General features: G+C 38.7%; 2 protein-coding genes and 1 long non-coding RNA gene across 8 annotated transcripts in view; 2 read left to right on the forward strand and 1 right to left on the reverse strand.

The window, feature by feature from the left end:
- The window catches only part of Dic1 (Dicarboxylate carrier 1), a 60368-nt gene extending 45180 nt beyond the window's left edge, over positions 1-15188 (forward strand). For all 5 annotated transcript variants that reach the window (XM_068365133.1, XM_068365131.1, XM_068365130.1 and 2 more), the window contains exons 4-8: positions 2625-2794; positions 3899-4106; positions 12367-12447; positions 12991-13047; positions 13248-15188. In XM_068365133.1, coding sequence (XP_068221234.1) covers positions 2625-2794; positions 3899-4106; positions 12367-12447; positions 12991-13047; positions 13248-13343 — 612 coding nt within the window. In that variant the 3' untranslated portion in view covers positions 13344-15188. The remainder of the gene's footprint in view (positions 1-2624; positions 2795-3898; positions 4107-12366; positions 12448-12990; positions 13048-13247) is intronic.
- Positions 15189-32977: 17789 nt separating this feature from the next.
- On the reverse strand, positions 32978-53667 carry LOC137633183 (rho guanine nucleotide exchange factor 4-like). Of its 2 annotated transcripts, XM_068365340.1 has the most exons (13): positions 53288-53667; positions 49028-49224; positions 47732-47981; positions 47134-47307; positions 46831-47007; positions 46523-46702; positions 46087-46308; positions 45828-45968; positions 45182-45395; positions 44890-45010; positions 44001-44119; positions 43661-43789; positions 32978-33924 (listed from the first exon to the last, which is right to left on the reverse strand). In XM_068365340.1, exons 1-13 carry the CDS (start codon positions 53321-53323, stop codon positions 33842-33844), a joined length of 2043 nt encoding a protein of 680 aa, XP_068221441.1. In that variant the 5' UTR covers positions 53324-53667; the 3' UTR covers positions 32978-33841. The 2 variants fall into 2 exon arrangements, with proteins under 2 accessions (XP_068221441.1, XP_068221442.1); XM_068365341.1 differs by lacking the exon at positions 43661-43789 and having other exon boundaries at positions 32981-33924; positions 53288-53664.
- On the forward strand, positions 33931-43816 carry LOC137633184 (uncharacterized). Its single transcript, XR_011042159.1, has 3 exons — positions 33931-34750; positions 35538-35609; positions 43679-43816. It is a non-coding gene; the product is annotated as an uncharacterized lncRNA (long non-coding RNA).
- Positions 53668-71424: the final 17757 nt, after the last annotated feature.

Consider the following 71424-nt stretch of genomic DNA (forward strand, 5'->3'; position numbering starts at 1 on the left):
TGTTATTTTTTTCCTTCGTTTCAGCTTTTTCCGTCATTTTTCCTTAACCGAATGTAGTTTTCTTCCAGTGGTGGTAATATTTAACTGTTGGAAGTCACTTTGCTTTAGCTTCACAAATTATATGGTATAAATCACATTACCTAATTAGGCTTTAGTGAATGACTTTGAATCTTGGTACATCAGTTAGGTAAGGACATTATTTTGAGCTAGATTTTGGTTGAAAAATCATCTATATTCATGCAAGTAAGTTTGTTTCCAAATCAAGATAGGAGAAATGATTGTCTTTCTATGAGTCGAGACCGAGATTGTTCTGTGTCTTGATGAAATCCCATTCCCTGCATACCTTATCCATGATTTTAAAACTAAAAACATGATAATTTGCCTTGGAAAAATTGCTAGTGCAATTTGTGTTTTAACAGATTTATCATTTTTACTGGTATTCCTCAGAATAACAATCCTTAATACTTTTTAGTAACATGAACACCAAAAATAACAGGTATTAATGCACAATAATACATTACAGTACATTATCTCATTTCAGCTATCGATGTTATAATGTTTTTAATTATTGTAGTTTGTGTGGTTTAAAGGTTAGTTTACATTTCTAGTTAATGCAATTGAGTGGTGGAACCGAAATCCATTAGTTCAAAGTGAGGGAATAAATTTTCATTCAAATAGAAAATACATTTATCAGAGAAAGAAATACATTACAGTATGTGGCAAAAGTTTATTATGATGCAGCAGATCTATCGTGGTAAACATAGCGATCAAGGTAGAGCTTATTGCCTTTGATGTTTTAGAAATAAATTAATGAAGGAAGCAAAGTTGGTAAATGGAAATGGTAGGAAAATTTTAAAATTATTTAGTATACTCAAAGAATTGGCTATTATTTATTAAACCTACAGTCATCCCCTGCTTTAGTGAGGGTTACGTTCCAGGACCCCTCGTGGAAAGCGAAATTTCACGAAAAGCTGGTGAAACCTATTTTTCACTATTTACAGTTATTTCAATCCATTATAAACCCTCCCCACAAAGCTACAAATTTTTCCCCCAATCCCATGTACACTTTTACTGTACAGTATTTACAAATGTTTTATGTTATACTTACAAGAGCACAGCTGAATGTTACGTGAGGTTACACTATCCCAGTCTAGCTCACTGGTATGGGACTGGAGTTCATTGTGCTATCCAATTTCCCTACCGTATACATACGACACAACGTAGAATTAAAATTTTTTAAGGCTACATGACATGGAAAATTTCCTTAAAACCTTAATATATGATTTTAATTATGTATGGAGTACTCCCATCATATTTTTATTTTTAATTTGAGGTGAAAAATTATTTTATTGTAGAAATAAAAAAAAAAATGAAATTTTAAAATTAGTTATTTTTGGTGAAATTCAACACATTTCGAGGATCGCCCTAAAAATTGGGACCATGGCTCGCCTGAAAACCTCGGTAAAAGGTGATTTTGCGAAAATGGAATTTGAGAAGGTGGGGTGTCTGTACAGTATTATTATTATTGTTATCGTTACTTGCTAAGCCATATACATTTTGTAGTTTGCTATAGAACTTAAATTAACTTTTTTTGCATGAAGTTTTAGCGCACATTACAAATAGTAAAAGTCTGTTAAAGACGACCACACATTTCATATTGATTAAGTACAGTATTCCGTTTTTAATTTTGATGGTGAAAAAAAGTTTTTTTGAACAATTTTCGTCTAATACAAATTTGATTTGAAAATGTTCGTTACAGTACCAGTGGACCTCATGATAGATGGTTACTGGTAACTTGTACAATGTTTTTTGCAGGTCTTGTAGTTTCTTCTTAAAGCACTCTTGCACGGAAGAATTGCGCACTATTAAATTTTTAAAGGAGTTAATAGGAGCTCATGAGAAAGCGCTTTACCTGTTAGATATAGTAACATATTCACAGCTGAAGAAATAAGCACCAAAAACCATTCAGTGGGACAAACACTGTATATCATAATGGTTTACTCAAAGCACATTTATTTATCGTCAGCAATTGTAATTTTTACAGATTAGTTCGTAGAATCCAATTCATCTATTCAGTGTCAGGATTTTAAATTGAACTTGCTTTGTTAATTCCACTTAGAAATAGTGCTGCATTTTGTAGTATGACGTTATGCCATTTAAGAACATTTAGGAAAGTTAGGAATTTTTTTTAGCTCTGCAAAATCTCATGCAAGGGATAAAATATTGGAATTCTTGAATCAGAAGTTAAAGAATTGCAGTTCATAGTGATATACTGATAAGCCCAATCCTCTTCGCATATTGTTTTAAATGTTTTGTCTACACGAAAGCCCTGCGTCAGAAGTATGTACACGATTATGATTCATCACTTATATTACCATCCCTTGTATCAGTGAATACTTCTAAGGACTAAAAATTGTATATATATGATGGATGAGTACATGCAGAAATTCTTTTATTTCTAGTTGATGTTAGTTATACTAGTGTTAAGTACAATAATCTTTTCAAGTACGTCCACAAAAAAAAAAAAAAATTAAAAGGTGATCTTAAAATATTTTTTAGAATGTTTTAGTATGCATCTTACTATTACTTTTCTCAGTATCTCATTGTCTTTTTATTCTTTATAGGTTGCAAAACAACAGCTTGGAGATACTTCAAGTGGACCTTTACCCTTCCACAAGAGAGTCTTACTTGCTGGATTTGCTGGGGCATGTGGTGGATTTGTTGGTACTCCTGGAGACATGGTCAATGTTAGAATGCAGAATGATATCAAGTTGCCTCCGAAGGAGAGAAGGAAGTAAGTCTCTCTCTCTCTCTCTCTCTCTCTCTCTCTCTCTCTCTCTCTCTCTCTCTCTCTCTCTCTCTAAATTTTCATGAAAATTGAATAGGTGGGAAAGTACAAAATCTTGAGTACTTCCATTCTGACACGAAAGCTGGGAGTGAATGATATTATCACACGGTATAAATAATTAAAAACACTGAAAGCCATCTTGATCAGTAAAACAAACACCTATTATATTAACGCTATCACTAAGAATAATGGATAACTACCGTAATTAAAAGCTTGATTAACTGTTACCTTCAAATTAGATGCACCCACTCGCAAATATTGGCACTTGTTGATGTTGAATGTTTTTGACGGAAACTAAAGATAGTGGCTGGGTGTAAACTAAGGTTCCAGGTATTATTGTCTCCTGAATTAGTATTGGTTACTGATGATGACATGTCAGACAAATTTAAGCATTGGAGATGCTGTGACTACAGTAGTCCAATGGGGCCTAAATCAGTTGGTGTCACTCATGCACACTGAGTCCATGTTTTGCAATTTGAAAAACTGACCCTGAGTGAAGAAAGACACTTTCTTTAGGTATTTCAAGTTTTATTTCATTAACTGTTCTAGTCTTTTAACAGGAAAGTCATAACCACAAAAATGCAAGGTACAAAAATTTATAGCTTTTTATCTTATTTTTTTGTATGGAGTCGGTAGTCACTAGATTATTAATGATGTAATATGTAGAGTGCATACCACTGTAATTTTTATCCCTTAAGCAACATGAGGCAACAACATTGGGTATGAATGTTGCTCTTGATTGCTAAATCTTAGTTAATACAGGTATGTTAATGCAGTTGTAGGGAAATGAACAAAATTAGTAAGGGTGTAGTGTAATATCTGTACTGTATCTGATAACTGTTAAGAGAGGATGTTTGTTAACATTCAACAGTAGTTGGTTTTATAAATTTATTCCTTAGGTATATAGATAACTAGTAATACCTTAATGTAGTATACATTCATCCTTACAGGATACCAAGGCATAAATTGCTATCCACAGAAATTCTTTTACATAATTAATTTTCATGATACCAGTTATATAAACAATTTTTCATTTGTTTTTTATTTCAGTTACAAACACGCTTTAGATGGACTCATACGTGTAACGAAAGAAGAGGGTGTTAGTAGGCTATTCCGAGGAGCTTCTACTGCAACCTTTAGGGCAGTTCTCATGACAATTGGTCAGCTTTCATTTTATGACCAGATCAAGTCTCTTCTCATAAGTACACCGTATTTCAATGATAATCTCACTTGCCATTTCACCAGTTCCTTAGCAGCGGTAAGTAATAACATTTAATTGTATGCACTATTAGTGTTACTTCATTATGCATAGATATTTACATTACTTACGGCTTTCATTTAAAACATCTATGATGTTTTTAATGTCGAGTGTAAGTCACTTATACAAACTTTATGGTGACCTGGTCAAGAGGCTGTATGATCGAGGTAGTGTTTGGTAGCAAGAATTAAACAGTTGTCCTCCGATTTTTCATCACTGTGTCTTGGTGATGTCTGGGAACAGACAGTGTCTACAATTAGCAATGCCTTGAACGGTAGCCTTTCCTTCTCAAGGTATGCTTTTACTTCATGAAGGAAGCATTTATTGAACCCTTGTTTGAAAAAAAATAGCTGCAACCTATTCCTTGACATTCTGTTGCCAGAAAAGGAGTGTATCATTCTTTTTGTTCTTTGAAATGTTTGGGTTCTAGAGTGATAGACAATGCCTGGCACCTTATGACCGGCCACATTATCACAAAGAGCCATGCCTTGAACTTGGGTGCTTGCTCTACTAAAGTTTTCAATATTAAACTTACCCGATAATCATGTAGCTGTCAACTCCGTTGCCCGACAGAATTCTACGGGAGGGATACGCCAGCTATCACTATACTAGAAGGGGGTGTACTCACAAGCGCCACCTGTGGCCAGGTACTACAGTACTTGTTGTTGACGCCACCTCACTTTTTCCTCTGTCGTGCTTCCGGCAAGACGTTCTTGGATACGCTTATGATTTTGGAGTATTGTTCACGGTTTGGTGAAGTATTTCTCTAAAATTTGCAGCTATTCGCTATACTGGAAACTTCTATATTAGCTTAGTTAGCTTTTGGAATTAATTTGATTAATTATGGTGACGAAGAGAGTATGAACTCTCTTTCACCTTTAAATGGCCGACCCTTCCCTTAGACGGAAGTGTTGGTGTCTAAGAGAGTAAAGACTCTCTTTCTTAAATTTGCTTAACAAAAGTTATAGATTTATTTTATATCTCTCCGCCTCTTATAGGCCTCTTCGATTAACTTCCTTTTATTATAAACTTATTAAAATTAATTTTTATATTTGTTTATATTCGACCTTCCTAATAGTAGGCGGTCTTTTCTTGGTACCGAAGTTAATTAACATTGAGCCCGTCATTTCGGTTTTACCTGTTAACATATTATGCTATTTTAATGTCTTTGAAAGAATTTCTTTGATAGTCTCGTACTGTTTTCAAAGTTGAACTAACGTTTTGTTTTGTCTCTGCAGTTGTTGACGTTCAGAACGTTCAACTTGCGCTCTATCGTTACGATAGAGAAAGAATTTTCACGGTTTCACGTTGCAGTAAGAGTAACCGTGTCTAGCGTTTTGTTCATTCTTTCTTAACTTAATGGTTTTAATCCTAATAAAGGAACTTTTCATTTTGGGAAATATTTCAGTTTTTTCCTTTAACAATAATATGTTTTAACGATATATATGATTGGGCTCTTCTCTCAGGTTCTAAGTCAAGAGAGAGAGAGAGAGAGAGAGATAGAGACGGAGGGAGAAAGAGGAGGATAAACGTTTCATTCAAGCGAGTAACGTTGTTATCGTTTTTGCTCTTCTCCCTAGTCTCTTTAGGGGAAGAAGGTAAACGTTTCTAGAGTGATCTAGTGTTTAGTCTCTTTCCAGCCACTGAATTATTTATCTTTCATTAGATTTTTCTGTTACATTGTAATTCTGTTTTTGCAATTACTAACTTTTAAGAAAGGATAGAATTGCGTGTTTCAGGTACAAACCACTTAAAGTTTCGAGTTCAGTGAAATAAGTGCAAACAGAAAATCAAAGTGATAAGTGATTAGCGCAAAGTGTGTCAGTGTGTGCGTGAGGGTACTTCTGTGCGCGCCAGTCGTCCTCCCAGTCCGGGACCTCTTGCAAGCTCCCAAGCCCAGGGGAGAAGCAATGTCGAAGGGCAAAAGGGTTCAGCAGGCCTTGATCGGCGCACAGAAGTATCCTCGGTGGTTGCGGGCGTGTCTTACCGAGACCGTCACTCCCACCCGCAGACGATTGAGCCCTTATTTTGCTCGTCTGCAGAAGAAATTTAGGGGAGAAAACGCTGGTCTCAGGTCTCAAGACCTCTTAAACGTAAAGTCCAGACCTATGCCAGACGTACGAAGTTAGAGTTCAACAACCCGGATGCAGTCATTGGGTTAGCTCTGACTCTCCTCAGTCATCAGTTGAATGTACTCCGCCTAAGAGGAGTAAGGTTCTGCCGCAACAGATCTCTGCTGTTAAGGCTTTACCTCAGCAGACCTTAGTGTCTGCCGACCCCAAGTTGACTCTACTGCAGTCCATGCAGTCACAACTTTCGGTCTTGATGCGTGAGTGTCGGGCTGAGAAGGTTGCGCCTCCGCCTGCGCTCGCTCCGCCTGCGCTCGCTCCGCCTGACCGCAGCTCCGCCTGCCAGGCGTACGATGTTGAGCCACGTTATGAGTTTACTGATCCCAGTGGTGTGCAGCTCCCTCCGCCTTCCTTAAGGCAACCTCAGCAATGGGAACAGGAGGCTTATACCTCTCTTCCTCCGCTTCCACTTGCTGTTCCACCAGTGAGGCAACACTCGCTTGAGGTACAACAACCTCTCCCATCCATGAGTCAGTCTCCTCAGCTCTCGCTGCAGCGAGCTCAACCCTCCTCAAGGCAAGCACCACAACACCTTAGCCTTGCGCCTCAGGAGCCTCAACTTGCGAGACTTTTACTGCGTTCTGCGCAGCCACTACCTTTTCGCTCTCAGCTCACACCGCAGGAACCTCAACTCGTTCCTCAGGAACTTGCTACTGCGCATCCGCCAACCACTCAGCAAGCGCAACCCTTGAGTTCAGCCACTCATGCCAGGAGTCAGCCTCCTCCACCCATGCGCCTACCTTCTGCTACTTCCTTTGATCAGCCTTTGCAGACTGAGCCTCAGGTGTTCCCTCAACAGAGTCTTGAAGAGGAAACCACAACTATTGTTGTTCCAGCTCGTTCTGACTCTGCTGTTCAGCATACCTTACCTCCATTTTCAAACATTATGATAATGGAGGTTATTTGTATTACTTATAAAAATATATTTGTATTCCTTGCAATATATTTTTAACAATATCGCAAAATATGGCAAAAATATGAATCATGAGTTATGAATGTAAGGTAAATATTATGTTGATATTAAAACCCCATGCAAGCATGCATAAAGCACTCTAGCACTGGTCATGGAATTTCTGAGAAATGTTAAACGCCATGCACACGCTCTGCTTACCTTACAGCATGCTCTACATACAGCATGCTCTGCTTACAGTATGCTCTGCATACAACATGCTCTGCATACAGCATGCTCTGCATTCAGCATGCTCTGCATACAACATGCTCTACATACAGCATGCTCTGCATACAACATGCTCTGCATACAGCATGCTCTGCATACAGCATGCTCTGCATACAACATGCTCTGCATACAGCATGCTCTGCATTCAGCATGCTCTGCATACAACATGCTCTGCATACAGCATGCTCTGCATTCAGCATGCTCTGCATACAACATGCTCTACATACAGCATGCTCTGCATACAGCATACTCTGCATACAACATGCTCTGCATACCTTACCGCATGCTTCTCAGTCACACATCTTTGGTTGTTGCCAACTCACTAGACTGTCAAGCAGTTTCATAACGTTGCCTTCTAGTCTGCTGCTTTTGCACCAGTGAAACCCTCACTGAGAGAACTTAGCTTTTCTAGGATATGGTCCCTGTAGATGAGAAAGTTCTTTTCTCCCTCCTTCTGATATTCCCTTGAGGACTCTGTCATTTGGAGGGAGCCTTTAGCTGCGTAGCCTCCTATGGACTTTTATTTAAGCATAACATGCTTCCAGGGAAGGTAATGGTTCCACTTCAGTCGCTAATCCCGTCTGTTACCAAACCTGCTCCCATAGACCTTGAGCTGTGTTGCAAGACATGCAGTCCAAGCTTAGTCCTTGTTAGAGGATTTTTTGTTTACGGAGTCAATGTGTCACGGGGAAGACGTTCAACAACCAGCAGAAGTGACTTGTTGTGACGCAGTGCGGCAACCTCAGCAACCCGATAAGGAGTTGTCTGTACGACCCAGACAGTCTAGACAGATTCGGGTTGTCACTGTACTTCCTCGCTTGCCCATGGTTGACAGTTCACAGACTGTGCAGCAGTACCATGATCTTGTGTCCGGCTCCGTCAGACGACTGGCTTTTAAGAGCTCCCACAAGTCGTCGCTGTCTGGAGATTTTCAAATGGACTATGGATCTGACCAAGCAACTGGGCCTCCTGGTCAATTTTGAGGAGTCTCAGCTCGTCCCATCCCAGACCATTGTCTCCTTGGGTATGGATCTTCAGAGTCGAGCTTTTCGGGCTTTTCCGTCGGCCCCAAGGATCTTCCAAGCCCTAGAATGCATCCAGAGCATGCTGAGAAGGAACCGATGCTCAGTCAGGTAGTGGATGAGTCTAACAGGGACACTTTCATCGCTGGCCCTGTTCATCGTGTTAGGGAGACTCCACCTCCCCCCCCTTCAGTATCATCTAGCTGCTCACTGGATAAAGGACATGACGCTAGAGACGGTCTCAGTTCCTGTTTCCGAAGAGAGGAGGTCTTCTCTCGCGTGGTGTAAGAACAGCTTTCTTCTCAAGGAAGTCTACCTTTGGCTGTTCAGAAACACGACCGCCGTCTCCTCTCGGACGCATCAGACACGGGCTGGGGTGCGACTTTGGACGGACAAGAATGCTCGGGAACATGGAATCAGGAGCAAAGGACACTTGACATCAATTGCAAGGAGTTGTTGGCGGTTATTCTGGCCTTGATAAACTTCAAGTCCCTCCAGCTTAACAAAGTGGTGGAGGTGGACTCTGACAACACCACAGCCCTGGCTTACATCTTCAAGCAGGGAGGGACTCTTTCGTGGAAGTTGTTCTAGATCGCAAGGGACCTACTCATCTGGTCTAAAGATCGAAAGCTAACTGGTAACAAGGTTCATTCAGGGCGGTATGAATGTCATGGCAGATCACCTCAGCCGGAAGGGTCAGGTCATCCCCACAGAGTGGACCCTTCTCAAGAATGTTTGCAGCAGACTTTGGGCCCTGTGGGGTCAGCCAACCATAGATCTGTTCGCTACCTCGATAACCTAGAGACTCCTGTTGTATTGTTCTCCGATTCCAGACCCAGCAGCAGTTCACGTGGATGCTTTTCTGCTGGATTGGTTCCATCTCGACCTGTATGCATTCCCGCCGTTCAAGATTGTCAACAGGGTACTTCAGAAGTTCTCCTCTCACAAAGGGACACGGCTGACGTTGGTTGGCTCCGCTCTGGCCCGCGAGAGAATGGTTCTTAGAGGTACTGCAATGGCTGGTCGACATTCCCAGGACTCTTCCTCTAGGAGTGAACCTTCTAAGTCTACCTCACGTAAAGAAGGTACACCCAATCCTCCACGCTCTTCGTCTGACTGCCTTCAGACTTTCGAAAGACTCTCAAGAGCTAGGGGCTTTTCGAAGGAGGCAGCCAGAGCGATTGCCAAAGCAAGGAGAACATCCACTCTCAGAATCTATCAGTCTCAAGGGGAAGTCTTCCGTAGCTGGTACAAGACCAATGCAGTTTCCTCAACCAGTACCACTGTAACCCAGATTGCTGACTTCCTGTTATATCTAAGGAAAGTAAGATCCCTTTCAGCTCCTACGATCAAGGGTTACAGAAGTATGTTGGCAGCGGTTTTCCGCCACAGAGGCTTGGATCTTTCCACCAACAAAGATCTACAGGACCTCCCTAGGTCTTTTGAGACCTCAAAGGAACGTCGGTTGTCCACTCCAGGCTGGAATCTAGACGTGGTCCTAAGGTTCCTTATGTCATCAAGATTTGAACCTCTCCAATCAGCCTCTTTTTAGGACCTCACATTAAAAACTCTTTTCCTCGTGTGCTTGACAACAGCTAAAAGAGTAAGTGAGATCCACGCCTTCAGCAGGATCATTGTTTTCACATCTGAAACGGCTACATGTTCCTTGCAGCTCGGTTTTTGCTAAACGAGCTTCCTTCACGTCCTTGGCCTAAGTCGTTCGAGATCCCAAGCCTGTCCAACTTGGTGGGGAATGAACGGAAGAGAGTACTTTGCCCAGTTAGAGCTCTTAGGTACTATCTAAAAAGGTCTTAACCTTTACAAGGACAATCAGAAGCCTTATAGTGTGCTATCAAGAAACCTTCTTTTCCAAGTTCTAAGAACTCAGTTTCTTACTATTCAGGCTTCTGATTAGAGAAACACATTCTCATCTGAAGGAAGAAGACCTTGCTTTGCTGAAGGTAAGGACACATGAAGTGGGAGCTGTGGCTACTTCAGTGGCCTTCAAACAGAGCCATTCTCTGCAGAGTGTTATGGATGCAACCTATTGGAGAAGCAAGTCAGTGTTCGCATCATTCTATCTCAAAGATGTCCAGTCTCTTTACGAGTACTGCTACACCCTGGGACCATTCGTAGCAACGAATGCAGAAGTAGGCGAGGGCTCAGCCACTACATTCCCATAATCCCATAACCTTTTAACCTTTCTCTTGAATACTTTTTATGGGTTGTACGGTCGGCTAAGAAGCCTTCCACATCCTTGTTGATTTGGCGGGTGGTCAATTCTTTCTTGAGAAGCGCCGAGGTTAAAGGTTGTGATGAGGTCCTTTAGTATGGGTTGCAGCCCTGTATACTTTAGCACCTTTGAGTTGATTCAGCCTTCCAAGAGGAACGCTGCGCTCAGTAAGGAAGACGATCTTATTAAAGGCAGAGTAACGGTTCAAGTCGACTTCCTTACCAGGTACTTATTATTTCATTGTTATTGTGGATAACTGATTATATGAAATACGGGATACTTAGCTATCCTTTAGTCTTGTACACTGGTTTTTCACCCACCCCCCTGGGTGTGAATCAGCTACATGATTATCGGGTAAGTTTAATATTGAAAAATGTTATTTTCATTAGTAAAATAAATTTTTGAATATACTTACCCGATAATCATGATTTAATTGACCCACCCTTCCTCCCCATAGAGAACCAGTGGACCGAGGAAAAAGTGAGGTGGCGTCAACAACAAGTACTGTAGTACCTGGCCACAGGTGGCGCTTGTGAGTACACCCCCTTCTAGTATAGTGATAGCTGGCGTATCCCTCCCGTAGAATTCTGTCGGGTAACGGAGTTGACAGCTACATGATTATCGGGTAAGTATATTCAAAAATTTATTTTACTAATGAAAATAACATATTTAACAAAAAAGTCGTCATAGTTGAAAACTCACCTAGGATGATATTCCCCTTTTCTAATTATTTTTGCATATTTTACTGGATATGTTAGCCCTACTACTTCAAATGCAGATGGAGATTCTCTGGTAATTTTAACTTTTTTCAAATTATTCTCTTCTTAAACTTCTCCATCCATCCCCCACTTTCTGAAAAGTGGGTTACAGTATTGCTTTGCCAGGCAGTAAATAAACTGTTCATATGAGTTCCTTATGTAAGCTCAAATTCTGCAACACAAGTGAATCTATCATTGTCCTTCATTTTGTCACCTCTATCCACCAGAACCTTATCACGTATCATCGAACTACTATAACTTTAGGGGTAGCAGTGGTGGTAGTAGATTATGGGTATTTCAACACCGGTCTTACACAAAACGCCCATGCGTCTAGCATCATACTGTACTTCACTGAGTGGTGAAAGGGTCTAGATGTTGGTTGTATTGGCATTTGGTTTTAAAATTTTGCCCAATGTTTCCAGTTAGCAGCCACAGTTAAGTGATTTTCGAATCATTGGTTAAGTAGATTTTACTGTAAATGATTTCAAATAGATAATTTTATCCGTTGTGTTGATTAGTAGACCTGTTTTTTGTATACTTGGTAAAAATTTAAGAATCAAGCACATTTTTCTCTGAAAGGGTTATTCTTTTACAAGTAAGCACTTACTGGCTCTGTAGAGTGGAAGATCATACGAAATAGAAACATGCAAGTATAAAGTATGACTGGGTTTGTTAAATTTATGAATTAACTCTAAGTGTTAGGCTTATTTAAATGATGCTGTGCCCTGGTAATCCTTGTAATATAATATAGGTAGGTCATTAATAGGCAAAGTTAGATTTCAAAACTGTTGGAAGATTGCCATAAAACTCGACAGTTTAGATTTGTGAGTGGTCTTGATTCAGAATTTTTTCCTTCATGAAACTTATTTCTCAGTAGAATGTGCATCTGAAGTATTATAGAAAAGGGGAGATTTTATTAAAGTTATTTACTTTCATTTCAGGGTGCTATTGCAACGACAATGACACAGCCTGTTGATGTAATTAAGACAAGAGCAATGAATGCTAGTCCTGGGGAGTTTAGGGTAAGTATTCCAGCTTGTTACAGCTGATTTTTATTTTTTTAAATCTTTGTACTGGCTGCTGTGTGTGGATATTTTTATGGAATTCTGACCATTGCACCCTTGCTAAGATGGACTAAAGAGGTCTCTAGCTAATGTGAATTTAAGCAAAATCTCTTTGAAATTCATTTACCAAAAAAAGATATGTTTATACACAGTATCCAGACATTAGTCTATGGTTCACACTTGATAAGCCTCAGTCCACACCTAACAATAGTCTAAAGGTTTACAAATCCAAATATTAATCAATTGTAAGCTTTTGAAGTATAAAGAAAATAGGGATGACACTCTGGTAAATATAATTCTACACTTAGTGTAAAAAATATAAATAAAACAAAAATTAAGATACACACTGAAGTGATAACATTTTATTACCCGTACTGTATATGAAGAGTAGCTATTCACAAGAATAGAAAAATCATGATTTAGTATTTTACTACCTGTACTGCATTCTTGATTTAGGAGTCTTGCTAGAAAAATATCTACAATATAGTTTTTTTCCCACAGAATTTATGGCATATCATCACTTACACAGCAAGATTAGGTCCACTTGGTTTCTTTAAGGTAAGTGACTGTATTCTTGATGATTATTAGCACCTTTGTATACTTGAGAATATTTTTAGATATGTCGATAATATTTGCACACTTTCGTTTTAGTAAGGTGTCAATGTCTTGTTGTGTTAGTAGAGCAAGTAGAAGTTATAGCAAGTTATTTTTACTAACATTCTGTAGCGAGACAGTAAAGTCATTTTTTTTTCTTGCAGGGTTATGTGCCGGCTTTTGTACGGTTGGGACCACACACAATCCTAACCTTTATTCTATTTGAACAACTCAGGAAAAACTTTGGGGTTTTGAAATAGTGTAGTTTATTAATCTGTAAGTAGTATAGGAAAAATTCTAGTAGACTTGTGTTTAGCTTTGATAAAAATAGATTAACAAAGAATTGTGGACTGATCTGCAAGTCCTACTGGGTGGACTTCATAGAATCGAATGAGGTATATTTTTGTAAGTCTTGCTTGAAGTTATACACAGCATTAAAGTATTCATATATTTGGAAATTATTAAACTACCTATTCTGTTCTCTTCTTGCAACCGAAGTAGCTTGCCATTATTTCTCTTGAGCATATCTACTAGAATAGAAGTTAGAGTAATTGATGCAAGCTAAATTTTATTATTAAGGTTACCATTCCAGTAAAATTGTGATTGACAGTGATTTCAAGGAGATCGAGAGACTTCCAGTATCTTTTTGTAACGTATGAGACCATTCCTAGCAAACATGTGCTGGCATTTAACAAACTTGAATTTTTATTGTTATGAAAGGGTTCTCCCCGTAACATTTGTGCTGTGCTTACATATCAAGTATGTTAATTGTTTTGGAATTTAAAATATTGCATATATTTTACAAAACTGAGAGGTCTGCCTCAAATGTGTAAAGAATTATAACTCATTGATCTAGTTAAAATAGATACAGTAATGCATACGTGTGGTGGGGGATCTGTTGTGTGAAATGGTTTTGAAGGTATTTAAAGAGATTTGGAAACTACTGAACTCAGATGTACTGTGTTAGTAGAAAATAGTGCTGTGGTTTCGTGCATGAAGTGTTGATTGTTGAAGTAGCAAATGTATTTGCATTAGCACGCATCATGTAATTCACAATAGTGGATAATATAATAGTAAATGTCTCTAGAAGTAGACATCGATAGGAAAAACACAACGGTTGTTATTTGGAAATTTACTGCTGCCATTAGTAGATCCAAGAATTATTTAATTTCAAGTCAAAAGACAGGATGCCAGAGAATGTCAAATCATTCATTCAAGTCAATAGAAGTTTTAAATTTATCAAAGAAAATAGGAACCCCCTGAGGAAGAAGTTCAATTGTTATTTTTCTGTAAACATTAGTGTTGAGGTGATGTAGGTATAATGGAATTAGAGAATGAGGAGTTCTTAGGAAACTGAATGCATATCAGTATTTAATAAGTTGTAATTATTGCTCACCAATTAATGCCCAATGGATTCCTTGAATTTTGCCCTATTATTTTAAATTATTAGCTTTGCTGTTACCACAGCGTTTAGTTGTGGAATGAATTTTTTTTTTTAGAAATTGAATGAAAATGGTGGTAGAGAACTTTTATTTGCATTTTTTTGTATATAGAAGAGTTCAATTTATGTAGGTTTACTGTGTGCACATAAACACGTAACCATACTGCTGCATATAGGTAACTTATGTCTGTATATGTGCACACATTTGTAGACGCATGAATGTGAAATATATTTTTGGGATTTTATTTTGTTAGTTTTTTATATTTTGATTTAAATCACACAGTCTTTGTAAAGTCAATAATAGATACCAAGCACACAAAGAGTATTATAGATGAGTGTCAAATAAGTGCAAAAGCGTCAACTCTGTGCCTGAGTGTCTTCCAGTGGAAAGTGGATTTAGAACGACATTGGTGTTCAAGACAGCTCTGCGTTATTAAGTTCCATGATAGTGCCAAACACAAGATCTGTATGTGTTCAATAAATAGTTTATATTGGATTATGGTTTAGAAAACGAGTACCCTAGTTGTTGTTAACTGTTGTTGAAAATAATCTGTTACCCGGCAAATGGTTTTAGTTGTTATAATGCAAAAGTAGATATGTTTTATCACAAAGTTTTGAAAAACTTGGTAGTACACTATAAAAAAATAATAAATGGTTCTATTATTATGTTCTTTTATTAACATATTATAGCTGTTGTTATTTTTAGTCTCTTTATTGGTGTTTAATATTTATATGTTGAATCCTGTAGATGTAGGTAGTATTAAGGTATTGCAGATTGCATGCTAGTTATGTCTGATATTTATCTGTAATTCATCGATTGTCTTTTTTATTTTTGCTTATTTTTTTTTGTTTTGTTTTTTATTTTACATAGGTTGTACTGTATTACCCAATCATTGCTTAAATCCTTTACACATCACTGTTGTCTTCATCTTGTTTATATAGTGATTGTCTACTTCAGTTGTAATTCACCTCTTGAATGTAGTTACTGACACGTTCTTCTTTTCTTTCGTTTACATATCAGACGGGGAATTATTATTGTTATTATTATTACTGGCCAAGCTACAACCCTAGTTGGAAAAACAAGATACTATAAGCCCAAGGGCTCCAATAGGGAAAAATAGCCCACTGAGGAAAGGAAATAAGGAAATAAATAAATGATGAGAATAAATTAACAATATATCATTCTAAAAACAGTAATAGCGTCAAAACATATATGTCCTATATAAACTATTAACAACGTCAAAACAGATATGTCCTATATAAACTATTAACAACGTCAAAAACTGATATGTCATATACAAACTCTAAAAAGACTCATGTCAGCCTGGTCAACATAAAACATTTGCTCCAACTTTGAACTTTTTAAGTTCTACTGATTCAACTACCCGATTAGGAAGATCATTCCACAACTTGGTAACAGCTGGAATAAAACTTCTAGAATACTGTGTAGTATTGAGCCTCATGATGTAGAAGGCCTGGCTATTAGAATTAACTGCCTGCCTAGTATTACGAACAGGATAGAATTGTCCAGGGAGATCTGAATGTAAAGGATGGTCAGAATTATGAAAAATCTTATGCAACATGCATAATGAACTAATTGAACGACGGTGCCAAAGATTAATATCTAGATCAGGAATAAGAAATTTAATAGACTGTAAGTTTCTATCCAACAAATTAAGATGAGAATCAGCAGCTGAACACCAGACAGGAGAACAATACTCAAAACAAGGTAGAATGAAAGAATTAAAACACTTCTTCAGAATAGATTGATCACCGGAAATCTTAAAAGACTTTCTCAATAAGCCAATTTTTTGTGCAATTGAAGAAGACATAGGTCCTGTTGGTTATTTTCCAAGTTTAGATAAGGATATATAGTTATGTACTCATCTCCTGCTTCTCTCACTATAGAAAATTAAGAGAATATGCAAACTGAAACTTGATCTTGGGTATCCACTAACTTTGTTTCGTTTAGCGAACCCCTATGGATAGCAGCTTACTTCCTTATCAAGTATAAAGTCTTCAGAACTTGCAGGTAACATTAGTTCATTCAGCTTATATTTAAGAAATGATATTATGGCAAAATTTTTCTCTCCTAAGGGTGCACTGTATGTATGTGTTCCTGAAAAGATACAAAATCTTGTTTGTTCCAACACGAATACTTACCTCGAACTACTTTCTTAGGAGTTACCTGTAATCTCCTCTCTACCGACCAGAGTTTTGTGTAGTGTACCCTAAAACCCGTTTTCTATGGAGGGCTATCTCGGGCGTAAGAGAATGTGCCCCGAGGGTAGCTTTTGCGCTAGGTCGAGGTCTGCCTGGGTCGTGAGCGTCAGTAAGTTCTCTGGTCGCGACGTGTGCTCTCGTTCTCTCTCGACCCTTTGTGTGCGCCGCGTGTGTCCCACGTGTTTACCGTGTGGTAACTTGTGCTTATCCCTTGTGTTCCTGTGTGTTCACTTCCCTTCCTTGTGCTTCCCCAGTGTATTCCTTTGATTCCCTGCGTTCCTGTGTCTTGTGTTTGTGCGTTATGGAGCAGATCCGCCGTTGTCCTGGGCCTAGAGCCGGAAAATCGTGTGGAGCGTTCCTCTCCAAACCTGAAGTGGACCCTCACTCCCTTTGCTCTTCCTGTAGGGGCAAAGTTTGTTCGTCTTCGGATACGTGCCTCGAGTGTGTTGGTTGGAGTGATATTCAGTGGGTGCGTTACGGCACGAAGAAGAAGAAATCGTCGAAGCGTTCACCCAGGAAAGCTAGTGTTTCTTCGCTGCTACCGTCGCCCAGTGAACGGTCCGACGGGGCTTCTGTCTCGCCTTCCCCTACCCAGAGTAGGGGACGAGGTAAGTCCATCGTGGGGAAAGAACCGAGCGTTCTTCCCCAGGAGTCTGGTGAATGTGAAGTGGGGGTTGCGGGGCCTTCTCGGGCTAGTGAGGAGCCCGGTAGTGCTGTGTCAGGGAGCTCTGGAGACTCGGCCCTTGTGCTTGGGGGGCACGTTTCCTCCGATGACCCCTTGTGGTGTAGCAACGTTGTTTCTGTGTCTTCACCCCCTTCGTGGGCCTGTGTTTCAGGTTCTTCGGCAGGCGGTGACAACCAGGGTAAGTTAGGTTCCGCAGGGAGTGATGCCTTCGGATGGAAGCTTCCTAAGACACCAGGTAGGTCCCCTATGCGGATGGAAGAGGGCCTGGATTCCTGGTTCCCTAGTGTTGGGCGCCAACCCTCGTTTCCAACCCCTCTCACGGAAGTTCCTGAAGCCTTCCTGCAACCCTCTACCTCGGGTACACAACGAGTCGCGAAGTCCCCCGAGGGCCCCGCTCCCGCCCGCCGTATGGTAGGTACAGTGACGTCGGGCTCTTCGGAGGAGTCTTTCTCGTCGGGAGAAGAAGCCAGGAGGAAACATCGGAGTCGGAGGGAGCGGTCCAGGAGCAGGCGTTCCCGCTCAAGATCACGTTCCAGGTACAGCAGGAGGCGCTCCCGTTCTCCACGAAGGAAACACAGGAGGAGTAGGTCACCCGATGGCGATTGGGTTTTCGTACCCCGTAAGTCGGAGATACAGTGTTCCCCGGACCGGTGGTCCAGGGATTTCTCGCCAAGAAGACCATCCTCCAAGCATGGTTATGACCCTCGCAGGGAGAAACGCATGACCCTCGCAGGGAGAAACGCGAGAAGGCCGCTGCAGGCAGGCGTAAGACCGCGAAGCCTCCGGTTCACCCCGCCCAGCGGGGGGAACCGCGCTTCCTTACGGGCAGCCTGGCCGAACCAGCCCAGCTGGTGCGGCCCTCGGACCTTAAGGAACGGTTCCCGCTGTCGGGTCAGCCCACGGGATCCACGTCCTCGTCCCCCAGGGAACGTGATCGGACACTAGTCCTCGCCGGTTCGGCGATGCCTGTCCTAACCCCCGCCCCTGGTGCGGAGACCTCCGCCGGGGAGGACCAGTACCTCTGCAGGGGAGTGCCTGTTGTGCCAGGACCAAGGCGCCCGGTGGGAGTGCCCGGTGACCCGGCTCCCCGGGCTCAAGCCGAGGCTTCGGCCGACGGTAGAGAGGGTTCCCCGACGGAGGACTCGGCCTATAGAAGAGTAATTGGCCTAATCAGGAGGCATCACAAGATCGAAGAACCGGCAGCTACCGACGAGGACTATTGGAGGTCCAGCCTTATCCGGTTGATGCAGGCTCCTGCTCAGCCAAAAACCTCCCTGGCTCTTCCTGTAGCCCGGGATCTCGTCCTGGGACAGGAGCACGTGGATAGAGTGGTGGCAGGTAATGCCGAAGCCCCCAAGACTCAGAGCTCTTCTAAGTTGCTCCAGGGGCTCAAAACGCAGAGCAAGGTCTATGTACCAGAAGGACGACGGCCGGGAGCCTGCAAAGTAGAACCTTCTCTCGACATTCTGGGGCAGGGCGCCTCGGAGGACAGAGCCTCTTCAGCCCCAGTCTGTTTTTCTCCATCGGAGGCTGCGATGATGGAGGAAATGTCTAGGGACCTGGTACACGTCTCCTCTTGGCTAGACTGGTGGGCTTCCACATTAGAAGGGGTGCAAGCTACTTTTGACCCTACAGACCCGGAACAGCAAAGCCTCCTGAGGGAACTTATCACCTCTGGGGGCAAGACTCTTAAGTTCCTGACTTACCAGTCCCTCGCCCTGACAGCGAATTGGGTGCTTCGCAAGAGAGACACCATCCTGGCGAAGGTGTCCCGGAAGGTCCCAGATAGAGAGGCGCGGGCCATGAGGAGCCTTCCTTTGTGGGGTGACTCCTTGTTCCCCTTAAAGGACTTGGAAGCGATCATGGAGAAAGTGTCTAAAAGGAAAGAATTAAACACCCCCAGGCCTACGCCGGTAAGGAGACCGCCCTACAAGAGGTCAGTCTCGGACCTCTCCTAGCATGACGAATCGAGAAGCTCCTTCCTCCTCCTGGGCCTCAGCGCCTCAGCCCCCCCGTAGAGGAGCCCCAGCAGCTTCAGCCTCCTTTAGGGCAGGTTATTCTGCCTCCAGGAGAGGCCGTTCAGGCCGCTCCTTCAGGAGGAGATAGAGTGGGAGGCCCCCTATCCCTGCCCAAGCCTCAGGTTGGGGGATGCCTCAGACTATATTGACAAGCACGGAAAGCTCACGGAGCAGAGCCCTGGACAGTGTCCGTACTGAAGGAGGGCTACAGGTTACCGTTCTTAGCAGAACCCCCCCTCTAATTCCGGCCATCCGGTCGGAGTGGCTGCTACCCAAGGATCCGTTGAAGAGGGCTGCCCTTCAAGAGGAGGTGTCCTCCATGTTAGAGAAGGGTGCCATGGAGGAGATCCTACACCCTGGTCCAGGTTTCTACAGTCGTCTGTTCCTGGTGGAAAAAGCGACAGGAGGGTGGAGGCCGGTTATAGATCTGTCGGCTCTCAACAAATTCATAAGGAAGACAGACTTCAAAATAGACACTCCGAAGTCAGTCCTGCTGTCCTTGAGGGAGAAAGATTACATGATGACCATAGACCTCAAGGACGCTTACTTCCAAATTCCGGTCCACCCCTCGAGTCGGAAGTTTCTCCGGGTGAAATGGGGTACCCAGATCCTGCAATTCAAGACCCTTTGCTTCGGATTGTCAACAGCGCCCCAGGTATTCACGAGAGTCTTCACTACAGTCTCAGTGTGGGCTCACAAACGAGGCATTCGCCTCATCCGGTACCTGGACGACTGGTTGCTTCTTTCCTCCTCGAAGGACCTCTTGAAGGAGCAAGGGATGAAACTTCTCCAGTTTTGCAAGGATCTGGGTATCGTGATCAACCCGGAAAAATTGAACCTATCCCCCTCCACCAGAATGACCTATTTGGGGATGACACTAGATACCCTTCTGGGAAAAGCGTTTCCTTCGGAAGACAGAATAAGCAATCTGATGGAGATCCTTCGTCCGTTCCTATCGGGGTAACCCAGGAGAGCGAAGGACTGGCAAAGACTAATAGGGCATCTGGTGTCGTTGGAAAAACTGGTTCCCCAGGGGAAAATCAGGCTCAGAGCCGTCCAATGGAACCTGAAGAACCTCTGGCGCCAACTGGACTCGCAACAAGAACTAATCCCAGTCCTACCAAACACAATGCCCTCCCTGGAATGGTGGCATTGCCGATCGAACTCGCTCAAGGGGATGCCCTTCGCGAACGACCCTCCCGAGTTACTTCTGTTCACAGACGCCTCCAACCAGGGATGGGGAGCCCATCTCCTCGACGAGACAGCGAGAGGAACCTGGATGAACGGGGAAAAGAACCTACACATCAATGTCCTAGAGTTGAAGGCAGTCCAGAAAGCTTGCCTACACTTCGTAGATCTACTAAGGGGAAACACTGTGGCGTTGATGTGCGACAACGCCATGGTGGTAGCGTACATAAAGAAACAAGGAGGTTTGAAATCAAGGGAATTGTGCGATCTCACCCTAGAGATTCTAGATTGGGCAGAAACAAACCAGGTTGTGTTATTAGCAAGGTTCATCCCCGGGAAAAAGAACGTGCTGGCCGACGGTCTCAGCAGGATGGGTCAAATAGTAGGGACAGAATGGTCCCTCCTTCCAGAAGTAGCCAAGCTCATCATCCAATGTTGGGGTTCCCCGGTGATGGACCTCTTTGCAACCAAACTGAACGCGCAACTTCCCGTGTATTGTTCTCCTGTCCCAGACCCGAAGGCAGCCTTGGAGGATGCCTTTCAGCACAGGTGGGACAACCTAGACGTGTACGCTTTTCCCCCCTTCACGTTGATAAGGCAAGTACTCAACAGAGTAAGGACTGCCCGGAACTTGAGGATGACTTTGGTAGCGCCCTGGTGGCCGGAGAGAGAGTGGTTCGCAGACCTAAAAGACCTGGCGAGTCAACCTCCGTGGCCACTCCCCGACAGGTCAGATCTTCTACAACAACCGCATTTTCTCAGATTTCACGACAACCCACAGTCTCTACGTCTTCATGCCTGGAGACTATCGAGCGACTCCTGAAGAAGGAGGGGTATTCATCAGCTACTGCTAAGAGGATGTCGCTATACCTGAGAAGGTCGTCGGCAGCGGTCTACCAAGCTAAGTGGGCCTCCTTCACGAAGTGGTGCGCTTCGAGGCACATTAAACCCCTCAAAGCCTCGGTCCCAGACATAGCGGATTTTCTGGTATATCTCAGGGACAAAATAGGAATGCCAATCCCAGCCATAAAAGGAGTGCGGGCCGCCTTGGGTCAAGTCTTCCTCCTGAAGGGCATCGACCTGGGTTCCTCTAGGCACTTCTCGATGCATGGCAGGAGCTTCGAGCAGTCCTACCCCTCACAAGCGGTTAGGGTGCCTCAGTGGGACTTAGCTAGGGTCCTGAAGATGTTAAGTGGCCCCCCTTCGAACCAATGAAAGATATCGTAGACAGGGATCTCACTCTCAAGACAGTCTTTTTGCTAGCCTTGGCTTCCACTAAAAGAGTAGGGGAGATCCATGGGCTGTCTTATGACGTCTCTCATTCGAGGGGGGGAAGGAAATATCTTTCAAGTTCGTTCCTTCTTTTGTGGCGAAGACCCAGAACCCAGCTGTCTGGGATCCAAAATTCGAAGGTTTCTCTGCCAGCCATCCTTAGGATGGGGAATGCTGAGGATTTGAAATTATGCCCGGTCCGTGCCATTAGAAAATACCTTGAAAAGACGGCTCATCTCCGGCCAGGCATCAAGAGCCTTTTCGTCTCCACGGGTGTTACTAAGAAACAGGTATCCAAGAATACCATTTCCTACAGGGAAGAAGCTCTGGCCTTACCAGGCGTCCCCAAACCCCATGACATCAGGGGTCTGAGTACGTCCTTAGCCTTTGAGAAAAACATGGCAGTGGGTCAGATCCTTCGGGCAGGTACCTGGTCTAACCAGTCAACCTTTACTGTCCATTACCTCAAGGACTACTCGAGGAAGTCCTTAGACGGGTTCTCCATTGGAACAGTCATCTCCGCGTTCCAAGTGATTTAACGGTAAAAGCCCTAGGCTCAATCGTGGATAGCAAACCGGGAGAGACAGGTTCGTTCCCTTTCACCCTATTCCCCGTTTTTCCCTATCCTTATCGGAGATAACCCTCTTGTAACCATTGGATAACACGTTCTCCGCAACTACGTTACTGGATTCAACATCAGAAGAAGTTTTTCAAAGGGTGAGTACTTAGACACTAACGTGAGCTCTTTGTGCAGTTACCCTATCGTCCGTTTTCCTAGTATGTTTTGTTTATACCTAGGCCTCTTGGCTTCCGCTTACTAGGTCTGAAGGTCAGAAAGGCACTCCCGCCTCCTAAAGTGTAAGTCTCCTAAGAAAGTAGTTCGAGGTAAGTATTCGTGTTGGAACAAATCAAAAATTTTAAGTAATTTTTATTTTTCCTAACATACTTACCAAGAACTACTTTCGGGTAATGGCCCTCCCTTCCCTCCCCGAGTGCCTCTCTGCCCTTGCGAGTATTGTGCAACATCCGAAGAACTTACTGACGCTCACGACCCAGGCGTACCTCGACCTAGCGCAAAAGCTACTCTCGGGGCACGTTCTCTTACGCCCGAGATAGCCCTCCATAGAAAACGGGTTTTAGGGTACACTACACAAAACTCTGGTCGGTAGAGAGGAGATTACAGGTAACTCCTAAGAAAGTAGTTCTCGGTAAGCATGTTAGGAAAAATAAAAATTACTTAAAATTTTTGATTTTGTAGAATTTCTCTTGGCTATATGCAGGATAAGCACATCATTACCTGTGTTTGATTTATATTACTTTTAATACCTGCATTGACCAGTGGTTGATTTAATGAGCATATCTGGATCATTCCATCAGCATTTCTCTTTATTTTAACCATAACCAATTTTTCTTTACCATTTTTCTTCAGTGTGCTTTAAAAAGAAATTTGTTCCTATTTAGATACAAACTTCCAAGTCATTTGTAAGTGGCTTTATTACGACCAAAAAAAAGAACAGATGCCTAACTGGTAACTAGATAATAGATTACTAGGCAACTCCGAGGCCGGACAGTGCTCGTGATCTACTGTGAGACTGACATACTCTGCTCTTGGTCGTTGTTAGAGACAGATCTCCTTCCTTCGCTACGATCATGACTCCACTCTGGATTACCTTCTCTGTGCTTTTACATTTTAGTGTTGCCCTTCAAGGACACCCATGTAGAACCTTCATGAGCAGAGTTGAGGTTGATCCGCAACCCCTTTGCCCAAACTGTCGTTCTTACGAATCTCCTTGTGAGAATCGCAAGGAGTAGCTGACCTCCCAGTGGGAGAAGTATCGTGAACGTCACAAGAAGCGGTCTAGGAGGGATAGATCTCGTATCTCTTCTTCCCTGAACAATAAGCATAAGCCCATAACTGTGACACATGATATCTCCCACTCTGATTCACATTCGCTGGAACCCTCTGTGACTCCGGAAACAGATTGATTGTCATGATTTTCATACATTTCAGATGAGTGATACTTCTGTTTATGTTTTCTTTCCCTTGGGACCTTAGTAAACATGAGTTACGAAGACTGATCCCTTTATTTCGGCCCCAGTACAACTTCCTTGGGATTCAATCCCCATATCTTTATTTCCTGATCACACATCTGAACAGATCTCCATCACAGGTGGGCTCAGTGATGAACAGTTTATTTCATATTTTCAACATCAAGGTGACTACTCACTTTTGGACGACTCTTGCTGAAAGTTTCACCACCACTCTCCTCCGAGAACTCGTCTGCGGAATTAGCCTGCCATTTCCCCACATACTGAAGCAGCCCTTTAGGAAGGTTCTTCCCTCTCCCAACTGGTATCTACGAGTCTGGCTTGCCTCGTATGCCTAGGGGTCCTTGGCGTTGCTCTTCTCCTCAGAAGAAATTCTCTGGGTTTGACCTAGAATTTACAGTTATCTTTTTCAGAGGTTGTTTTGACATCCTCAGTGGTGTCCACGACAGATACTTAGCAGGTATGGCCAATTCGTCTCAGAGCCAATGCGTCATCCACGTCCCAACAGCTGTTTTGTGAGGCCAAAGTTATTATCTACTAACATGTTAACTCGGTGTTTCGATCACTCTTGTCAATACTATACCTATTTGTATGCCCATAGATGTTCCAGAATGCCACGATCCCTGTGCGTGACTGCGCTAATACACATCCTGAATATGCCGCCCTTTTGTCTCATCCTCGGGACACCAGGCATGATCGTGCAGTAACCTAGGCATATGGACGTGCAGATGTCCCTTTTAACACATGTTTCATTCAACTAAGGTTAATCAGCAAATAGCCCCTAACTCACGAGCTCAGTCTAGTTTAGGGCCTAACCCATCTTTTAGATGAACTAATAATAAACCTAATATTTTATCTAGATCTGCACTGAATGATATTATTACCTTACCTAATAATCCTGAAAATACTGAGAAAGTAGCCAACATACCATGTGCTGCCGGGAGAGCAGCAGTTTGTTTTGGATATTAATTCTTTTGAGAGACAGTAGAGGAAAAGGGTGCCGGAACCTTTACCCAATTTTCCTTGGGTGTAACCATCCCCAGCGTGGAGTGCAACGTAGATACGCTTCACCGTATCAGTGTACTTCCCCAAATAGACAATTCCAGGTGGATCTCCTCTGAAAGATTGTTTTCCTCACAAAGGTCTAGCTCTGACAGGGAGTCCCCTGCTATCCCATCTCATTCTTACAAGGGTAGAGAAACTTATCACAGGAACGAACACGGCTCCTCTCGCTCTTTTTCAGTATCCTCGTCTCAGCTTTCACGATAGACGGGAACGCAAGGACGTGCATGGGAAGATTAAATCCTCTAATTTAGTTCCAAAATGGGAACCTCACTGTTTTTCCTAAACAGAAGGCTACACACGATGTTCCATCCCATATCGTTAATGACGCACTAGTTCAGCTGATGTAGTCCCCTCAAAGGTCTGACATCTGGATCAGAAACTTCTCACTTCAAAATAATGACACTTATCCGCCATTTAGACAGCCTGGGTGACCCTCCAAACGTCCAAGATACAAACAGACACTGCCATAGACACCATCTTTCCCCAGTCTCACAGCACTAAGCATCGGTTTGATGCATTCATGACTAATCAGACCCACAACACCCTGGATCTTTATAACAACCAAGTCTCAGTGGCTAAGAATTCACTTTGATCCAATAAGTTGTCGAAGTTTCCCCTTTAGCCATTTTTAGTCACAGAAAATTCTATATAGACTCCGAGGCATTTCCCAGCCCTCTCCTCATCGATTCTGATGTGGCTTCCCTTATTCTGGTTGTGCCTAGTGATAAGCTGAGAAACCTGCCACCTACCTTCTTGGCATCAGAGATGCAAGACATACGGGTTGCTGCCATGTCAACTGTCCAGGCTTGCTCCCGGCTAGATTGTTGGTTAAAGAAAGCGTCACGTTTTGCTGTAACAAAAAACGAAGAACTCCAATGTTGTCAAGCAGTTCGAGGAATAGCCAAGGGTTGGGACTACTGTAAATACTTGGAGTTTCTACTCCATCAGACAGTCTCCCGTTGGGGAAATTGTATTTTTAAATGCAGAGAAAGTTTTGGCCAAAAGTACCAAACAATTGTCTCGCAGAGATGCGTTTGTACTAACATAATTCAAATGTGGCTGACTTTCCTTCTCTTCCCGCCTACAGTGGTTGCTACTGTGATCAAGAAGGCACAAACAGTCAACCAGTCTTCATTCATGAGGAGAGCTACAGCTCCAAGGATACCCGCCCCTCAACAACCACCGAGATGTCCACTTTTAAGCAGAATCAGCAGCGTAGCCTCCTGCCACCTGTGGATAATCAACAGCCAAAGAAGCAGGATCATCAACCTACCTCTCGCGGGAGAAGCACTTCTGTGGACGAAGGAGTCGAGGTCATCGTGGATCCCTTCATGGAGGGCAAGTCCCTCGACCTACCACCAATATTTGGAGCCATTGGGACAGGTAGCAGTAAATTTGGGGTTGACCCCTGGATGGTAGAATTCTTTTGTCCCATTCATAGACTGTCTGCTTTTATTAGCTCTGACAGGATTTGGGAGGTCTTCTCCTGAAAGTGGAAGTGTCCAAAATGCTGGCCAAAAGGGATCTTAGTATAGTGGATGTTTCAGACAGATCCTAAAGTTTTTCAGCAACCTCTTCATGGTAGAGAAGCTGTCGGAAGGTTGAAGACCTGTTATAGACCTCTCCCACTTGAACCAGTTTTTGCTTCAAACGAGGTTCCAAATGGAGACCCCAGGGAGAACTTCTTGTTGACTGTAGACCTGAAAGATAGATACTTTCAGGTTCCTATCTATCCCAGATCCAGAAGGTATCTGAGATTTCCTTTCAGAGACAGGATCTACCATTTCAAGGTGCTATGCTTCATCCTGTCTACAGGATCTTTGCCCTGGTCTTAGCTTGGGCCCATGCCATGGCCATCAAACTTTTAAATTATCTGGACGACTGCCCCATCTTGGTGGAGTCGCAATCTCGTCTCCCACATCACAGAGGTCTACTTGATTTCTGCAGGGAATTTGGAATCCAACTGAACCTTGAGAAGTCTAGTCTTGTCCCCCAACAGAGCATCAAATACCTAGGCATGGTTGCCAGATGTGGCCTTTTTTAGCCAATATGGCTAATTTGAGGTCAATAAGGCTTAAAAAAATTCCAAAAAATTAGCCGCCTGTCTTTTGGCTGATTATGGCTAATTTACTGACCTGATGAATTTCACATTATTTTGCTGATTATTCATGATTTTGTGTTAGTGCTGGATTCCAAGTAACAGATGCTGATCCATATAAAGTCTTTTGAGACCTCAATGTGATGTTAAGTCGCTTTAACATAAAATAAAGAATAAATAGTTTGAAACAAAATGTGAAATGTCTAAAGGAACCAAAATTGCCTTCAGAAGATGAAAAAACAATATAAGTAAGATTTCTATAATTTTTAATTGAAGCAAATAGTCGGTTGGATAGACGGCAGTAATGCTAATTCTATTATAGTAACATTTCTCGTACTACTTAAAACAGCATACAAGGATCTTCCTAAATCATTCCCTGACTAAAAGATGAAGACACAGCAAAGTTGTGTTCTTAATATGAAAAGTTACTGTTTTTTCAACTGGGAGAAGGACTAAGGGTAAAATTGCCATCAAAACTGTTGAGGTTTGGGCAGCTGTAGTTGAACTTGCGAATACATGTACTTTGGGAGGACACTGCTTGAGAGATCTTACTCGAATTGTGTTAAATATTTTTTCAATTCCAATAAGCAATGCATTGATTGAATGATTATTTTCTTTCTTGACAAATCCCAAAAGAAATCAAAGAAATTAATTAAATGTTGGCACACTGAAATCTATTTTTCACGTGAAGTCTCGCTTAATGTTGACAAAGGTGCTGCAAAGATTCGCATTAACATCAGATAAACTTAAACCGTTTAACAGTAATATGTGCCAGTCTTCTTCACTGAGCCTTCCAACTCTTCATATGCTGAATCTCATCTAGATTTGTTGGAGAAAAACTTTGACTATTAAATTTCTTATTCCTGATGTAGATAATCTCGGTCAATGTCATGCTAATTTCTGGCACCATCATTGGGGTTAAGTAAGTGCAGTCTCTCTCTTTGCCTTCTTCATTCTCTGGAAGAGGAATGTCATAGCAGACCATTTGAGTCGACGGGGAAACGGCAGTAGGTTCAGTGTGGTCTTTGCTTCCTCAAGTGGCGACGAGTGTTACTCTCCAGTCCTGGACCCAGAGGCAGCAATGAATTTCATGATACGTCAGGTGTTGAACAAGCTGGTACCGTCTCGAGACGTCAGAGTAACACCAGTCGCTACAAAGTGGTCTCAAGCGAATTGGTATCCAGACCTTCTGGATCATCTCGTAGAAGTTCCAAAAGAATCTCCATCTTGGGCAAACCTACTTTGTCAGCCTCATGTGAGAAAGTACCATGACATATGACATAGTTCAATAGGCGTGTCTTCACGGTTGGAGGTTATTCAGCACCTCCTCCGAAAGAGATTTTCAAGACGACTCCGAAACAAATTTTCAGGATACCTCGAAATCTACCGCATGGGTCTATCAAGCCAAGTGGTCAGCTTTTTGTGATTGGCGTCTTAGGGGGAATATTACTGCTCTCAAGGCCACTATTCCTCTTATAGCAAGCTTTTGTTGTTCATACTTAAAGAGAATCTTCTCTGTCACAGTTGTTAAAGGCTATCTGTCGGCCTTGAGGCAGATCTTTGAATTGAAGCGAATCGATCTCTCTTCTCATGGGAACTGTCGGACTCTGATTAGGAGCTTTAAATAGACATGCCCTTCTGGGAAAGTTAAGCCCCCCCCCCCACTTTGGAATGTTCTACGGTCCCTCAAGATAGCACCCTATGAACCTTTACATAAGTTCTCCAATGGGGATCTGACCCTGAAGACTAGTTTTCCTGCTAGCTGCTAGTTTTTTTTTTCTACCCCTAGCATCTGCCAAGAGGGTGAGTGAATTGTACAGCCTGTCCTTTGTATCACATTCCAAGGGGTAGAAAAAAAAACTTATCTTTTTCCTTTGTTCTTGAGATTGTTAGGAAAACTCAGAATCCGGCAATTAATGGTTCCAAATTTGACTCCTTTACGATCATGGTCCGAATATTCTGTTAGTCTTGTCTTGTAAGAGTGGTCAGGAAATATCATGAATAAACAGCTCTTCATTGACCTAAAATGTTTTACCTCTTTGTGAGCATGGGACACATCAAGTAGATGACTTCCAAGAGCTCGATCTCTTTTTTTGGTTGCGAGAGGTTATCCTTTAAGCCTATTAAGGGAATAATTGCCGGTAGCCACCCCCCAGAGCTCATGACATTCGTTGTCTTACTGCAAACTTGGCTTTCAGCAAGAACCAATCTGTGGCTTAAGGCCTTAGTGCAGGGGTCTGGAAAAGACAGACTACTTTCACAGGCCATTACCTAATGGATTATACCCATAGATTCCTGGATATCTTCTCTTTAGGTCCTGTTGTTGCAGCACAACAACTGATCTAAACCACCTCTCACAGGACCATTAACCTTTTTTCAAGACATCAGTTATTCTCTGTATTGATGAGGTATGAAATGTTGCATGAAATGTGGATTGTGTTGCTCTTCACTTACTCCTTTAGCCAGTTGCACCTGGGAGTACAATCACCTAAGGACCCCTAATGCAGGTAAAAATAACATATCTTTTTCTATTGTTACATATCTGTATGGGATAAGTTTTGCATGATTACTATCTACACAGGTATTAACTTTTTAAGTCAATGATGTGGGTACTGAGAATGATATATCGACCCTGCCTCTTTACGAGCCAGTCTGTCAGGTTCATATACACATTTATATATATATTTTTTACAAGCACCCCTTTTGTTGTTACATATCAATGATCTAGAACTAGAGGGACCTGTTTTTGATGGAGACTTCTTCCCACCTAAGGAAGACCCTGTATAAGTGACTCGGAAGTTTTTATCTGTGTAGGAACAAACTACAGATTTTTTATACAATTTGTATTTTTCCTAGCTATTTAAACCCGAGTCATTGAACCTTTTCTTCTTTTCAGGTCATATTAAATCGACAAAGGCTAAAAGCCCATATAAATGACTGGTTTGTTTAGCTAGGAGCAATACAAATTGTATCAAAAATTTTTAGTTCCTGAAGATGTTCACTTTGTTAGACGTAGCTGTGGGGCAAGACTCAATTGACAATAGGGGAAGGAAACAGCGCAATCGCTTCTTCCTCGTTGGATGATGTTTCTTGCAAGTAAGAGTCAGGAGCCCTCTCACAGGAAGTCCCATGACTTCTAGCGAGTCTCCTCATGTGGAGAGATATCATTGCCTACCTGGTGACATCTTTTCATAAGAATGGCCCTTCAGAACCTGGTTCGTCGACTCCTGCTGAAGTTCGGTATTTGGAGATCATTATCATTCATATCTAATCTCGGATAGCCATAGTGCAACATGATTCAGATTAATCTTAATCAAGATCTCTATTGTTGCAATCCGCTTCCTGATATCCTTACAGTCTGGAAAGATTTCTCAGAGTACTGTTTCAGTACTTTAATGATTTTGTATTTCTAATTACAATACAGTACTATACAGTGTTGGTAATTATTATTTAGATTTTCAAACACTATTACCATCTTCACTATGCTATACAAAGTCAGGGAATTCCCATATGTTCTCATGTGGTCCTGATTAATGTATCAGCATCCACATTCAGTTGAGGCATTATGTACCAAAATTCTTATTTCGGTTACTTGAATATAATAATGATGATGATGTTCACAAGTGCAAGTGGTAGTAATTCTTTCTTAAATGGATGTACAGCACAGCAGTGCCTACTGTTACAGCTTCCATTCCCATTTTGGAATGTAGATATTCATTGCCTTTATTTGATGTTACCTCTCTTCTTTTCTTTTTTTTTTGTCTGCACATGATGGATTATTTATATTTTGGAAACTTGTACTGTATCTCAAGTTAATGGCTTTTTAGACTTGGTTAAATGAATGTAATTGCATTTTAAGTAAGAAACTGTCCCCACCAAGTTTTGAGACTCCTCATTTGTAGCATGCAAATAATTCTCTCCTTTCATCCCCCCCTCCCCCCTTCATTCTTTATTGATCTTATATCCATAAATTGGCAATTTGTTTTCGTTAATTATCCCAATCGTTAATGGAACGTGTTGTAGTGTGGTGGTTAACTATGGCTGTATGGTAATTGCAACACACTGCCATTTTCAGGGTAGTTTTAAAGTTTTATTACACTTCCTCCAGCCAAAGGATTGTGCTGTCATCTGTTGGGAGTTTTGAAATATAATATGCTACTACTATTAAAGTCAAAGGAGCTGACCTGTGTTTGGTAGTTTGGATATGCTCAGCCAACTACTTTCAGGTGAATAGTGTGAGCTACCACCTGTTGGGCAGTTCTAAAATTAGCACCACTTTTAAGCTGAAGGACTGCGTTATCATGAGTCTGGCAGTCCTGAAATGCCATACCTACACTTTAAAAGGTTGATCATGAGTGGCAGGGACAAGGGACAGAACAATGTCCTAGAAACTGCGCATATACTGTATAATGTACATATGATCAATGCCCAGGCCCTCTATCAACCCAAGCTCTAGGACAAGGGATAGGCAGGAAATGGCTGTTGATAAATGTATTTAGACCTATAGGCATCTCCCAAATCCCCCCCTAGCTCATAAGGACAGTTGAGTTTGGACATTACTGAAATCTATCAGGCTTCAGCGGGGCTCAAACTACCGACCCATGAAACACAAGTTGGAGACGTTTCTAATAGGGTACTCCTTTGACTTGAAGGAGTATTCTGCCAACTGTTTGGCAGTATGTATTGAAATAACATGCCTTTAATTTGAGCTTATGGAGTGTGTCCTACTACCAGTTGGGCAGTTCTGAATTACTCTCATAAATTTTTGCTTAAATGAATCTGTTACCTGTTTTGATTTATGAATTTGGGCACAGACGCTTGGAAGGTCATTCAGATATGTGCAATGGGGGGTAAAACCTCATAATTGCAGTATAAACGAACAATTAAGAGGCTGTTCAACAATATGGAAGAAAATGTATTGAGGTACAGTAAAAGCCTTAAAATTGAATGCAGTTATGGGCCAAAATGAAATTACAGACCAAGTAATGCCTCGGGGCATATCCTAGTTTGTAGACTGATGGCATGGCTCCCCTACAGTATGTAACCCACTGGGCAGTTCTGAAATACCATGTTATAACTTTTGGATAAAGGACTCCACTCAATAAAAAATGCCACAACTTTAAAGGTTTCAAGGCTGCTCATGAATGGCAGAGGCAAGTGACAGTGACATTGCCCTATCATGCAGGATAATGCCCTAGACTGACCATACATACATGTGATTAGCGGCCAAACCCCCTCTCCACCCAAGCTAGGACCAAGGAGGGCCAGGCAATGGCTGCTGATGACTCAGCAGGTAGACCAATAGGCTCCCCTCAAACCCCCCAACTTTAGTTCACTAGGATAGTGAGGTTACAGTGACCAAAGGAACTAACAGGTGTCAGCGAGACGAACCCGTCTGGTGATCACCAGGCAGGGACGTTACCGCATCAGCCACCACAACCCTAAAGCTTAAATGATTATGTGCTGCCACTTTTCTGTAGTAAAATTCCATAAGCCATTTTGGGTTACAGGAAAATGTGTTCTTACCTATCAAGTAGTTTTGAAAAGTGTCATTTTGAGCTAAATGAATGTGCTACCACCTATTGGCCAAAGTCTCCTGTATCAGGACCTCATCTTTTAGGTTAGTTCTGAAATATCTGTTGTCATCACTTCTTTAATATGAAATTTTTACATTATTTAATTGAAAGATATCAAATTTTTCAGTTAGCTTCTTGAAAGGCATTAATTTCTCTCGACTAGTAAACATAGTCATTAGGATCCAGGTAATCATAATATGATACTTTAGTTTAAAGTAGGTAAAATATATTAAGGTAAAATGAAAGAAATTAAGTAGGGAAACATTTTTCTTGTTTATATACAATTTATACAACAAATACATATATTCATATTACTGTACATAATAAACTATAATATATATTGTAAATGGAAAAAACATTCAACTTATATACAAGCATACAGTTGTCAAATATAAAGCAATTTTCTAGGTATATTTAAAAAAATTATTTCGAGCAATATGAAAATTATTACAAAACATTTGTTTTAAAACATCTAAAACAGAACGAGCATCACAGCTCTACAAATATTTGGAAATTTGTAACTTTTAAAAACTTGGGACCTGAGCATCAAGATACACCAAGACAAGACACAATTTGCTCTACCATATAACGGTTACCAATTGCCAAGTAAAGCTTATAAAGTGACATTATTACATAAACAAATATTGCCTATGTGAGGAAATAAAAAAAAAAAAAAAAAGATACTTACAAAATGGCACTTCAAAGGAAATGAAATCAGTGACGACATTCAGCCACATAACACCTAGAACACCTTTGGAAGAGACTGAAGGGACCACCCAAACCTGCAGGTGGGTACCGTTGCAGTCTTTCAATGTCAGTACAAATAAATAAATACAACTCCATGCACGTCTGCCTCAGTATCTTTGTTGCCCTTTGTGACTTTCAATATTCCAGTTAAATATTTCAATTAAATATATATAAGTTTGTGGCATGACTAGACTTATAATTTCATTCACATCCAATTCACAGTTAAGACTTTGTTTTTTAATATTCAACTAGACAGATAAGCACTGCTATTGACATGACAGTTGGCTAAGCCACTCATGTGACAGGAATATTAATGTAAATTATTCTTTAAAGCATCAATATCCATTAACTCATTTGACCAGACTTCACACTCCACTATCTTTGTAAAGTGACTTCTCAAACAGGATGGTGCTGTATCTGACTCTGTGTTCTGCCAGATCCTCTTCCTTTTTTGTGTCCCCCAAAACTAAACCATAAACCTGAAAAAGAGAGAAAAGGTTAGATAACTTATGAACAAACAACTTTGAATAAGTGATTTGAATTTTTTTTTTCATTTAATTTGTCAAACTTTGAACTGTGTAGTGTAAGTAATAACACTTCAACCTCTTGTTAGTCATGAACTTTTATATTCATTGGTATGTTTTTTTTTTTTTTTTTTTTTAATTAGTATCTTATTGGGCTACCTTTCTAAATGGAATATCCTTAGATACAATAAATAAGACCTTTTTTTCATTGAAGTTGATGTATATACTGTTAATTGTTATTTTTCACATCTTTAATTATATTTTTTACTTTAGCCAAAATAGTTAATTGTTAATTTTCAGCAGGGAAGTCTGTCTTTTGGGGTTGGCTATCTGACATTGTGACTATTAAAGATTTTCTTTAGCGTTCACTAGCCTGACATTGCAATGCCTTTTTATATAAATATCTAGAGCCTCTCAAGTGCTGATATACCCGATGTCACTTAGATTTACATGGTTTGGTATTTTATTTTTTAATATACTAAATTTGAAATAATGCACAGTAAGTATTTATGAAAAATAAAATTAAACCTACATTAATTTTCATTGTACATTATTGTTTCTTTAATTATACATTGTTACTTCTTTAATCGCTGACATTAATTTCATTGTACATTGATTTCTTTTTAATATTCCTTAGGTACAGTAATTCCTCATGAAATCTGAGAGCACCAGAAAAGAAGAGACTTGGCCTGAATGTGAATTTGTTTACTGAAGTCTGGGGCCACAGAAAAGCAGAAATGGCAAATGGATTGGACCGAGAAGTATCCATCTTCATATTCAGGTAGGAAACAAATATTCAAACATTGTATGGGATCCACAAACCAAAGAAAGACAACTACCACAGAAAGGATATTTCCTTGCAGTAGGCCTGGTTGTCAAATATCCAGCATTAGAGATATTAACTGTAAACAGTTCACCATGCCTGGTACCAATTTAGTGATGGCCAATGGGATGGAGCCTCCTCTCTACAATCATTCTATCCTACCTTTTCAAATTGACAACTTCAAGGTTTTAACAAAGTTCCACCTTGGCACTAATTGTTCTCTCCAATCACAGGGCTGTATGACATTTAGAGATGGTTCTTGTTGAGTCAATTGAGTCCAAGGATCTCCATCAGAAATAATAAATAATTTTGTAAAGGCAGTTGAAAACCCTAATGAAGGAAGAAATTTGATAAAAAAAAGATGGAGAAAATTTCATAAACTTTTATATGGCTAATATTCACCTTTGATGTGAAGTTTTCTTAATTAGTTTATGCAATTAAAATTTTTATTTTTGGGTTTTTCATAGCATATCCATTCAATATACTTAAGATTATGTACAAGTGCATTTGTGCGTAATCAGTTAGGTGATCCCCAAACATTATTTGGCATTTCTCTCAGCCACGTATTCACATTACATGTAGTCTATATTTATTTAGTGATAACTAAAACTGTATCTATATTACCAGGTCTCCGTTGTTACAGTACTGTATACTGTTTTTGATTGCTATTTATTGATGAATTTTGTATTTTTCTTGCTCTTGTAAAGAATTGAGTAGAGCTCATAATTCTGTTTATACTTTCTAGGCTTGAATACCACAGAAGTCTGTTGGTAGTTGACGGTAGAGTAACACTGTTGGTCACCTCGTTTAACAATAAGTAAGATAAGTATAATTTTTTTTCTTTGCTTTGTTTGCTATCTCAATTACTGAGAGATAAGCATAATTTTTTCTTTGCTTACCCTTAAAATTTAGAACATTAATTTTTAAATTTGTTGTAATTTTCTATAATTTCTTACATTGTGCCCTATATAAATTAATTTTGTTTTGTTGCCTGCCATTGGAACTGTCTCTCAGCAGAGTAAGTGGTAGGAGTAGTAGATCTTTATAGTTCTAATTACTGTACTATAAATATATCTTGGCAGTGTGCAAGGTAGGGTTTATACTTCTTGTAATGGAGCGTAAGACAAACAATATGCATTAGTGCACCAGATGCATATTAAAATACTGGCAAGGGGTTTTGGATAGTGATAAAAAACACCAGGAGTTATCTGTTTAGATGGGTGGTGATAAGGTCGATCACCAGTGAAAACTATCAATAAAAAGCCGTCCTGCCAAAATAGATTTGCTGATGTCCCTTTACCTTCCCTGGGCAATTAATCTTGTCTGATACAATGCTTCACCTCTGTCATTGTTGCATGTCTGCTGTCTAGACATGCATTTGCTTTGGCAACTTGCTGAGGAGCAGAGAGAACAGCTCTTATTCTTCAGGCTTGTTAACAATGGCCACTGCGGTAATATTGTCCCTCATCAGTATGATAGAATGACCCTTCACTCGTTGCTGGAATGCTTCCAGAGGCCAAAATGCTGCATGTATATGCAGAACAATTATGTACAATTGCTGCTCTTTTACAGCCCACAACCCTGAGGAGATTAGGTCCTCCAGGTGCACGTGTGTTCTACCTTCTTAAAATTAATTCAGGAAAAGCAATATTTCTCTGGTAGGCTTCCTATCGTGCAATCATTGGGCAGAATGTTCTTGTGCCATAGTTCTACTGGAACAGAGGAGGAGATATCTGGCTACTGAGCTGTACCACCAGATTCTCATGAAGCAGTCTCTGGTGGTATTACCTTGTGAGGCACAAGCTACTTTAACAATGAGAGATGGCTTGAGAAGATTTTACCACAAACGAGCAGGGAGTTTCTGTCTTGTCAAGTATGACTATCATTTACATGAGATTGCTGAGGAGAGTGTCTCTGGTGGAAAGCCACCCGCTACTACCTTGGCCAGGTACTTTATCCTCTGCTTGGGCCTGAGATGCATTTACCATCCCATTTTATCTTGATCCCTGATTGAGATAAAATTGAGGAAGTTGTCAGTCCTGAGGCAACAGGCTCTAAATAGTCCATGATTAGCCAATCGTTGATACCTCAATAGATCACTATGGTCCACTCATTTCTGTCAGCAGTACATTCTTCTTATTATTAGCAATCTGAAGAATAACTTGCTCTTCAATGGTAAAGACTATTGAATGTCTGCTTCGAGTAAGTGGCTTTCCTTACAGCAATTCACAGCTCTAAATAACTAAGACAGTCCTCTATACTTAGCTAACCAAAAAAGTGGCACCTCTTCTGACATTAGTGTACCAGTGTTGTAGAAGTCTCTTTACAGTCTGAGCAGTACTACTTCAGATGGTAGACTTCTTTAACTCTTCACTAAGAATAATTCCTCAGTCTCAGCTGTGAAAGGGTATCATTCAGATTTTGAGCTAGGTTGTAGAAATTGGCCATGCTCATTTAGAGCTTTGACCAGTCTGGAATAACTTAGACCAATGGAGCGAAACATAAGCTGCTCATGCTGCTCTTATTTCGGTATCGGCTGCCCCTTCACATTAGCCCCTTCTCCAGTGACTCGTTTGTGATTCTGCCCTTTATTAGTTTGCCAATAATCCTCTTTGTGATTTTTTTAATAGTCTTAGCTTGCCGTGACTTTAATTTCAATGATGAATACGTTCTTCATTATGCTGGCTCCTCCAGTATGATTTATATTTTTAAAGATTCCTTATTCCTCTTTGCAGACTTAAGACATCATGTTTCACAGCACCTACAGTCCTTGCTTTATGTTCTCCAAGAAGGTAATCCAAGCAACAGTGCATGCATTTCGGAAAAATCTGAAAGCATAAGGGAAACCTCTTCCAGATGTTTAAAACACGTTGTTAAGGAGAAACTATTATTCATACAGGTTAGTGTGGTTATTATTTTGACAAGGCAAATTATGACGCTGCCAATTCAGACTCTTGAATATCAGTTATCGTTTGGCACTGCCATTTCAGACTCTTGAATATAAGTTAATGTTCGGCACCTATTTTTCCAGCAAGGAATGGGTCTACTTACACCAGCAATGATTGTCCTATCGTAAGTCCACTAGCAGAGTGTGTTCAAGCAGGACAACTTTTTCTTAGGTGTCTGAATGGGTATGAAATGCATAAAACATACCAGGTCACATCAAGTTTAAAGCTTGCCTTCTGTATTGACTATTATCTATGAATATATTCAACATACTGTACTGAAACGTTTTCTCCTCTATATTTAACATGGTAAAGTACTCTGCGTTGGAAGGTTGCAGAACTACTAAATACTACTTCCCTGAAGCTCTCCTTTCCCCTTCCCTTCCAGCATATGTCGTGGTAGGGAAAGAGAAGTTCTCCTTAATTCTCCTTGGAATGCAAGCCTTCCTCACAAGGGATTTTTTCTTTTCAGTTTATCACTTCTTGTGGCAGATAAGATGTTGATCCCGAAGCACATACCGAACAACTTAAATCTCTTGGTTACTACTCTGCATGGTTTCGTGGAGGCGTAGCATCTACAGGGGCTGGCGGTCACTCCTGCCCAAGACATTCCCCAAAGGTTTTGGGATTACCTTAACGTTGTCTATCTTGAAGGACAAGGTTACAACAACTTCAAACACCAGATGTTGCCCTTCAGGAGGTTTTCCTCCAGAACACACTGGTCTTCTGAGTGTACTCACAAAGTTTCACATAAACCTAGACCTGGTCCTTCCTCTTCAAATGAAGATCTTTGATGCCTCTAGTGCCCTTCATCCTAGACCCTGCAAGTGACTTCAAGGACCTTTTCAGCTGCAGTTCCATGCTTCACTCTTCAGGAGGTTCTCTTCTAGAACACTCCTGCTCCTCAGAGAGTACTAGACCCCGCAAGTGACTACGAGGACTTTCTTAGCTGTACTAGGCTTCACTCTTCAGTTCCTCCTCCAGATCACTCCTATTCCTAGGAGCATGCTCACAAGGTTCCCTGATCTTTCCTCTTTGGGAGGAAGAATTTTGTCTGGCATCGTTCATCCTGTTCTTCATGGAGCTTCTAAATTCTGCAAGTGACTTTGAGGTCATTACGACTGTTCTCCTCCAGAATGCTCATTCTCCTGAGTGTGCTCACCAGGTTGCCCAGTCAAACTTACCTTTTCCATCATCTTCAGAGAAGGATCTCTAACAACTCTGGTGTTCATGGAACTCTAAAACCTTTGCCACCCCAGGAGTCTTCAGAACAGCCTGTATAGTCTCTTTTCACCTTCAGAGAGATTTTTACATCGTCGGAACTGTGTACCTCATGGCTGTACAGCTCCCAGTCCTGATCTTCAAGTTGCACTCCTTTACAAGAAATACCTTGCAGCAGTCATGTCTCGTTCCTCTAGACACCCTTGTACTAGGTAAAGTGTCTCAATGGGAGACCCTTGTTAGCCTTATGTCTCTCAGACACTCAAGGTGCCAGTCGCAATTCTGCCTACACACATCTCCCAATAATGTGTAGTTTTCTAGATTCACTCCAGACACATTACTTCTAGTGGAGTTTTCTGCTAGGTTTAAGATGAACTATAGAACAGCTGAATATCACTCTCAAGCAGTTAGTGCTAACTGATTCTCCTGATCCTAAACCATTGCTGATCTGCTTCATGAGCTTCCGCCAGCTGCTCTTTTCCGGCCTCTTCGACGGCACTTCACAGCTTTTTCTAGAGTGATGTCTACGCTCTAGCAAGTACTCTTTATCTGAAATGAGCCATATCTCTTCTTTGCGCTTTATGCACTCTTCTGAACTGCACTCCAGATAGATCCAGGCAATCTATCATTAAGTGCACCAGACGCTTTCCTCCGCTAGGCTCTTCGCCATCACTCTCCGGCTTACCGAAGCCTTTGTGCTCCAGCAGGGTTTCTCTTCACACTCCAGCTTCTTTCTGGCACTCCCCTTTTTAGGTTTTTCCTTCCAGACACCCCTTGTCCTAGGTACTCTTCTGTGGAGGATGTTGATTATACACCTTTATATCATCGTGAATGCTCTCTTAGCATTCGCGCTAAGCTGTCCATGCGCTCTTTGGTATTCAGGTGCGCAGCAAGCACCTACAAAATGTAGGGGTCTACCCCATCTGAATACCAAAAAGAGCACATGGACAGCTTAGCGCGAAAGCTAGGAGAACATTTATGATGATAAAAAGGCAAACAATCAACATCCTCCACAGAAGAGCACCTAGGAGAAGGGTGTCTTGAAGGAAGAACCTTCAAAGGGGAGTGCCAAGAAGAAGCTGGAGTGTGAATGGAAACCCTACTGGAGCATAAAGGAGAAGCACAAAGGCTTAGAGAAGACTGAGAGTGATGGCAAAGATATATTGGAGCCTAGCGGAGGAAAGCGCATGGAGCAATGGAGAAGAGTGCATAAAGCACAAAGAAGAGAGATGGCTCATCTCAGATAAAGAATACTTGCTAGAGCAGACATCACTCTACAAAAAGCTGTGAAGTGCTGTCAAAGAGACCGGAGTAGAGCGGCTGGCGGAAGCTCATAAAGCTGATCGGCAATGGTTAGGATCAGGAGAATTAGTTGGCGCTAAAGCTGGAGTAATATTCAGCTCTTCTATAGTTCACCTCAAGCAGAAAGGTCATCTGACAGTAATGTGTGTGGAGTAAATCTAGAAAACTACATATTTCTGCGAGATGTGTGTTGGCAGAATCGCCACTGGCACCTCGAGCGTCAGAGATGTTAGGTTGCTAACAAGGGTCTCCCATTGAGACACGATAGCGATATAGTACAAGAGCTTCTAGTAGGACAAGACAAGACTGCTGTAAGATGTACCTCTTAAAAAGGAGTAAGACTTTAAAAAGCAGGACTTAGCAGCATGCAACTGAATGAAAGAATCTGAAGGTGAAAGGAGCTTACGCAGGCTTTTCTGGAGACCCCCTAGGGTGGCGAACATCTAGAAGTATAAGAAACCAAGGTAGATGGAGGCCCCTGGTGCGGCAAAGGTCTAGAGGTCCAAGAACACCAGAATTGTTGAATTGTTAGAGATCCTCCTCTGAAGATGATGGATCAGGAGAGGTTAATCCCTCCTATCTCTGCATCTTCAGACAATGCTGTGACTATGACCTTGGCAAGGAACAATTTATCTCAGTTGTAGACAACTTTTCTCTGGTTAGTTCCCTGTTCATTCAGGATTTCGACTACAATGTTTTCTTTTCCTTCTAGACAGGGAATGCAAGCAGGATCAAACCTTGCTTTTCCCTTTTACTTTCTGCAGATGGTTAGAGCATGAGGGGCATAATAATGGCAATGCCACAATTGAAATACCACTTCTCACTCGTTAAATTAATTAACGAGGGGGTCTTATCAGCACTTGGAAGGAATTGGAAGGATGAGCTGGGGATGTTGTCGATATTGATCAGTCTATGGCTGGCTTAAAGTTAGATATCCATGCCTTTGTATCAGTGTTACAAATCCTTTGGACCCTGTCACACCCAGGAAACTGTCACCCGCTTCGTTCGGACAAAGTAGCTTCGGCTCTTGTAATTTTCAGCTTTCTAACTGAACTTTGGGGGTAGAGGCCCTGTAATACTGAAATAATGATCTGATCACACGCGCTTAGCACGTGCTGGGATTTGTATTCGATGAAAACCTCTGCAGCAGAATTCACATCGCACCTTTTTCCCCTGCCTATACAAAGGATGGGATGAAAAACTGGTTTAACACTCATTGGAAAATGTCAATCTTGGATCAAAGTAAACAGACATCCGATTGCAATAGCAACTAAAAGCTTGTCGTGATGCTAGCATAGCATTGAGTCAATGCTAAGCTGGATTGAAGCATTGTGCAACCATACAGTTATTCTTCTATACTAAAAGCTTGTCGTGATGCTAGCATAGCATTGAGTCAATGCTAAGCTGGATTGAAGCATTGTGCAACCATACAGTTATTCTTCTATATGGTCAGAACAAGTGCGCCAGAGTTTACCTGATTAAAATGACAAGGGTTTGTATTCACTTAGCAACAAACTGTAGATCTAAAGAATCACAGTAGCTGTTGCAAACTCAAATTCATTTAGTTTTATAATTATCCATAATGTTTAAAGAAAAATTAATGTATACATTGTAAGAACTTTCAAGGTCTAAATGGAAAATGCTGTACATAATTGAATTGATGCCCTGAGTTATGGGAGTAAGTAAAGAAAGAAATTAACTTTTTCAAATAAAGAAATTTTGATTCTCACCCTAGATAAGTGACATTTTTTACTCGTTAGAAATTTTTGCAATACAAACTGAATACTCTACCGTATATAAGAAATGCAAGTTATAAAATACTGCACTAGATTAATTAATATGCTTTATTAAGACAGGTCTAAGACCTTTAAAGACACTTTTTAAAGGTCTAGAATATCTAAAAGTATAAAACGGCAGATGCAAGATGCATGTACAATATAGTAATTCCCAAGTAGGGATTAACTGGGGTCAGTAGTCCACCGACTAATAAGTCAGCAGCATAAATTAAATGTTCAAAGACTACTGTACAATTTTCTTGCTAGTATGCAAATTCACACAACAAAAAACAGCACACTACTTTTCATTAATGTGGTTAGTCACAACTCAAAGAGATAGCAATGTACATTCTTAAATACAGAAGTGTTGCAAGGATTGCTTGTATTGTAGTCAGAGGTTGTTTAGGCAGAACGCAAGTATGAAACTAAAAATAGATAGCACAATACATGTACTGTATCTAAATACCAATAAGTATGCATATAGTACAGTATTTTCACCATAACAAAATACATTTAAGAGGGGTAAGGGTAAAATTTAAAAGAAAAATGCTGTTTCTATTACTGTAATTCTATGATTTTTAGCTCCGTAAACAGCAGTTGGTGGTAAATCATAACCATCGCTAGATTTTTAAGAATTTTTGTTTGATAGCCCCCTGACTATAAAAAATAGTATACATTATAACCAACTTATCGTTCAGTAATCTATATCTGAAATCTGCTCTAGAACAGTCCTATACAGTACTATATTTTGAAACATTTTAAAGGGCAAATATCTAAAAAGAAATATGATGTCTAGTATGAAATAATTTTTTGAACAAACCAAATCAACACTTTAGTAAAATCTGAGACGCTATTGTGTATGCTCTGAAAAAAACATCATATAAATTGACACATTTCCTTTGTTATGATATTGGGATTTATCTAGATAGAGTCAAATCCAAATGTACAAGTCTTCATTATTAATGTACAGTACTTTATAACCATTTATACACACAGACCATTAATTTATAGCGCTTGTAGAATATACTTTATAAGCATTATTATTTTGACATCAATAACTCGACTTGTAGTTTGCAATACCGTAATTATTAACTTGTAAAACGCCATACCAGACAGGGTCAGTGTTCCGACAAGAATTAAAAATATGTTCATATTAAGATAGTTATATGTTGCAACACGTCTGTATTATAATAATGTTTCACTACTAATGTATTGAATTTCAAATTCAACAACCAGCTAACAACTTGCTGTTTTTTTCTAAGGATAAGAATTCTCCACAAAACTACCAGGTTACTGGTATATCAAAGTATTGTAATTATTTATATTTCCAAAGCATTATCATCCCACCACCAACTCATCCCTTGTGATTATCAATATATCCCACCCTGGGAAGGAAATAGTACAAATCTAATTTAGTAAGTAAAAATTAATGTCTTCATGCTGGCTATACTTTACCCTTCTTCTACAGGAGTTAGGTCCTGCTACCCTTCAACACTTGAGAATTCAAAGCTTTATATATAGTGCCACCACCACCAATATCTATATACTTTATAACTGTACATTCTAGCATAGTTAGCTTGTCATCAGTACTACACTAGCTCTGGTGGCAAGACATCTACACTTGCCTTTCTTCTTCCCCTCAGGTGGCTGAACACCAGAGGGAAGACTATTGGAGCGCATTTCAGGATCAACATTGACTAGAAGTTCAGCCTGAGCGTAAGTCATGGCCTGTACACGCTTGTGCGATTTGGTGGCTGTGAGGAAACATACCATATACTATCAAGTGGTTTCAATGTGATTTCCTACTGTGCAAGTTTCCCTCTACAAACTAGAAAGGTGTATTAAACTCATAAATTATTATGAAATTTCATATATACTGTAGAAATATTTAAATATTTAGATAATAAAAAATACTAAAAATATGTCTATGATTTCCATAAATATAGAAAAGGGAAGGTTACTTACTTCTTGGTCTCTTTGGCCTATTCCTTTGGTTACGTGCCGCAACTTTGGCCAAGTGTTTTGCTTTCTCTGCTACAACAAAGCCAGCGCTTTCATCAGCAGCCACAAGTTCACGTTCCCTTCTGTAATACGTAAGATTGTGTTAGCTACAATAAAACTAAATTCCTCATAATTCTAACCCATTCTTTCATATTTCTATAAATATAAGTAAGGCTTATAAAGTACACTTTATAATATTCAAAGGACCATCAGCTTTAATAAAAGCTTAAGCTCTTGAAATTATATTATGCTATTAACAGTGATATATGCCATGTGTACCCACTCAATCTTCAATTAGGCCACTTTTAGGAAATACCAATAAAATCTAATTTAGTCATACCTCATGTCAAGTCTTTTCAAGTGAGTTTTCAACCTAGTCACTTTATATTGCAAAAGAAATAAGAAAAATTAATGCACTTTTGTTTCATATTCCTTTTGAAAATACCATAATTTTTTTAAAAGTAAAAAAGAACTGTTGAATGAATTAGTCATATTGTAATACAATATTTAAAGTTGTTTATACTATACGATATCAAGGTAGTTTTGAAGTTTTAATTAGCGTTATTTTTCTTGTAGGGAGTCTTGGAATTGATTGACAACTTAACACGAGGTATATACTGTACCTTGAATAATACTAAGTTTATATTCACGTAGGAACCAAATTCTTAGGTGCATTTTGTATTCTATATCTTACTGGGCTGGTGTTTTTTTTTATGAATATAATGAAATAATCTTGGTGACCCAAAGTAGCCTATGATAACATTGTTATTTTGAACTTTAAAGCTTAAAATGAATCTTATCAGTTAAAGTGTATTTAAAATACTTGAAAAATTCCACAAAAAAAGAAACTTACCTGAAAGCTTCCATCCACTTCAGTTTCTCTGATGCCATCTTACATGAGAAAACATACCACTTATTCTTTTCTAGGCTTCGGATCTTCCAAGTATTATGGGCATTTATATTAAGGCTGGAGTCTGGAGACAGAAAAACAAGCATATATATAGTAATGTTTGGACAGCTGAAAAAATACTCCTAATCTTTATTCAAAAGATGCTCAACTAATACTTTAGTGTCCAAATATTTTCTAACCCTTACTTAAGATAGTCAACAGATACTATTATGTTTACCAGACTAAAAGAAATTACCTTTCCCATCTGGGAGATCAACAATCTCACACATATCAAGATTGAGTCTCCCTCTGTAAACAAAAGTGTTTCTTTTGAGGAGGTCTCGCTTGCAGTAAACAAGCTGATGATCAAAGAGGAACAGCGACATTTCTTTGGTCCATGAACCGCCAACTCCTTTTGTCACATCTCCTTGGTGGATGAGCTGTGAACTATCCTCAAGGAGTTCAGGTCCCTAATGTGAAATAAAACTTAAATAATAGTCTTAGGATGCAGCTGAATTTATATTTAGTCTACCTAGTCTGCAAGACTTCTATGTACAAGAAACAGGTATATTTTGTCAATATTTTAGATCATAAATTTTTTTATATCTGAAGTACTAATTATTTTATCAATGTGTTAATAAATATGCTAGAACTCTTTAACTAGCTTGGACTGCATATATTGGATTTAAGTTCCATAGATCAGCACGGGGGGACCTGTGAGGCCACTCAGTGTCCCAGCGCATCTTGGTTACACTATGGTAAAAGTTAGAAAAGGTCGAATAGCTATATAGAATAAAGGGAGCAAGAACAAAGGTAAAGTAGTATTTAAATAGATGCAATTAGGGGGCAAAGGAATGGTGCAAGGGGTAATATCTAGCTTGTATATTATTGTACTTTCATACCTCCCAGCCTTCAACTGTAATCTGCCACGAAGCTATTTTCTCTAAGCATTCCATTCTTCTTTTTCGTTCATTAACAAGAAGTGCAACATCACGCATGGCTTCAAGTGCTCCTTGGACGCTGGCAAAATCAGGATGGTCCGCCTATGGATAATAAACAATATTTATAATAATTTGAAAATCTGGCATTTCATTCAGAAATATACAATTTTAATTATTGCTTCCACATTTGAATTGGCCGAATGACTAGAATTTTAAATACCTTTGTGTATTTCAGAAGTTCTTGAAGCTGAAGAGGATATTTGCAAATTTTCTGTACAGGGGTAAGAAGGAAGCCGTCCAAGGAAATATCAATCATTTCCTGTAGAAGTCTGCAGGCCTCAAAGAAGTGGATATATTTCTGATCCTGATAAAGTTCTTGTAAAGCTGACACTGCTGATGGGTGATTGTTACAATATTCGCTGTAAATTTCAAACCTTTCTCTCTGAAATAAAAAAATAACCACTTGAGTTATGTACCTTATGATGAAATATTCTTGAGTGATTCAGTACTGTAATTAACTTGCTCATGAAATATTAATGACAGTAACTAGTTTCTCATTTTGTGGGAATGCTTTGCTTTGTAATGTAAAGGACAATTTAAAATTGTTATGGTAGTCCTGACCTACATTATGAACAATATGTTAGAAAGTTACTTACATTGCGAATAAAAGCTGCACCTATACAAGATTTATGTGGATCCTTCCAGTCAATACACATCTCTAGTTCTTTAAGGAAATTACTCTGGAATTGGTAAAGGGCCTCCATATTGCCAAATATGCTGGAAATTTTCTCCTCGTTAAACATATCGGGCCTTTTCCGCACTTGCCTTAGGTATCCCTGTGGAAAAATATTTTATTTTTATTTTACGCTCTTGATGATATGATTGGCCGTAACTACATATACAGTATTGTATTGTGACAGCAACACACACAAAAAGGTAATTTAAACTTAAAATCAAACTTTACCTCAACTACATCTCGGAGATGTTTGACAAAATCCCTTTCTGTTGATATGATTTCATTAATAACATTGGTTCGAATCTGGTCGTTAGATAAACCAGAAATGCTTTGTTTCCTCGTTGGTCCTGAAGTTCTAGTATCATGACTACTAGTTTCCTGATGATCTTCTTGATTAACTAATAACTGTAAATAAAAAATTTATGTATTTATAATCATAATTACAGAATTCTTTCTAATCTGTACATTTATATCTGAATTTTCATTTTCAAACCCCATGAACCACAAAATAATCCATATCCAGTGACTTACCCTAACAAAGGCCGCGGGGAACCATCCAGCTCGGTGACAAATTCGACCCCACCACCAGTCCTTATCGCTGGAATCTATCACAGTTATCAAATCTCCAGCCTTAAACACTAGCTCCTCAGAGTCTAAGGTTACGTGGTCCCAGAGTGCCTCAGCATAAACAATCATGTCTTCATCCTAAGAAAAGATTTAAAGGACATTAGTTTTTGGTCTCTGTGTCAATGGCTGTATAGATAATACCATTTTGAAGTGAAATACTGTTTAGTTAAATCAATAGCCTTTAAGTCTGAATAAAAATAAAATAAAAGTTTACTGTATAGCAACTCAAATGCTTATCATTTTCATGGCACATCCGTGGAGATGGAAACCAGGGAATACATGTTCAAAAAGACCTCATACAAGTCCAGTCTAGTAATTCCTCAATAAACTGAGTCACTTTTTAATTGGTCATCTGTTGAACAAACTACTCTACTACAAATAAATAGTTTTTCTCTATAACGTACAGAAGTTTTGTATATGAGCAACAAATTAACTTTTAGAACTTCACTGATTACCAGTCCAAACAAGGCTATGTACTGTATTATAAAAAAACACCATTTACCTCTTCTAAACTTCTCTTCAGATCAGTTCTGAAGTCTTCAGAATCTGACATGCCAATCTCATCCTCAGAGGTTGTGTTGTCATCATTCAAGATATTACCCGCAGAAGGCCTTCGTTGTCGTCTGATTTGTGCGTTGGTTGGACTCCTGCACTTGCGCAAGGTCGAAATTGGAGTGTCATATGCTTTGTCTAAGTCTAAGGGCTGACTAATGGATCTTCTCAAGTGTGACGATGCTTTACTTCTCTTTAGACTGCAGGAGGAGGTAGAGACGTAACTTTTAGACTTTATTCTCGCAAAATACAATTTCTCACCTACAGCATCTTAGGAAATACTTAACCCACCTTTGATACAATATCAAATACCAATATGGTGGAACTAAATGAAATATAAAAGGTAAAAATTAGGGAAAAACAATAACAAACAATTGAATGAATGTGACATAGCACTTAAGTTAAAATATATATTTCTTACCATGTAAAGTAACTGCTTTGCCATACGGTAGTTAATTCTTATATACTGTAGCGAGCTTATTTCTAGGGAAATAGATTTTTAAAAAAAGAAAATGATAGACATCTAGAGAATAATGTCTTATTGTTGACCACCAAAAATATTACAGTAAGAAAATCATACAAATTTAAATATAAGACAGACTTGTCTTAATTTGGGGCTTCATTTTCATATTCTAAGATGTCTTACTAAGTACGGTATCTTCAACAAAGGAGATCTGTGTTTTAAAGGAAAGTATAGAATAGATTGAAGACTTCTAGAGATGATTCATAAGCGAACAAGAAGACTGTTTTAATGGAAATGACATATTGAGCAGAAAATAGTAGAATAAATGACTAAAATTATAAAAAAAAAATGCAAGCCGTAAATTTTAATGAAACTGAATCTGGATAACATGCAAAACTGAGGTGGTAAGGAATGAAATTATCATCATTATTACTTGCTAAGCTACAACCCTAGTTGGAAATGCAGGATGCTATAAGCCCAAGGGCTCCAACAGGGAAAATAGCCCAGTGAGGAAATTAAACAAGGAAAAATAAATCATCTTGAGAACAGTACAGTAACATTAAAATAAATATTTCCTAAATAAACTATATAAACTTCAACAAAACAAGAAGAGAATATGATAAAATAGTGTGCCCCAGTGTACCCTCAAGCAAGAGAACTCTAACCCAAGACAGTGGAAGACTGGTACAGAGGCTATGGCACTACCCAAGACTAGAGAACAACGGTTTGATTTTGGAGTGTCCTACTTTTGATATTATAAACAAGATTTTCCAAGATACCCACCTTTTAGATTTCCCCAGTGATCCCGTATGCTGCGGTAATCTATGAGCTGGTCTTAATTTAATAGGTTGAGGCGTTGAAAGCTGGCGTGAATAGTGTAGGGAGCCCCTTCCAGCCACTCCTCCTACGTCACTGTGCGTTCGACGCACGGCTCTTGGGTTTAGCTCACGTGGACCGCTGCCTTCATCCGCAAAACTTGCCTGAAACAGAAGAGGAAAATATTATTTATCTAAAAATTAAATAAAAATATTACTGTGCAGTAATAACATATTTACTCACAGTTCCATTGTCGTCACCCTGCGATTATTATTATTATTATTATTATTACTACAAGCTATATTATTATCATTATTATTATTATTATTATTATTATTATTATTATTATTATTATTACTACTACAAGCTAAGCTACAACCATAGTTGGAAAAGCAGGATGTTATGAACCCAGTGAGGAAAGAAAATATGGAAATAAATAAACTATAAGAGAAGTACTGAACAATTAAAATAAAAAGTTTGAAAAAATGACAATATCAAAATAAATTATTCATATATAAACTATAAATATCCTTGTGCCCAAAAACTGACGTCAACAGATAACGACTTAATTTCCAGTAACCAAACCTGGAGTCAAGGTTATCTTAAACCCTAACTAGAGGAGCATTCAATAGAGCGTAGACCTCCGCCGCTGCAGCTCAACCTTCCAAAATTTAATAATTTCCATCATTTGTACATAAGAGTTAATCCCTGCAAGTTTCTTTACTCTACGATTGAAATTGTGGCCAGGAAGATGCTCACAAACAAACACATACGAACATGGGGGTAAAACATAACCTCCTCCAAACTTCGTTGGCCTAGTAAACCTAGTTCAAAGTTGGAGCAAAATTTTTTTATGTTGACCCGGCTGACATGAGTCTTTTTATAGTTTATATATGACATATCTGTTTTTGACGTTGTTAATAGTTTATATATAACATCCGTTTTGACGTTGTTAATGTTTTTAGAATGATTTATTGTTAATTTGTTCTCATCATTTATTTATTTCCTCATTTCCTTTCCTCACTGGGCTATTTTTCCCTATTGGAGCCCTTGGGCTTATAGCATCTTGTTTTTCCAACTAGGGTTGTGGCTTGGCTAGTAGTAGTAGTAGTAGTAGTAGTAATAATAATAATAATAATAATAATAATAATAATAATGAGGTTAAAATAACCTGCAGGTATAAGCGTGCATCTGTATACCTGAAGAACACACAATCACAGCAGGAAAGTTTTATATGAAGCATTAATGAAATGATGAAATATGCGTAAACCAAAATTAGAGCGATGAAAGGTTTTTGAAACCCTGAATGGACGAATCATCAATCCTTGGAAAACAGAAAGCAAAACATTATAACAATACACGAGATAAAGTACTGCTGGCTGTATAATATTTTTATTACTCAATACTTTAATACTTTATCAGTGGACAGGATAATTATATTAGTAGTCAATTTGGATGATAAATGTCGAAACAATTATAAAGGGAATTTTAATATATATATATATATATATATATATATATATATATATATATATATATATATATATATATAGATATATATATATACACACTCACACATATAATATATATATATATATATATATATATATATATATATATATATATATATATATATATATAAAAATATATATATAGATATATACACACTCACACATATAATATATATATATATATATATATATATATATATATATATATATATATATATATATATATATATATATATATATATATATATATATATAATATTGTGTGTGTGTGTTTTGTCAGAACTGACAACCGTAAAATTTAACGATATCGATTGCAAGACTATACAATTGTATATTAAAAAATATATGAAGACCAACATACAATAATCAAGAGTATATTTACTTTAAAAAAAAAAACGAATCACAAATCTCCATAATTATTCGAGCACGTAAAAGACTAGCATATCTAATGGGATGAGCCAACACTTACGCAAGAGGAAAGAGATAAGAATTTTTGAATTTTTGAAACTCGAACTCTTTATACTGCGATGAATTATAACAAATCTCAATGCCAAGTAAACGGAATTGTAAATTTAACATTTGTACAGACAGTGAAATAGATAATGTGAATTGTATTAAATAAAGCTTTCCGAATAACATGACAATCCCAAATAACATCATCACAAATCGGAAATAGAAATTAAGAAACCTCAACCAGTGAATAGAAAGGGAGGAAACAAGTGTGATGGAAGGTTGTGGTGTGCCTTTCCTTATCCTAAAACTTCCATTCATTCTAATAAGGAGTGGAGGAGTCAGGAAGGAATTTGGCCCATTATTTCCTCACTAAAACACCTTAGATTCACTGAACAAAATAAATTCAGGAGTGGGGAAAGGAAATACGTGCGGCACCCATTTACTCGCTTGAAAAGCGTTGCACGCTACACAGCTGCAATAAATGGGGAGGAAATGATATAACCCAAATTTAATGGCGACAATTCGTCGGGAGTAACCCATTTCTCGCCCTCATAGTCTGAGGCTCTTTTAAATCTTTCAAAGATTTAAAAGAGACTCTTCAGCTATGGTAAGCAGCTCTTCTAGGAGAAGGACACTCCAAAATCAAACCAGTGTTCTCTAGTCTTGGGTAATGCCATAGCCTCTGTACCATGGTCTTCCACTGTCTTGTGTTAGAGTTCTCTTGCTTGAGGGTACACTCGGGCACGCTATTCTATCTAATTTCTCCCTTTCTTATTTTGTTAAATTTATTATAGTTTATATAGGAAATATTTATTTCAATGTTGCTATTCTTAAAATATTTTATTTTTCCTTTCCTCACTGAGCTATTTTCCCTGTTGGGGCCCCTGGGCTTATAGCATTCTGCTTTTCCAACTAGGGTTGTAGCTTAGCAAGTAATGATAATGATAATAAAACGACGATAACTTTAAATCAATTCACATTCTTAGAAAGGAAGTGTACTGGCTGTAAAACCCAATGAGAATGTGGCGATTTTGAGAGCGATTTTCAAACTGGAAATTCTGGAATTGAAGTTGGCAAAAAAGGGGGCGCCTGCACTCATATAAAAGATAAGGCTGATGAAAAATGACTGCAATTATTAAAGGTAAAGGTGTCTGGTTTCAGTTCGTTTCATCAGAGTAGATGCTCACCAGAACGTCAGCCAGGTAAGCTTAACTCTCCACTGGGGTGCCCAACCATAGCAGTGGCCTCCCCACTAAACAGCTTAACTCTCCACTGTGGTGCCTAACCACAGCAGTGGCTTAACTCTCCACTCTCTCACGGTCTCGGGATAGGATCGATCTGCTGTCATGCGAATGCTAGGCGAAAACGTTACAATTTTACTAGGCAGGATTATACAGTTTGCTTTTGTTTTCCTCTTAAACTAATTTTGAAAACTCTAGAGCAGAAAAAAGTCTGCTGTGAAAACCGTACCATTTCCTTAAAAACATTTTAACAGTTTTCAGTCTTCCTTTCACTATAAGAAATGCATTGATTCACTGTGCTATTATTTCCGATAGAAAAAATACAGTACTAACATATGATACACATCAATATTGTACACTAGAACATTAACTAAACGACATAGGTTGCAAAACAGCTGAAGGAGTTAATAAGGAAAAATCTCTCTCTCTTTCTGTGCAATGCATTTCTCAGAACATGCTGCTTGCGGCCGACGTCCTTCGTCAATCTTTAGGGAACAGAATGACGTCAGCTAGACTAAAACCAGTCTTCTTACACACGCTTCATCCTCCTGTCAGAATTTCTTTGACGTAAAAGAATATATATATATATATATATATATATATATATATATATATATATATATATATATATATATATATATATATATATATATATTATATATTATAAACATATATATAATATATATATATATATATATATATATATATCATATGTTATATTATATTATATATACATACATATATATATATATATATATATATATATATATAATATATATAACGACAATAATTAAACTTCCACATTAAAGAAAAAAAGCATTTAAAGGTGTTCACAAACGCCTAACCTACAGACGTTTGTATCTATGAGGAGGATTCGTAGTATCATTTAAGGTTAAGAGTAAATAGAGGAGACGCCCTGACAACAACTGCAAGAGCAAGAACACGCCCTCATTAAAATGGTTTGTACAAAAAACAAACTCAAACAGTAATGTTGAATATCGTGCTATAGCTTCGTAACCTACCTTGACTAACTGCTGGATTCTTTTGATGATAGCCATCTTATAAACATGCAATGTTGCAACTCGACACTCTTAGTAATTAGCAAGGAGTTGGGGCACACCTGGACATTATCACCTGCCTTTAGCCTGCTCTAAAGTAAACTGTTGATTGCCGAGCGCTGATTTTAACACAAGCTTAACCTTAAAAAGCGCGTCTTTATAGCACAAAATTATATTTAAGTAAATTAATTAATCTTTCAACAAAAGCTACGTATAACTTGGTTAAATATTTTCTTGATCTTGAAATTTCGCAAGATATATAAGATCCTTAGGCAATCAAGAGTCCTATGGAAACACCACCAGTATATAAAAAGATATCCTAAGCGAGGTTCAATCTAGGATGAGCGAACAACCACTACTACGCTGTCTCCGGTAGAACTAATCTTACTATAATACCCGGCCTTCCCAGTTCCCACCCGGCATCTGCGAAGTGCCCCGGGCACTATCTGCCCTCAGTTACCAACTGTTTTAAAATAACAATATTTCTATCTTCGTGTTAATATAAAACATGGAGTTATACAACATATTTAAGTATTCAATGTTAATTCCAATCAAGATATGTGTTTTTAATGATTTTATACCATTGTTTATGGCCACAAAATCAAATTAAAATCCCGAATAGGTAACTCTAAATAACCTGGAAAACGTCCTATTAAATAATTAACAAGTGAGAAGAATGGCTTAATGTCTTACTATAGGCAACCATAAGCAAATACATTACGCACAATATATACAAATACGTAAAATAAACCCATAGAAAGAGGAATTCCCTTGATCTATATATAGCAGGTAAATTAAGACGGTCAGTTTCGAATTACATCAACGTACACCGTCGGCAGAACAATTTCCATACCACTCCCAATAACCTCCCCATTCCCCGGGTCACGTGGCATTAATGCCATAACTTCGGATATTCCCAGAGCTCTGCATAATATCAGAAAAGGTGGCGGTTGAAAGACGTCAGTGGGAGAGGAGTGTAGCCTATTTTCCAAGCAGAAATTACAGAAAAAAAAGGGTTGGTGTCGAAGTACACGAGATCTAGTGCATGCGTCTCTTGCACGTAAGATTACTTGGAATGTATATAGTGCCCCGGGCCATCGTTGGGCAAGAGACACACGAAAGAAGATGACAAAGTATTTCTTAGCATGTCAGGTTATCACCAGTTTATTAAATGCACATCTGGAACAGAGAGAGAGAGAGAGAGAGAGAGAGAGAGAGAGAGAGAGAGAGAGAGAGAGAGAGAGAGAGAGAGAGAGACGAATGTTTGGCTTATATACATAAAGATAGTATTCTAAAGCTATTACGTTATACATTATTATAATTACTAGCAAAGCTACAACCCTAGTTGGAAAAGCAGGATGCTATAAGCCCAAGGGCTCCACAGGAGAAAATAGACCAGGGAGGAAAAGAAATAAGGAGGCAATTAGAATAAATTGCCCGAGTATACCCTCAAACAAGAGAACTCTAACCCACGACAGCGCAAAATCACGGTACAGAGACTATGGCACTACCCAAGATTTGCGAAAAATTGTTTGAATTTGGAGTGTCCTAGAATTCCGAGATGCTTATCATTGCAAGATCTCTCTTCTCACCTTACTTAACAAGTGAACAGTTACAGTGCAGTAGTTAAGCCCTTTAGTGAAAACGAATGTTTCGCTTATCTTAGTTGTCAGGTGTACGAAGAAAGAAGAGAACGTGTAAAGAATATGCCAAGATATCCGGGGTGTGTAAGCAAATGAAAAATGAGCCGTAACTAGAGAAAGAGTCAATGTAGTATTATCTGACCAGCCAAAGAGAGATTATAGTGTAAATATACATTGAAAAAAGACACGTCATCTTTAAATGTTTCCGATAATCATTCACAATATCTCAAAATGACAAGTCTTTGTAAAGACAGAATGTGAACTGGCTCTAGAAATGGCTGACAAGAGATCTTTTTTCTAGAAACAACTTCTCTCGATACCGAGGTAATTCTATATGATTCTGATTGCAGATAAGATAAGAGCATTGGCATTTGAGTTATCATTTTTCTCCCCAGTACTTTAATCCGGCCCACTTCTTTTGTTTTATCGCGGAAAGTTGAATCATCAGAGATAACTGGAGAAAATGAGATTTCATCTCCTATTTACATTGAGGAAAATGAGATTCTATCTTCTACTTATTTTGAAGAATATGAGATTCTATCTCCTATTTACATTTGGGAAAATGAGATTCTTCTGTTTGGATTAAAGAAAATGAGATTCTTCTGTTTGGATTAAAGAAAATGAGATTCTTCTGTTTGGATTAAAGAAAATGAGATTCTATCTTCTACTTAAATTGAAGAAAATGAGATTCTATCTTCTATTTGCATTGAAGATGAGATTCTTCCTTCTATTTACATTGAAAAAAAAATGAGATTCTTCCTTCTATTTATATTGGAGAAAATGAGATTCTATCTCCAATTTACAATGAAAAAAATTAGATTCTATCTTCTACTTATATTGAAGAAAATTAGATTCCATCTATTTACATTGAAGAAAATGAGATGCTATCTTCTATTTACATCGATCCATAATTATAAGTACGCCATATTCATGCTTTTTGGAAAAATAAAATGAAATTCTTTAATATGAAAATATCACCAAGACCAATATTCACCTTCACACTACTTACAATATTATCATTTTATCACTTACCCAACAAAACATCGACCTTTTAGTTCATATCGCAATAAATGTCGGAGTGTTTTATGTGACTCACGCCATCAAGTTTTTCTAGATCCAAGGATGTTGAATTTCACACAAGTTCCAAATTTCCGTAGATATTGCCACAATTCTTCTCATTTCTACATGATAGTCAAGTTAAGTTTAATTTTCAGTGACAAAAGATATCCACACAAAACTTTTCATTTCTACATAAAAGCCTAAAGTTAAACTTTATAAGAAATCCTTTTACGCTGTAGGAAAAGTCCTGGACAGAAAATGTGTAACTGATTCTAACTTATTAGTAACTAGTAACTATCAAGAAATTGCATCAAGCCCATAAACTACTTGGTATATAATTAGCGCAAAAATCAACAGGAAATAATGACCTCACAAAGGCAAAATACTTATACAATGTTATAGCGACACCTCCAAATCGTCTCTGGACTAACCTGTCTCAATGAACGGAAATTCATTCCTGTGTGTGTGTGTGTGTGTGTGTGTGTGTGTGTGTGTGTGTGTGTGTGTGTGTGTGTGTGTATGACTTGCAAGTATGCGATAACAACAACAATGTATGTGGAATATCATATTTCTATAGTAAGGAGTATCTTCCAGGTTTAAAGGTTTAAAGCCCGCTAATGAATGGCAGAGGCAAGGGACAGTGACATTGCAATATCGAGCAGGACAATGCCCTAGAGACTAACCATATATACATATGATCAGCGCCCAAGCCCCATTTCCACCCAAGCTAGGACCAAGGAGGGCCAGACCATGGCTGTTGATGACTCAGCAGATAGACCTATAGACTCCCCCAAAACCCCCATCCTTAGCTCACAATGATGGTGAGGTTGCAGTGACCAAAGAAACTAAGGAGTTTGAAGAAAAAAATCGAAATCTTGTCTCGACTACCTATTATATCATACGGTCTTCAGATGCTGTATAGTGGTAACGACATATTATTATTATCATTATTATTGCTTGCTAAGCTACAACCCTAGGAAAAACCCAGGATGCTATAAACCCTAGTGCTCCGACAGGAAAAAATAGCCCAGTGAGGAAAGAAAATAAAGAAATGAATAAACTACAAGTTATGAACAATATAAAATGTTTTAAGAACAGTAATAACACCAAAATAGATCTTTCATATATAAACTAAAAAAAATTAACAAGAGGAAGAGGAACAAGACAGAATAGTGTACCCTCAAGCAAGATTTACTATAAGGGTCGTTTAGAGTAGATTTATCTATACCTGTTAAAATGGTCATTATTCTTTTATGAAATTAAAGCAGGGAATACTTGGTTCATCTCGTCGACTGCAAAACGTTAATTACAGCCAAGCAGCATCGCATGCACGAAAGCATATGGCTGGGAATCGAGGAACTAAAGTAAATCAGGAATATGATAAAGACCAAACTCTCTGCACCATGGTCTTCCACTGTCTTGGGTTAGAGCTCTCTTGCCTGAGGGTACACTCAGGCACACTATTTTATCTAATTTCTCTTCCTCTTGTTTTGTTAAAAGTTTTTATAGTTTATATAGGAAATATTTACTTTAATGTTGTTACTCTTCTTAAAATGTTTGATCTTTCCTTGTTTCCTTTCCTCACTGGGCTATTTTCCTTGTTGGGGCCCCTGGGCTTATAGCATCCTGCTTTTCCAACTAGGGTTGTAGCTTAGCAAATAATGATAATAATAATAAGTTTTCAGGTCTATATCTTGCAAAGGAATACTTAAAAATCTGTAATGAAAAACGGTGAAAATTCTGGAATAAACGTTGCCAAGCATTTATCGTTTTCAAAACGGATATATTGACGCAAAGGGGTGATATTACGGTCACCAACCCATAAAAGATGATAATGAAGTATGGTACAAATTATGGTCGCCTGAATTTCACTGAAATACGGCTGAAAATAGTATATTTTTACGGAGAATTTGCTATTAAAATTACGGTTCTTCAAGTGAAGGGAATTCAAGGAAATCATATAAAGCAAAACAATTGCCGTACAGGACCAGAAAGGAAGCCATTCACATAAAAAAAAATAAAAACAGCGAGAAACTAACACACGAAAATCCACGAGAGATCCAATCCTATGGCTTGAAATGAAACAGGCCAAACCATCTCCTACCGGTAATCACATTACTGGCGTCTCCTCGTTTCTATCATTGCAACTTTCCCCTCAGAGAAAGCTCTCAATTTCCTACAAGCAGCAAAAGACGCATCGCAAAAAAAAAAAAAAAAAAAAAAAAAAATCCGCGTTATGAACCTTCATAACCACGAACAAGGTTTTCTGACCAGAAAATAGCGGTCAAGAGAAGACGTTGTGTCTCTCTACCTACGCACACAGGTATTTCATTTTCTCAACGGCGGTCAATACCTTTTAAAGGAAGAAGAGGACTGTTATGACAAACTCCTTTAAGTGGAACAGACAATGGCTATTCTCTTTCGTTGCAATTTACCTTTTTTTTTTTTACAGATGTGGCTTTATCATTCCGGTTTGCTATGGTTACTAGTTTGTGGTAAATTGTATATATATATATATATATATATATACACACATACATATATATATATATATATATATATATATATATATATATATATATATATATATATATATATATATATATATATATATATACTGGTTTGAGAGAGAGAGAGAGAGAGAGAGAGAGAGAGAGAGAGAGAGAGAGAGAGAGAGAGAGAGAGAGAGAGAGTGAGTTAACTATTCGCTCGCGAGTGAATATATACACTTAACTTCAGTAATTTCCATCTCAAGTCTATGATTTGCGTCTCTTACAAGCTTGCCCAAAATTCTGAAGCAAGTGGTTGGTTATCCTTAAAAGTATAATGGTTTACCTGGTGTCCTATATATATCAACCATTCTCACGGGTATTGAGTGCATCCTTCAGGTGAGAAAATGAGTAAAGAATAAATTTACATATGTAGAGAAGATGAACTTACTTACAGTTGCCTTAATATATAAGAATTCATAGTATAAACGAGTACAAATTTAATTTGTATACACTGCAAATGAGCGAGTATGGCATAATGTTGTAGCTAGGGTTGTGGTGGCCGATGTGGTAACGTCCCTGGCTGGTGAATGCCAGACTGGGGTTCGAGTCCGGCTCAAACTCGTTAATTTCTTAGGTCGCTGCAACCTCACTATCCTAGTGAGCTACGGATGGGGGGTTTGGGGGAGCCTATAGGTCTACCTGCCGAGTCATCAGCAGCCATTGCCTGGCCCTCATTGGTCCTAGCTTGGGTGGAGAGGGGGCACTGTCCTGCTTGATAGGGCAATGTCACTGTCCCTTGCCTCTGCCATTCATGAGTGGCATTTAAAGCTTTAAACAGGAAATTGAACGTTCATTTATATTCTTAAAATACAAGAATTATCTTAGAACATGCCATTATCATAATTATCATTATTACGAGCCAAGCTACAACCCTAGTTGGAAAAGCAAGATGCTATAAGCCCAATGGCTCTAATAGGGAAAAATAGCCCAGTGAGGAAAGGAAATAAATAAATGATGAGAACATATCAACAATAAATCATTATAAAAACAGTAACAACGTCAAAACAGATATATTATTATTACTAGCTGCCGACCCACAACCTCAGTTGGAAAAGTAGGACGCTACAAGCCCCCAACAGGGAAAACAGCCCAGTGAGCAAAAGAAACAAGGAAAAATAAAACATTTTAAGAAGAGTAACAACAACGAAACAAATATTTCCTATATAAACTATAAAACTTTAACAAAACAAGAAGAAAAGAAACTAGATAGAATAGTGTGCCCGAATGCACCCTCAAGCAAGAGAACTCTAACCCAAGAGGTAAATATGACGAGCGTAATCACATAAACACATTTATGAAACAAGAAGCAAGTAATAATATTAATAATAATAATAATAATAAATAATAATAATAAAAATATCATTATTATTATTACTAAGCTACAACCCTAGTTGGATAAGCAAGATGCTATAAGCCCAAGGGCTCCCACAGGAAAAAATAGCCGAGTGAGGAAAGCAAATAAGGAAATGAATAAACGATATCAGAAGTAACGAACAATTAAAATAAAATAACTAAAAAAACACCAACACCATTGAAACAGATATTCCATATAAAAACTATAAAAAGACTTATGTCAGCCTGTTCAAGAAAACAATACCCTCGGACAAAAGCTGCATCTGTTGCTCCCCAAAAATGAAAATACGTGTTCTACATTTTGGGCGAATGCAACTCGTCTTTGTGAACAATGGAGTGCTTTTTAAAGTTGAGAATATGCGGAAGAAGACTTGATAACCCAACTCTTACTATAAAATAGAATAAAGAAAAAATGCAGTCCTTAAATCTTTGGGTGAATGATACAGTAATACCTCACTTCATTTCAATGATTTCTTTTAAGCAGAAAAACTTCGAGATTGAAAATGGGAATAAAGAAGATTCCTAAAACGCTTGCGTTTAATAAAAACTAATATTTTTTTTCAAGCAGGAAAACTTAAGATTGTAAAAAGGGAATAAAGAATATTCCTAAAATGCTTGCGTTTAATAAAAACTAAAAAAAATTTTCTAAGCAGAAAAAACTAAGATTGAAACCGGAATTAAAGAATATTCCCAAAACACTTGCGTTTAATAATAATAATAATTTTCTTTAAGAAGAAAAAACTTAAGATTGAAAATGGGAATAAAGAAGATTCCTAAAACGCTTGCGTTCAATAACAACTAATAATATGCAGTATTACAATATAAATATACATTGTAGACTTACAGCCATTTAAACTGTTTGCGTTGAATAAAAAGTAAAGTCTGATAGTACATGAGATCGCAAATAAATATACATTATAGACTTACAGCCATTTAATCTGTTTGCGTTTAATAAAAAGTAAAGTCTAATAATACATGGTATCGCAAATAAATATACACTGTAGACTTACAGCCATTTAATCTGTTTGCGTTTAATAAAAAGTAAGGTCTAATAATATACGATATTGCACTAAAATATAAATTGTAAACTTACAGTCATCTAAACTGGTTTTAATAAAAAGTAAAGTATAGTAATATACGGTATCACAAAAAATATACATCGTATATTTAGTCATTTAAACTGTTTGAATTTAATAAAAACTAAGGTCTATTAATAAATATAAGGTATTGAAAAAAATATATATAGTAGACTTGTAGTCATTTAAACTGTTTACGTTTGATAAAAACTAATCTCTAATATTATACGGTATCGCAAAAAAAATACATTACAGACTTACATTCATTTGAACTGTTTGAGTTTAATAAAAACTAATGTCTAATAATACACGATATTTTACTAAAAATATATATTGTACACTTACAGTCATTTAAACTGTTTGCGTTTAATAAAACGTAAAGTCTAATAATATACGGTACCGCAAAAAAATACGTTGTAGACTTACAGTCATTTAAACTGTTTGCGTTTAATAAAACGTAAAGTCTAATAATATACGGTACCGCAAAACATATATATTTATGGTCATTTGAACTGTTTGCGTTTAATAAAAAGTAGTCTAATGGTATCGCAAAAAATATACATCATAAACTTAACAGTCACTTGAACTTTACCATTCTAACACAAATAATAACAATGATAATAAAAACATAATAAATATAAATAATAACAAGCCCAAGGAAGTAAAACTATATATATCAGAGCGGATAAGGCGTCCCTTAGCGAACAGGCAGGTCACGTGATCCGCAAGTCGCTCAAGTATGCAGTGTGTGTGTGTCTCGACATGACCTTAGGTTCAACTAAGTCCACCTTACATTCTGCATGACCTTAACATGTCGCCAGCCCGGGAGCTAAAATCGCCATGGTACACACACCAGGGCAATGTATATATACTGTACATATACATAATTCATTATGTGATCATGAATCTAAGGGAATATTATTTACAATCAAATAAGCAGGATTGCAACTCTAATACTTCGTTTTAAGGGTTTAATGTAATCATGGCGTTATTTCCAAATTGTATATATATATATATATATATATATATATTAATAGAGAGAGAGAGAGAGAGAGAGAGAGAGAGAGAGAGAGAGAGAGAGAGAGATTGCAAACGAAGCAGAGGAAGGAAGAGACGACAATGGATTGACGAGCTAAGAAAATTTACGGGTATAGACTGGCATAGAAAATCTATAAACGCACGGGAGTGGAAGAACATGCCTGAGGCCTGTGTTCTGCAGTAGACCAGCAATTTAAACACGCATATAAACATATATTTTCGATGGCCTATGAATGATTCACTGAATAATATTGTGCTCCAAATTTGCCCGTAATTAAGAGCACGGACAAAATCTAAGAGCACGGACAAAATCTAACAGCCCAATTTCAAATGAAAGTGGATATATACACACTAAGTTACTTTAATAGTTTTCCATATCGTGATAATTCGAATAGCAAATTTTTCAACAAACATTTTTTCTTCACTTTCTCCTATTAAACTTACTTACCTTTCCGCTAACATTCACCAATATAGAAAAAATACTAACTTCAACACGACACCTTATTTATCTAGAAACGGAATGCAAAAGGATTATTAGCACAATAAAGGATTATTAAAGTGCCAATGAAATTATGCGAAAGACCACACACTGACCTTAAACTATACCGAACAGTTAAGATGAATCTATAGGTACACAGACAATCAGACTACCGAGAGATTACTATTAAGAAGACCTTTATATCTATCTAATCTTAAACTGCTATGTCTCTTCTCAAGTATGATTATGATAAAAACAGAAGGTGAAATGGCTCGAGATAAGTTCTTTTTAGAAAAGGACACATCAGAGAGAGAGAGAGAGAGAGAGAGAGAGAGAGAGAGAGAGAGAATATTGATTATTTTTTATGTATTTGATCAAAAAGAGAAGAGAGAACGAATACTAACTTGATTAATTTACGTATTTAAGCAAAAGGAAGGAGAGAGAGAGAGAGAGAGAGAGAGAGAGAGAGAGAGAGAGAGAATAAAAATAAACTATAAGCAGTAAGAATGTCAAATACATATTCATCCTTGTCGAAGATGGTAATACAAATATATAATAACTTTTAAGTACTGAATTAATTCCACAAATCTTCGAAATCAATTCTGGATCTTTTTAAAACAATTGTAATAAATATAGTAAGTAGCAGAAGAATGTAAACATTACAACCATATATATATATATATATATATATGTATGCATTTATGTATGTGCGTGTATGTGTGCGTGTGTGTACACGCGCAAAATGGAACTCTTTCCAAAAAAGATAATATGAACCAGAATACGACAATTTGTTGGTGATTTCTTTTAAATAAAAACACCAATGCTTAGAAATTTTTATTATAAATCTCATCCTTTCTCTGCAAAGAGGGCGATTTTATAATTATATCTCACTACCAAAAAAATAATTAGTCGCAAACTAACAAATAGGGCACAATTTCCTTCAAGGTTTGCAACAATGCAACCGCATTGCAAATTGATCTTTACATTATGCATGCTGCAGTATACTTTAAGCTATGAAGAAATTTACAGTCCAATTCTAGATGACACCAAAACAAAAAAGAGTTTGTGGACTTGAATTTCTCTGTCTGTCTCTCTCTCTCTCTCTCTCTCTCTCTCTCTCTTGCTTAAATACTTAAATTAATCAAGTTAGTATTCTCTCTCTCTCTCTCTCTCCTTAAATAAAAGAAACCGCACTGCAATAGAATTCGCAGTCAAGAGACTAAGTCATATAACAGAGTGAACTTTGGGGCTCTCTCTCTCTCTCTCTCTCTCTCTCTCTCTCTCTGTGACAAACTCCCACACAGCATCATAAGTCAAAAGACGAACGTTTGAAGTAATCGCGTGGGAGAGGGAAGGATCGGGCTTCAAATAACACGATCCTGGGGGAAATAAATTGATACATTTGGACATTCTGGCCCGGTCATATAGATCCGTTTGGGGGTAAAAATATCCTAAAGCAAAATAGAACATAGTAATCAACGGGCTATTATTGCAAAACATTTTAAAGAAGACTTAAATATGTGGTAATGAGTAAACACAAATCAGAATATCCATGAAAAGATTGTGTCAATAACTGATATCTCAGGAAGCCATTAAACTCAAAGTCAACCAATTAATTAATCAATCCACGAGGAGAAATGGAGAAATCATTGAAAAAATCTCAAACAATTTAAATAACAATCTTTTCGTTACAAAATCAACGCGATCCACTCTATAATCCACTCTATGAGGTCCTTTGTTTGACAATTCAAATAACACTCTGACTTCAAATAACCTATTTATTATAAAATCAACTTGTAGAATCTAATAAGTAAGTTCTAAAGGCGGATGTACACGGTCAAACGGTTCGTCGAACAGACAAGCGTTTGAAATGATGTTCGAAACGCTCGTCGAACGGTTCGAAGAAAGTCTGATTTCCGCCTGACTTTTGTGGGGCGTGACTTCATTGTCCACAAACCTTATACGCATTTGAGAATGACTCCAACTCTTCGAAACGTTTGACAACCGGGTTCGACGAACCGTTCGATCGTGTAAAACCCCCGCTTAATGGGGACAAAAATACTAAAACAAACGCTTTAGAAAAATAAAAAGTATCTGCGTCATACCCTCCTATTTCGGAGGATTCATGAATGGACGGGAATATAATCCTTTTCTGTTTATGGACTCATCATTCATTATTTCCCCCATTCCCCTCAGTCGCATCTGCCCACTTCAGTCTCTTGGCTCTTCCTTTTGTCTTCCCCCTTGTCTTCCTTTTAGGATCCTCCTCGCGTCCTGAAACCCCTGTCTCGAATTCTCTACTACCCTTTTCAAGGGATCATTTGGAGGACAAATGCTGCATAATCCAAGCAATCTCTTTCTCTCTCTCTCTCTCTCTCTCATGACCCCCCTTTCAAATGCTGTATTTTCCAAGCAATTTCTCTCTCTCTCTCTCTCTCTCTCTCTCTCTCTCTCTTCATGCCTCACATTCAAATGCTGCATTTTCCAAGCAATTCTGTCCCCCCGCCCCCCCTTCTTCTTCTTCTTCTTCCTCTTCATGACCTCATTCAAATCTCTCTCTCTCTCTCTCTCTCTCTCTCTCTCTATGTTCCCTTTCAAATGCTGTAGTCTCCCATTCAAATGCTGAATTTTCCAAACAAGCACTTTCTCTCTCTCTCTCTCTCTCTCTCTCTCTCATACCCCTTTATCATTCCTCTACAACGATTGGGAGATTGGTTTAACAAGGGCCTCTTTTAATCAACCCTTTGTTTCCCTGCCTTGCAACGAATTAATTAGAGATTTTGATTGACACGCAAAATATTCAGGGAAACATGGCTCAATGCGCAAAGCATATAAGGCTTCTGTTTTTAGATTCACTGGGGGCCACGCTTCCAAATTAAAGGGAAATACAGTGTGTGGCTTAAAAGGATTTTCAGAAAAGGAGAAATGATAAAATTAGTAAGAGAAGCATAATTAAGAGAAAGGAGGAGCGAAAATGAGAGAGAATAGAAGGAATTCTTAAATTATTATCATCATCATTATTATTATTATCATTATTATTATTATTAATTATTATTATTATTATTATTATTATTAACTAAGCTACAACCCTAGCTGGAAAGCAGGAAACTATAAGCCCAAGGATTCCAACAGGGAAACCTAGCCTAGTGAGGAAAGGAATAATGGAAATAAATAAACTATGAAAAGTGATAGAAAATAAAATGAAATATTTTAAGAACAGTAACAACATCGAAACATCTTCCATGTATAAACATCTTCAACATAAAAAACATTTGCTGCAAGTATGAACTTTCGAAGTTCATCTTTAAGAGGATTTTAATAATTGTTTTCGGTTGTGTTTTAAAACCCAGGATAGTAAAAAGACCCTTCTAACGTCTGAAACAGGCGTTTTATAATACAGTGGTTGGCCTTTTTTCAGGTCAAAAACCTCAAATTTGGCCTTTTTGAAAAAATTGGTTGGTCTTCAGGAATATCATGACAAAAGGTTGAGCTTAAATGCTATATTCTTAGCCTTTTTCTACTAATGGTTTAAAGGTTTAAAGGTCGCTCATGAATGGCAGAGGCAAGGGACAGTGACAGTGCCCTAGCAAGCAAGACAATGTCCAAGAGACTGACCATCTATTATATGATCAGCGCCCAAGCCTCCTCTCCCACCCAAGCTAGGACCCAGGGAGGGCCAGGCAATGGCTGCTGATGATTCAACAGGTAGACCTATAGGGTCCCCCCAAACCCCCCCAACCTTAGCTCACAAGGATGTTAAGGTTGCAGACACTAAAGGTACTACCGATTCTAAGCGGGACTCGAACCCCCGTCTGGAAAACGCCAAGCATAGACGTTACCAATCAGGCCACAGCAACCCTAAAAGATTGGCATTTTTAAAGCTGCAGTTGATTGGTAATGTTGCAAACACATAAGGCACTAACGAGTCTGAGCGGGACTCGAACCCCCGTCTGGAAAAAGCCAAGCAGAGACGTAACCAATCAGGCCCACAGCAACCTTAAAAGGTTGGTCTTTTAAAGCTTGAGTTGATTAGAAGTTGGCATTTTCTCATTCAGAAAACTTGGCAACCCTAAACACACTTGGGCTAATCACCCATCGCATCAGATTCCGAAATAGGCGATGCGATTAGAAGGCCAAAAGAACATTCGACACGGATGACCGTACAAACAAACAAACAAAACTAAAAACCCGGTCAACATCTGGCTGGAGTTGACGATAAGGGGAAATTGCAAATCGAGAGGGGAAACCCGATACGAGCATAACAAGTAATAGAGCCATCAAGCAGACCACTGGAGGGCAATACATTCCACATTTAGCGCATGACTTCGAAGCGTTTGGCAATTCCCGGGTTTTTAATTACTTATCGATTTTCCCATTGCTGGGTAAGAGACTAAATAAAAGGTTACGGCGCATAAGGATGTCATTGTTTGGAGAAGGAAGCATCGAAGAGAGAGAGAGAGAGAGAGAGAGAGAAGAGAGAGAGAGAGAGAGAGAAGACTATCTGTGTTGATGCTTCCCCAACACAAACACGGTCCTTCTCTCTCTCTCTCTCTCTCTCTCTCTCTCTCTCCTTTTGCTTAAATGCGTAAATTAATCAAGTTAGTATTCTCTCTCTCTCTCTCTCTCGTCTCTCTCTCTCTCTCTCTACCCACTTTCAAATGCTGTATTTTCCATACCTCGCATTCAAATTTTCCGAGCAATTATCTCTCTCTCTCTCTCTCTCTCTCTCCTTCATGCCTCCCATTCAAATACTGCATTTTCCAAGCAATTCTCTCTCTCTCTCTCTCTCTCTCTCTCTCTCTCTCTCTCCTTCATGCCTCCCATTCAAATACTGCATTTTCCAAGCAATTCTTTCTCTCTCTCTCTCTCTCTCTCTCTCTCGTCTCTCTCTCTCCTTCATGCCTTCCCATTCAAATACTGCATTTTCCAAGCAATTCTCTCTCTCTCTCTCTCTCTCTCTCTCTCTCGTCTCTCTCTCTCTCTCTCCAGAGAAAAACGCAAGGGTATAAATAGTTCAATTTTTGAAATATGAACATACGAGGTAGCCAAGAATACCAGAAAATAAAAAGTAAACGAAAAATAACAATTATTCTAATAAATCAGATAAGGCCATAACAAGAAAACTAGGCCTATACCTTTATATAAATAATGTGATTTAAAGTACACTTTACTAATAATACTCAACTCTCCAGACTATTTCCTACCATGGTTAGTTAGCTAACCTTTCCCACTCTTATTTCACCCACTTTCCTATAAGTTAAAAATGTATACAAGAATTGTACTACGCGCTGCGGCTGAATCACTGTATGTGTGCATTAAGTGGCTAATCTTGTGGAAGTTTACTGCACAGGGAGTTCATACAAAACTCTGCGATTTAGAATATGAATATACCAACAGAGGGTGTTTTGTCTTTTCTTGGGAGTTATTCTCTGATCAGGGGAAAAAGGCTTAATATTGAAAAAATAATTTTCGAAACATGATTTAATCATATGACAGCAATTACCTTTGTTCTTTGTTTTTAGTATACTTTTCTAATAATAATAACAATAATGATAATAATAATAATAATAATAATAATGATAATAATAATGATAATAATAATAATAATGATAATAATTTTAATGATAATAATAATAATAATGATAATAATAATAATAATAATATTAATAATAAGATAAGAAAATTATGCTAATGACAACAAACACCAATCCTCTTCTTGCACATAACAACAGTATGGCAGAACAAATAAGCGAATACCACAAGCAATTCTGTACCTCTATCATTAAGCATCATTATTCTCTGTTCTCTCTTGCGACCACAATACGAAACCTCAGCTGCTTCTTACACTGAAGGTCAACTTAACACAGCCTTGGACGTTCTAACGTAAGCTGATGCTGATTCAAAATTACTATTTCTTCTTCGATTAAAGCTTTTCACGCTATGTAAACCACATCTTTAATCTTTCTCTCTACATCTGGCTATATCTTTAATATCTCAACGAAATAGAAAATATTATTATTATTATTATTATTATTATTATTATTTGCTAGGCTACAATTCTATTTGGAAAAGCAGGATGCTATAAGCCCAGGGGCCCCAAGAGGCAAAATAGCCCAGTGAGGATAGGAAACATGGAAAAATAAAATATTTCAGGAACAGTAATAACATTAAAATAAATATTTCCTATATAAACTATAAAAACTTTTAACAAAACAAGAGGAGGAGAAATTAGATAGAATAGTGTGTCTGAGTGTACCCTCAAGCAAGAAAGAATGATTGACAAGGCCAAAACAAAATCAGGTAAAAATACATCGTAAATATAAGCTACTGTTTAATAATTTACAGTAAAAATAGGACTAACTTTTGAATACACGCATTCATTAATTAGTTTCTCATTATAGTAAGCAAATTTACTTGTACAACATAGGATACATTTAAATTAAAAAAGTAGTTAGAAGTTGAAACCTTAACCCAGCTTTTCTAATGGGTAGCTATTTCTGGAAAGCTGTTCCCAACTTCTTCTATCTCAGATGTCCTTCCCTGTGAGATCTTACTTCTCCATATGCTATAAATTCAAAATATGTTTATATCAAATGAAAGGATTCTCGTGACCTGATTGGTAACGTCTCTGCCTGGTATTTGCCAGTCGGGGGTTCGAGTCCCGCTCAGACTCGTTAGTGTTATTAGTGTCTGCAACCTCCCCCTCCTTGTGACCTATGGTGGGGGGGGGGGGTTTGGGGGAGCTATAGGTCTATCTGCTGAGTCGTCAGCAGCTATTGCCTGGCCCTCCCTGGTCCTATCTTGGGTGGAGAAGGGGCTTGGGCGCTCATCATATAATATATGGTTAATCTCTAGGGCATTGCTAGGGCTATGCCACCGTCCCTTGCCTCTGCCATTCATGAGTGACCTTTAAGGTAAGTGATAGGTCCAGCATTTGCTACATGTGACACTGAGTAAACAAGAATATAAATGACACAAAAAAAGGGTCTGAGGCCTTTGTCCTGTATGTATGTAGTGTGTGTATATTTATATATTTAAGAAGGTATGCATTTGTGTTTATTTTGTGAGATTACCGTTCGTCAGTTCTCATGCGTAACAGATGGACTGTGTCATTAAAAAACCCTGAAATATGCACCACTTGCTGAAAAGCAGGTCGGTTCTACGGAAAAGTAATATAACAAAACAAGATGGAAAAAATAAACAATAATTAAAGTGTATAGGTAACACAAGATCTATTCAGTTTCCAAGTCCGTCACTCTATATCACGTACAGGTTAAATTATTGCCTTACATTACTCGAGACATATAAGGAACCTATTTATTTGATAAAAATTATGTCCCTATCTACTTTCAATCAGGATATTTCAATATATTTATATAAGTAAAGCTAAATAAATGTTAATGCTCAGGAAAATAAACTCCATGAAAAGGAAAATAAGAAATTTACTTTCAAATAAAAAAACAGCAACAAAAAAATTCCTGGCCGTAAAAATCCTTCAAAGGCACAAAGACGAATCCCCTGAAGACAAGCTCGAATTCCTTACTAACCTCAATAACAACTGGAAGAATTTTTTCTGTCCGATTAAGTAACCACCATAGAGTCATCAACAAGGATTTCCCATGAACGTCATTGATGAGGTATCTCTGGGGGAGGGGGGAGGGAAGGTGTGTTTGTGTGTGTGTTTGTGTGTGTGTGTGTGTGTGTAGATGCTCCGTGATGAACACCTACATTTGTGTTAATGATTTTGAAAGGGGGAATGAAGCACATGAATATTGGACCGATGACCCGACCCAACAGCAAGAGAAGTCTCTCTCTCTCTCTCTCTCTCTCTCTCTCTCTCTCTCTCTCTCTTAAAGATCATATGCGACACAAACTCAAATGAGAAATGCGTATATGCCCGGTCACAGCACTGACTGCATAGAATTTACAAGTATTCCTTTAAAGGTTTGCAGGTTACTTATGAATGGCAGAGGCAAGGGACAGTGACATTACTATACCGACAATGCCCTAGAGACTGACCGTATATTCATATGATCAGCGCCCTCTCCACCAAAGCTAGAACCAAGGAGGGCCAGGCAATGGCTGCTGATGACCCAGCAGATAGCCCTATAGGCTCCCCAAAATCACGCTCCTTAGCTCACAAGGATGGTGAGGTTGCAGCGACCAAAGAAACTAACGAGTTTGAGCGGGACTCACACCACAATCTGGCGTTCACCAGTTAGGGACGTTACCACATCGGCCACCACAACCCTTAGAATATGGTAAGACATTCAAATAAGCCATATAATTTACTATTTTACTTCCTTAATGTCTGGATTCTCTCCTATACCTCAGGATCAGAGACCCAAGGGGGAATCAACTCAAAGACAATAGCTTCTGGGGAATCGAACCCTGGTCCAGGAAACTGGCATGATAGTGACATAGCATTAATACGGCTGAGAACAGTATATTTTTACGAAGAATTTCCGATTAAAAGTACGGTTTTTCTTAACCAGCGAAGAAAACGAAAATACATTGGCTGACATGCTTCCTTCCTAACTTTTTTTAACAGGTCTCACTCCTTTCTAAACCATCTTTATTGTTATTTTTTCCTCATCATTTATTTATTTCCTTATTTCCTTTCCTCACTGGGCTATTTTTCCCTGTTGGAGCCATTGGTCTTGTAGCATCTTGTTTTTCCAACCGGGGTTGTAGCTTGGCTGGTAATAATAATAATAATAATAATAATCAGCTAAAGAAGAAAAAAACCACAAGTGTTCATCATAGTATTATACTATTACGATCTGGTAGTGGCAGACGAGAGTGTGAAAGAAAGAGGCTGTGAATTACGATCCAGCTGACAAGACACGCTCGAGGGCAGTCGATGGTTAAAAGGGAGAAAAAAAATAATAATTTTCAAAGG

Source organism: Palaemon carinicauda, chromosome 42 (genome assembly GCF_036898095.1).
Source record: "Palaemon carinicauda isolate YSFRI2023 chromosome 42, ASM3689809v2, whole genome shotgun sequence".
NCBI lineage: Eukaryota > Metazoa > Arthropoda > Malacostraca > Decapoda > Palaemonidae > Palaemon > Palaemon carinicauda.

Coding starts and splice junctions, on each gene's coding strand:
- LOC137633183 (XM_068365340.1), bottom strand. CDS start 53,323: ATGGCTATCATCAAAAGAATCCAGCAGTTAGTCAAG. Junction 45,011..45,181: donor TGATCTCCCAGATGGGAAAG/GTAATTTCTTTT, acceptor TTCTGTCTCCAG/ACTCCAGCCTTAATATAAAT. Junction 43,790..44,000: donor TAGGCCAAAGAGACCAAGAA/GTAAGTAACCTT, acceptor GTTTCCTCACAG/CCACCAAATCGCACAAGCGT.